The sequence below is a fragment of the Thalia democratica genome, chromosome 2, assembly GCF_965202585.1.
Source record: "Thalia democratica chromosome 2, ktThaDemo2.hap1.1, whole genome shotgun sequence".
Taxonomy (NCBI): domain Eukaryota; kingdom Metazoa; phylum Chordata; class Thaliacea; order Salpida; family Salpidae; genus Thalia; species Thalia democratica.
In genome coordinates, this window is record NC_139166.1 from 16,800,983 (window position 1) to 16,873,071 (window position 72,089).

Genomic DNA, 72,089 nt, shown 5'->3' on the forward strand with positions numbered 1-72,089 from the left:
CAACTACAACGAACAATCTAGTTCATGTCAGCCTATTATGACGTCACAGATGAAGATCATCAAGTTCGATGTAATTAGATGAATTGATTCATCACCAACTTCAACTTTTACTAAAGGTCATCGTCTGACTTAGCGGATGTTCGGACTCATTCAGTCGGCGACAACTACCTTCCTATTTGTACCAAACACAAAAGTTGTATGGACGTTAGACGTTAGTTTTTCGACAAGATGATAGGAAAAGAAGTGGACTTCAGTAGACTGACTTTATAAAAATTTGAACTAACACAAACATATTAAGTGTTTTAGTTGTTGTAAAAAGTTTTAATATATAATTCACTTATAACTTTGCATGTGCACTTATGTTATGTATATAAGTATTTTTTCAAGTCTTTTGATACTTTCTATAAAGTTTTTAATGTTTTAAATAGCAGTATAAAAATAACTTAACCAGTGAAATGATTTTTTTAGTTTTTTAAGACGGGGAAAGAACCTAATATGAAATAAATTTCATAAATTATGTTTTAATTTTAAAATCTAAGAAACAAATTTTAACTTTAAAAAAAAAACAGGTTAAGGGAGTGTAGCAGTAATACATGCTTCACTGCTTTCTTAATTGTATAAGAGAAGAGATTGCAAAAAAAAAGATTAAATTCTCGGTATACTAACATTTCCAACCCGCGCTCAATTCCCACCCACACGACTCCAACCCGATCAAATCCCGCCCGAATCAAATCACACTCGAATCAATTCCAACCCGATCAATTCCCACCCGAATCAAATCACACCCGATCAATTCCCACCCGATCAATTTCCACCCGGATCAATTACCACCCAAATCAAATCCCACCCAATCATTTCCCACCCGAATCAAATCCCACTCGACCATTTCCCACCCGATCAAATCCAACCCGAATCAATTCCAACCCGATCAAATCCCACCCGAATCAAATCCAACCCGATTAATTCCCACCCGATCAAATCTAACCCAAAAATTTTTCGTTTTTTTTAATGTTGAATTTCAGTTGTATTAAAAATGTAAAACTTTGTAAAAAAAATATTTGATTATTAATGCCATGATCAAGTATCGACTTTTATAAGAGGCATTTAAGCCCACAACTTCAACTTATTAGTATCTGTATAAGTTTTTGTTCGTTCAAAAATTCTTTTGTTTACAAAGTTTATTGATAATTTGTCTGGTTATTATTATATATTCAATTTTTCATCTCTCCATTTTCAATAATGTTGATATTTTAGTTATTTTAAAAATGTAGAACTCAACGTTAAAAAAAAGTTCTAAGTTCTTTAGTGGGATTGATTTAGTTGAATCAATTTATATATAAGGCATTTAAGCCAATAACTTAAATATTGTAGTATATGTGTCAGCTTTCGTTTTTGTTCGTAATTAAACTCTTTTATTTCTGAAATTGGTTAATAAAATTTGTAATTATAAATCTTTGGTTAATTATCATACTACATTCTTAATGAAGATAAATTTACAAAATATAGGCCAATTTTCCTTGCCGGCCGTAAATACTTAAAAAAATCTAGTCATAAACGAACAAAAGTAGTTTAGGTCTAGAGTTTAATATAATAAGCATTAAAATAATTTTAAAATTTCAAAGTTCTTATTAAAAAAAACTATGTTGTACAGTACTATATTATTTTGTTGTTTTAAGTAGTTACAAAAACTAAAATATAATTAAGTGTCAATGTCAATTGTTTCAACTCGTACAAAAAAAAAAAACTAATTGGACGTAAATTAGTTAGCATGATAGAAAATGGTACCGATACTAAAAACTTAATTATTATTCAAACCTGATCTAGATTAAGCTTTAGTAACAATGATAGCATTTTACAAGTAACAGACCAACTTTTTGTTGCTCGCAAGTCGTAATTATTTAATTATCGTAGTTATCAACAAACAAAAATGACATTAAACTAAAAACATGATAAAATAAGCAACAGTAAAAATTTTAGCTTAAATAAAAAAATCGTTTTTACCTTACTATTTTCATATTTCAAACGATTTTTGAAAATACAAAAAATAAAATTTTAATGTGAGTTCCAAACGTATTAAAATTTTTAATTCGTACAAGAATAAATATAATCGGGTTTGATAATATAGTGGGAATTGACCGGGTAGGAATTATGTGGATGGGAATTGATTCGGGTGGGAATTGATTCGTTTGGGAAATGATCGAGTGGGAATTGATTTGGGTAGGAATTGATCGGGTGGAATTTGATTTTGGTGGGATTTGATTGGGTGGGATTTGATTCGAGTGGGATTTGATTCGGGTGGGAATTGTGCGGGTGGGAAATGATCGGGTGGGATTTGATTTAGGTTGGAACTGAACGGTTCCCAATTTCTCAATGCTTAAATATGATAACTTTGAATAAACGTTGCTTTTGGTAGAATGGTGAGCCAAAGCCACCTGTTAACTCTTATTTAAGCTAAGTATTATTTAATCGACTATTATGTTATGTATTCTTTGTAGTGTGTGTTTACTTGTTTATATTGTAATGTGTTATAAATTGTATAACTTATTGAACAGTACTTAGGTAAATATCACAAAGAGGTCCTATTTAGAATGTATTAGCAAGGTTGGCTTTTTATGGTAATACTTAGTTTATATAATGAGCCTTCAGGTTCACTATCACTATACAGTTGTTGTAGTCTAAATGTTCTAAGATTTTAGAGAATAGAAAATAGTTTTTGTATTTTTCCAAAGTTTTAGTGGTAAATGGTGAATCAACCGGAAGTTGTTATGGAGTGACTAGAAAGCACTGATGCTAACCAGTGGCGTAGCGAAGTATTTTGGTCAGGAGGTGCGCAATTAATTTCTCAAAAAAAACCCTATATTAAAACTTTTGTAATAAGCTATAAATAGATCTTTTTATAAGTAAAAAAGTTGAAAAAAAATTCATTAAGAAAAATAAGTTCGAAGTAACTGTTATAAAAATTACTTATACATTACAAAATTAAACAATTTAATAAAAAGTATAAATTTCATTACAATTACTTATACTTGCACAAATGTAAACTTATTAAATAAAAATTGTTTTTACTACTAACAGTAAACTTTATATCTTTAAAAATGATTATATTCAATAAAACGAAAGTATCTGTTTTATTTACGAAAAACATATCAATCTCTTTAATATACAATAAAACAGTGATAAGTACACCTCATTGCACATAATTTGAATAAAAATGCACAGAAGTTAAAATAGATCAAGTTTATAACTGTTATTACAGTTTATTACAACTTTGTAAAATAGTTAAAGATATGTTTTTTAAATTTATTTCATCTGATTGTACTTGTTTAAAATAAATATCACAAACAAAGTTTATTTCTCATAGGCCGACACGCTTTTTCTTGTATGTTTACAAAAATAAAGATCAGAAAACTAGCAGTAGTCTTAAACATTTATTGTAGCATAAAAAAAAAACTTGTAAAATTGTTTAATTTTCCTTTAAGCGTGCCGTATTTTTGTAAACTTTTTGTAGAAAAATCTGCCATAAGGTTATACTACAGCGGTGCACTAACTAGTTGCGTACTTTTTGAGTCTAAAATCTTATGAAGTTAATGAGGTTTTAGAATTTTTCCTCATGGAGTTTTTCATCAACATCGCATTTTCGTTTGCGCACCGAATCAGTATATTGGGTAATTTCTCTAACTTGTCACTAATGGGTATTCAAAATTTCGTTTAACTTTTCGAATACTAGATAAACATAGTTGAAAAAGGCAAATTAAGCAAAAATAAAAAACAATGAAGGATAAAGGTATTACATTCCTTTTTTTACTTCTTTTCTTTTTTTGGGTGGCACGCATGCGCCAGTGTCCCTCCCCACGCTACGCCCCTGATGCTAACCGTTACACCATCGACGCTTGTGAAAGTAATTTACAACTCGAGCATATAAAATTAATTTCATGGATTATATCGGTATGTATTTTATTAACAATGATTTAATATCAACAAATACTTAAAGAAAGAAACGTAATAAACACTTTTCAAACTTTGCAACTATAAAACGTAATTTCTTCAAGCTTTTATTAATATACGTGTGTTTTGTGGTTATTTAAAACAATTAAAATCAGTAACATTTTATATAATTACAGTACTACGTTTTTACAAAAACAACAGAATAAAGTTTATTAAAATTTTATAGAAATAATTGATATTCATTTGAAAAATTGTTCTTTAAGTTTTGGCTTACCACCGGCTGTGAATAAATTTTATTCAAAAAACTTTAAACATAAACCTTAGTCGAGTATAATACTTTATTGATCATAAATAAAGTACAAAATTCAAAGTAGTTCATTACAACTAGCATTTATTAGTCAGGTATTAATGTTTTATACTATATTTCGCTCAATTTTGTTGTAATAATTTATCTTATTTGTTTTCATTACGTGAGAACAAACTTTTTTTTTCTTAATTTTATGTTTTGTTTTGTTAAAAGGATTTAAAAATGTTTTTTCATGTTTCTTTTTTTTAATAATTTTTCAGTTGATAAAGTGTTTAAACTTTGAAATATTTAATTAAGCTTTCAGTGCTGATAAACTTGGCTGATACTGAGTTCAAACAAATCAAAAATTTAAAAATATGTTTCAAGACTAAGTTCTGATAAACTATGCTTCAAACAAGTATTTTTAATAGGAACATCACAGACATACTGCGAGTAAGAACGCGTTAAAATTTTTTAATTCAATCACCTTTAAAGTTAGTTTTTATTTATAATTGCAAGTTGTCGTATTGTTGCATGAGTAATGATGAGAAGATGAATATAGCGAATGCTGACGGGAGAACTTCTATAAATAAAGGGAACGAGTTAATACGTTCATGTTTTCATTTTAAAATGCTTTATTTCTAACCTTAAGAAAATTTGATAAATACATCACTATTTTCTATTTAGTGTAGCGTTAAAGTTTGCACGAGCGTACAAAATTGCACGAGGGCACAAAATTGCACGAAGATACTTTTGCACGAAGAAACTTTTGCACGAGAGGATAAAATTGCACGTAATAAACTTGCAAAAAGACACTTTTGAACGAAGGGTCACTTTTGCAAGAAGAAATTTTTGCACGGGTTGAATTTTTTCTTTGTATTAAAATGACTTTTTTTAATTTTTATTATTTTATTTTACTTAATTTATTTTGTTTTATTAATTTTTTATTTTTATAACAACTTTTATTAGTTTATTTTTTGTTTTAATTTTTGCTATTACTTACACATTTATGTATAAGTACTTATATACTTACAAATATATAATTTATAATATATTATATTTATAATGTATAATATAATATATATTTTAAATTATATACTTATATATATAAAATAAGTATTACTTTATGCATAATTTTTTTTTTTGGTATTATGTTAATTTATCTTATAGTTTTCTTTTGCTTTATTTTACTCTCGTGCAAAAATGACCCTACGTCCAAAACTGACCCTTGGTACAAAAGTATCTTCGTGCAGTTTTGTGCCCCCGTGCAATTTTGTCTTGTGTAATTTTGACCTGTTCCCCACTATTTCAACTTGCACAAGCAAATATTAAAACCAAAAAAAGTAACTAATTTCAAAATTTCTAATTAATAGAGCTTTAAGATTTTATATGCCTAAGTTATAATTACGTCACAATACAATAATTGAATTTTAAACACTAAAAGCAGTAATTAACCTAGTGTTTTAGTTACAAGAGTTGTTTTTTCTTGTTGTTCACGAATCTTATAAGCATGCTAATTGTAAGTATATTTTTTGTTTATGTTTTAAAATTATATTATTATTAAGTAGCTTACATTTTTCTAACCTTAACATAAACTAACCTGGCGATATAATAATTTTCCGAAGTTGATAGCTTTAAGCTATAAGTTTTATTTTGTTTTTGTTTTCTTACACATAAACGCAAGTTTTAAATAAAGTATAGCCTAATGTCTTCTTACATGTTGATATAAAAAAAATTACAGTTTTTTTCGAGTGATGATCTCGTTTGATTTAGTTCAAACAGGTGAAACATTACTAAATTTAAATTTTGAGTTGAAGTTATTTTTCAAAAAAAAATATAAGGAAACAATTTATTCGGTTGAATTTTACAATTAGGTTATTTCCAAGCCAACGAATTACCTCTAATGCAGTTGTGATAAGAAGTCCACGCCGGGACACGAACCCGTAATCTTCTGATTAGGAGTCAGACGCCTTATCCATTAGGCCACGCAGTCGGTTACGTGGTATCCAACTATCGCGTTCATATAAGTAAAACTTTGTAGCCTGTCGGCCCAATCTAGGTTAAATAACAAATAACTAGAGCAAGATGTAATAAAACTATTTATCAACAAATGTAGAAAACCGTAGATTCCATTAGCAAAAAATATTTTATTTATACTCTATTTATTTTTTAAACTTATCTATTGTTTAAACTACATTTAGTTTAATTATGTATTACTACGCTTAGTTTTTTGTAAAATCAATCAAGTTATTCCATGCATTATAAACTAAATATACTATAAAAATTACCTATGATTAAAAAAGTTTTTTTTTTAAACTTTCATACGTATTCAACCCTCTAAATATGGTGTTTTAATTTTTAAAATGTTAATTAAAATCACTACTATAACTTAAGGTAACAGTCAAAAGAAAACGAGCTTAAACTTTTTTAGTTTACTTTTAAAAACGTCTTTATAGTAAGTTAATAGCATAAAACACGTTATGATGCGTAAAATAGGATAAAAACTTAAAAACTTTCTCAACTAAACATAAAAACTACAAGCTTATAAAACTATGAACTTATAAAGTAAATTTTAAACACTTAAGTTAAATAAATAATATTTATAAGGCTTTTAAGCAAAATCTTTTTTTAGTTCAAAACTTACAGTTATAAAAAGAAAAATAATGTTACTACACGTAAAAAATACTGGATGTGGGTTCGAACCCACGCGGACAATCGTCCATTGGAACTTAAGTCTAACGCCTTAACCACTCGGCCAACCCAATATTCGAAGGTAAACTGAGTATTTAAATTATATACTACATTATACGTAGCTTTTTTGAGTTATAACAAGTAGATTTAAATTGATGAAACTAGCAATTTTTTTGGTAAACTGTACTAGCATTATAATGATTTTTCAATAAGTAAATATTAATCACTGACTAATTTGTTTACTTTTTCAAAAATTTAATTAAAACATGAATGCTTAGTTTTTCAATATTCGAAAAACTAAACTATTATCTTTGCAATTAAAAATAAAACTAAAGTCACATCAACTTAAAAAAAAATATTTAGAGAGCCAATGAAAAGTTTTTCTTACAATTAAATAAAACCATTTGAACGTATGTACAATGTTAAAAATATTTTAATTTATATGTGATCATAGCAATTTTTATAACAAAATAAAGTTGCAAGTAAGTTTTAGTTTATATGTGATTGGTGATAAAATAACACAAAACTAGTTTACTGTTCAAAGTATACTTTACATTCAAAATTGACTTTTATTTTAAAATATACTTTACGCTCAAAAATTACTTTACATTCAAAATAGAGTTTACGTTTAAAAGTGATTTTAAACGATATGACGTCCAAAGTTAAAATTAACGTTTGATTACTATACGCTAAAATTGGAAACTTAGCAATACTCTTTAACTTAAAAAGTAACCTTTTTACATTTTAAGTGTCTTATGTAACCAACTTAAACCTAAAAACTTAAAATATTTATCTTACTTATAATAATGTTTATAGAAGTGTTCTCAAGTTTAAGTAAATAACTTATCAGTCTTTAATTTACTTATACTTATAAGTAGCACATTTTAAAAAATTAGTTAGAACTTTAAGATATATTGAAGATAGCCCAAACTAGGCACCTTTTTGTTTTTATTAAAGTAAATTTTTAGTAGAAATTATTACTAATAGTTTGATAACATCTTTTGCTGTCCAATAATTTATTTTCTAGTAAGTAGATTAAATTATTTTGTTATTTTCAGCAGGAGTAAAAAAAAAATTGCAACCTAAATACAAAAACGTACGATTGTGTAAGTTATAATTAGCATTAAATTATATATACAAACGTCGACAAACTGTATAAAAAAAACTATACATTTTTCATTTTATTTACTTAAATATTTGTTAGTTTAACTTTAGAACTCAATTATAAACAAAAACAATTAAAGTTAATTGATAGAAACATAACATCCAGTGAGTAAATTTTTTTAATTATTGAATACTTGGTTAAAATTGATTTATGACAAGAAACAAGTCAAAAAATGTTTAAATTCTAATGTTTTAAAATTTATTAAAAAATTTAAAGCTACTCAGTTTTATCGTAAAACAGATTTTCAAACTGTTTTGCTGCAAAAAACGTATTGAAATTACAAACTATGCAACAATCGACAAAAAATTGATAGTATATAGTTAAATAAAGAAAAAATGTATAGATTTAAAATCTTTATAATTAATAATTTATTATTTTAAAGAAAAACAATTACAATATTTCACCGCAAAGCGGATTTTCAAACTGTAGATCTTACTCAAAAATATTTTTTTTTATCTCAATTAGAATTCAAATAGAGTTCTGTAGATTATCTTGAAGTTTTTGATTTTACAAAACTGAATATATACACTTTTTAAATATAGTAATCTTAATTCAGTTTATAATACTTAAATAAAAACAATCACTCTTTTGTGTATATTTTAGGTTTATTGATTTATAACTTATTTTTTAATGAGTTTAACAACTAAACTATCGAACACTACTTAAAACACTTTTTTTTCGTTGATCCTTACTTACTGTTTTATCTAATTAAGATTATATTATGTTGAATACATGTCCACCGGAAGTCGAAACCGTAACTAGTGCTTGGAAGGCACCAAAGCTAACCGTTACACCATCGATGCTTGTATTGAAATGGAGAAATTACTGTATATAATCTCAAATGAAAATGCAGCTAGCTCTGTACTGCAGTCAAATGCTAGCATATGTGCGTTCAAGCGTTAATTTTTTGCCGTTAGCTCGACAAAATGATCTATAATAATACGTTGCAAATTTTCAACGCGTTTTCGCTCGCTAGCAGAATTATACACAGTTTATCTGCTAGTTTAAGCGGTAAACTCTCACGTGGTTTAACGCTTATGGCTATAAACTTGATGTTTATTTGTAAAAAATGTTCATTTCAAGTCGTGCATTTTATTTTGTAATTGCTTTTGTTTTTATTTGTATGTATCCATACGTGTGACCAAAGAATATTAAGTTTATGATTTTATTAGAATTAATATTTTTAAATCTAAGTATGTTTTGATTAAATGATGACTGAGAAAATAAATTGAGGTGTTTATAAATGATAAAACTAACTGTAGAAATAAACTGCTAAATATATTATAAAATTTTTTTAGCTAATGAAAATTTGTTATTTAAATTTATAAACTGATTTAAGTCGTGGATAAGTAATAAATTAACATATCACTATACCACAACTAAACAAAGTATGACAATAAATAAATAACTAAAACTCAATAGTCACTTTAAGCTTGTAAGCTTGTCCTAAAAGTTAAACTAAAAAGTTTTACTGATCGTAATATAAATAAAGTTTTAAGTTTTATAAACTAAGTCTTCTTTTGATTAAAATTAATACTAGTTTGAGTACTATTTGATGTTTACAACAACTTTCAATTAATTAAATAATTCTGTTTTGTCACATAGTTGTACATTTATGTTTTGCTAGCTAGTAAAAAGTTGAAATGTTTTGTCATAGCTCATAAGTATATATTTTACACTAATACCAAAATTCTAAATTAATTAAATAGAGAACGTTTATTCTAACAAAGTTTGCACTCTTAAAAATACTACATGATTGAAAATTTAAAAACCTTTCAAATTATTTAAACATTTTTTTCATTTCCTAGTTGTCAGCATAATAGTAAAACTTCTATATTTTTGTGAAACAATATTGTTAAAAACGAAAAAATGTATATTTATAGCTAATAGAAATTCAAATGTTTAAACATATAAATCTAGTTTTAACTATTTCTAAGGGTAGACCTTCAGCTAATTTAATTTCAATTAAAACCAATCTTGTAGCAATTACTTCTATATATCAATATAAGTTTCATTTAGGCTAATAATTTGCTAAGTATATTTAAAGTCAAATTTTTAACTTAAACAACACAATTGTATTGTACAGCATTTTTTACTTTGTACTATTGAATATGTTCATAAGCTTTCAAAGATCATCAGACCATATGCTTTCGGTAAACTGAAAACGGATTCGTCCTTATTAGGACTCATCAGTCAGTCACAACCGAAAAACCTATAGCCTTCTATCTACAAACAGTTTATCATGTTGTCACATGAAGCAACCATTTGATGGCATTGATCAGTAACTTCAGCATTGTCTTTTGCTGTACAACGTTCAATACATTGTCCACTAGGCAAGACATCTGGTACGCTCGTATCAATCAACAAAAACTGATGATCAGATGGAATGACTGAAGTCTGATGATCAACTCTTTTGTTAAACTTGAGCTTTTCTCACGGCACACGATAGTCCAGGCTTCTGCACTGCAGACTTTCGCCGATTTTTTCGTCGTTTGAAGCTTTTAATGAGAGTCAATTCAAGGTACAACAAGTTTATATACGCAATATTACGCTTACTGCCAAGTGTTTCAGTAATGTAGTGGTCATCACGTTCGCCTCACACGCGAAATGTCCCCGGTTCGAGCCCGGGCTGAAAATTTTTTACTTTCATTGTACAAAAAGGTTTCATTTTTCTCAAACTTTTTTATTAAGTGTTTCGCTTATATTGCATGTAATTAATAAGTATATTTTTGTTTGTAAGCTGGAAGTTTAGTAAAATTTTCTATCTTTTTGGTTCTGGTTTTATTTGTTTTCAACTTTTTAAGTGATTTATTTATTGATTATTGTGAATTTGATTTTATATAATTTTAGATCTTCTAGTTTTATTTAATAAGTGAACAGCTAATATTTTTCATACAAAAGGTATGTCAACTTTTGTAGTTGAAAAACATAGTTAAAATAAAACATTGCATTTCTTTACATCGATGACAAAACAAATATTAATATCGAACAAGCAAGTTTTTTTTTATTACACATACTTATTTTTTTGTTTATAGCTTCAGATAAACTATTTGCAGAGAAAAAGAAAAAAATCTACTAATATCAAAGATACCTTATGTTTAAAAATAAGTAGTCTAAAAATTGTGAAAAAATCTTTTATTATTAGGTTCGTAGAAGTCAATGTTTATAAACGAGAATATTAATTTGAAAAGTACAACTTTACTTAAGAAAACAGTTTAGTAGATTAATATAATTTTTTTTTTATAAACTTTGTGTTGTACTTAATTTTACACTACTTTTCGTTATTAAACTGACGGACGTTTCTCTGTTTAAAAAAAATTAAGACAGTTCTGCGGGTTTATCAAAGTTTTCCAAGTAACTTTGAAAACTGTTACTTGGAAGCTTTAAATAAATCCGTAAAGACTTTTTAACTTCATTAACACGGAGAAACGTGCGTCAGTTGAATAAAAAAAGTAGTGAGCAAATTGTTGTTTTTCTGCGAAATTATTTCGTTAGCAAGTGTATTTGAGTTGTTTTAATAAATATTTAAGTTTAATAAACTTGTCATAACAGCAATTCTAAAGCATTTTACGTAATCACTAAGTGTTTCATGAAGCTTTAGGTATTTAATTTTATATTTATCTTGGTTCTCTCACTATACATATTTTTATTTAAATAAAATTGGTTTTATAAATAAGTTACGACTCATGAAAGTCTAATAAAAAACTGTTACAAAAGATATTCGGTATTTAAAAATTTCAACACGAAAAAATGTACAGATAATTTTAAAAGCAATCTATTGTTATTAAAGATAGATTATAGCATTCTTATATGTCATTTATAAATCATAATTAACTAATTTAAGAAATAAATGATATTATGACTTTTATGTAAAAACACTGAGTCGTAAAACTGTTAGGAATTTTTGTTTTTAAAACATTTATTAAGCTTTATTTATCTAAAGGTACGACACTGTCAAATTTTTACTAATTTGTTGTTTAAATTAGACCATAAAAACTTAAAATTTTTGCTATTTTCTTGTATTGTAATACAAAAACCTATAACTTGCTTGATTAAACCATAAGGCGTTGTCTTTTATTTACTTATATTTTTACTACGTTAATTTAGTAGCGTACCATTAAATTATATTTAGTGACTTGCTTAAACTAAAATTTAAATAATTGTTAAAACAATGAAAAAATAAAAACCTTTCATTACATAAGTTACAAAGCAACTTTTAGTTTTAAATATAACTACATGAGCTTGTTTTATATTTATAACTGTTGCTTAATTTGTACATATTCTAAACTAACAAAAAAAATGTTTTGCTTAAAAACATTTTACTTTAGTGCTTCTGAACCTTTTTCTAGTGGCGGAACCCTTTTCCAAAGTTTAACTTTTCCGCGGAACTCCTAATTTCATTTTTACATAAAATGTTTAAATAAATAAATGTTTTTTTTTTAATTTCGAAAGGCTTCGCGGAACCCCTGAGAGACGTTGCGGAACCCTAGGGTTCCGTGGAACCCCATTTCAGAGGCACTGTTTTACTTTATACATTTTGTAGCGTTGTGGTCACTTTAGAATTTCAAATATCTTAATATTTACTGAATATAAATTAAAAAAAAAATAGTTACTAAAGTTTAATGTTAACTTGAAGTTAAGTTTATTTTTATGTAATCAACGATGTATATTCAACTTTAAGTTTCCATTTTCTTTACTACTAAACAATTTTAGCTGTACTAGTTTAGTAAGGTTTAATTACAGTTTTAACCTAAAAATTTATAGTTATTTTTTGCTTCTACATTCTTGCATTTCGTAATTTGTATAAAACTTAAAACAAAACTGTTCAAATTGTTATGGTTTTACAAAAGGGTTTCACTCTAATCAAATAATACTTGAAATATAAATAACTAAGAGCTTATCATTATTGTTTAATATTGTTTTTATTTTCGAAAACTGTTTTGAGAAATTGAATTGATTTACAACATTCACAGATGATAAAAGACTTTAGTTGCACTGTTATTTAAATTTAGTTGAGAAATTTCTGTTATAAGACTTTTATTAATAACGTGTTATAAAATTAGTTTTAAAAATATAGATAAGTAAAATAAGACTTAAGCTGATAACTATTTAATGTTCTTACTAAAGTAAGAAGTAATACGCAGTAGTAAAAATAAGTAGAAGTTTACACTACTAACCAATACAATTTATGCTATCAAAAAGTTATCCAGCCTGGGATTTGAATCCAGGACTTCCCTCACTCTGAAAAATCACAACTACAGATTAACGGGCCACTTGGTAAATGAGACTGTATTGCATTTATAATCTTGCCAACCAGTGGCGTAGCGAAGTATTTTGGTCAGGGGGTTCGCAATTGTTTTCTCAAAAAAAACCTAAATTAAAACTTTTGTAATAAGCTATAAATAGATCTTTCTATAAGTAAAAAACTTGAAAAAAAAGTCAATAAGTAAAATAAGTTCGAAGTAACTGTTGTAAAAATTACTTATACATTACAAAATTAAACAATTAAAAAAAAGTATAAATTTCATTACAATTACTTATACTTGCACAAATGTAAACTTATTAAATAAAAATTGTTTTTACTACTAACAGTAAACTTTATATCTTTAAAAATGATTATATTCAATAAAACGAAAGTATCTGTTTTATTTACGAAAAACATATCAATCTCTTTAATATACAATAAAACAGTGATAAGAACACCTCATTGCACATAATTTATATAAAAGTACACAGAAGTTAAAATATATCAACTTTATAACTGTTATTACAGTTTATTACAACTTTGTAAAATAGTTAAAGATATGTTTTTTAAATTTAATTCATCTGATTGTACTTGTTTAAAATAATTATCACAAACAAAGTTTATTTCTCATAGGCCGACACGCTTTTTCTTGTATGTTTACAAAAATAAAGATCAGAAAACTAGCAGTAGTCTTAAACTTTATTGTAGCATAAAAAAAAAACTGGTAAAATTGTTTAATTTTCCTTTAAGCGTGTCGTATTTTTGTAAATTTTTTGTAGAAAAATAAGCTGCCATAACGTTATACTACACTGCACTAACTAGTTGCGTACTTTTTGAGTCTAAAATCTTATGAAATTAATGAGGTTATAGAATTTTTCCTTATGGAGTTTTTCATCAACATCGGTGCGCATTTTCGTTTGCGCACCGAATCAGTATATTGGGTAATTTCTCTAACTTGTCACTAATGGGTATTCAAAATTTCGTTTAACTTTTCGAATACTGGATAAACATAGTTGAAAAAGGCAAATTAAGCAGAAATAAAAAACAATGAAGGATAAAGATATTACATTCTTTTTTTTACTTCTTTTCGTTTTTTGGGTGGCACGCATGCGCCAGTGTCCCTCCCCACGCTACGCCCCTGTTACCAACTATAAGTTAGAACACTGCACTTCAAGATACCTTAAACTATTCTAATTATATTTTTTACAAGTAAGATAATCGCTTCACAGTCTTTAAAATACTTAAGAAGTATTAAAAATAAATGTAATTTTGCACTTATCAGAAAATATTAATAAAAGCAGTTTTTAAAAGCTTACTAAAAAGCTTTAAAATAGATAATTTATTTAAAATAACTATAAACACTATTACATTTTATACCACTTTAGTTTTGTAACTTAGGTAAGAAAATAATACATATATCAAATATAAGCATAACCTAATTAAAAAGGTTTTATTATTTATCAACATTTAAAAAACAACAAAATTTTCAAAAATACTACACGTTGACTTCTTTAACCTACAGGTGATTTTAGTAAACAAGTTTACATGATTGTGTATTAACAACTTACATACTTAACTTAACTTTCATGTGTTTAAAGTGTTACAGCTTGAAAGCTTTACTTGAAGTCTGAAAAACATTTGTTATTTATATTAAATAAAAATTATTTTATACTTAAAATAGCATTTATTTATCAATTTAGTATACTAGTTTCATCATGCATTTAAATAATATACCATTTTATGAAACGTAAATTGTTTTAGTATTAATTTATTTTTATAAGATTACTCGAAAATCATTAAACTTTTGTGCTACTACTAGACTAAAAATGTGTGTAATAAGCTTTAATAAAAAAAACTGAACAATTTATAACAGAACAAAAATATGTGGAGGTATAAAAAAATTTGTAAATATTTTTGTTTTTGTAACTGACGACAAAAACAAAGTAATTCAAACAAGTAACTTATTTACTAGTTTAAATTAGACTGTTATTGTTGCTAGACTACACAGAAACTACTTTAAAACATAATTTAGAGATAATAAAAAAATTGCAGTATGTGTTGTTGCTTATTTAAGTAAAGCTAAGTACTTTTATAAAATAATTAATTAAGGTTAACTATTAAGTTTCTTAATTTTAATCACAACTAGTTTTCGATACTTATACTATGTTTGAATAAGTAACCATATAACATCTGAAAAATTTAACTGTTAACATAATGTTAATATAACAATCATTAATTTAAACAAATTTAAATTCAAACAAACAGATTAAAACAAATAAGCTTAAGATTTGAAAAGAAAGTTTTTTTTTTCTGTTTTAGTTAAAAATATTTGGCTTACGCTGAGTTATATTTTGAGCAAACGTTCAAATTTTATAATTACATCAAAAGAGCCTTAAGTTCTAAGGTATAAATATAAATTGAATTTTAAAGTATTATTTTACTTTTCTTAAAAAAGTAAGAAACTCAAAAATCGTATGTTGTACATAGAATATATCAGTATTATATAAAACATGAACCGAACCGTAAAATTGTTAACCGGTAATACACAATAAAAGAAATCAATGAGAGTTTGAATTTAAATTTATCAAATATGTAGCTGTAACAAGACTTTACTGCAAGTGCCCGGCTAGCTCAGTCGGTAGAGCGTTGGACTCTTAATCCAACGGTCGTGGGTTCGAGCCCCACGATGGGCGTGGTTTCTTTTTGTTTTTTGGTGAATGAACTATCTTTTGATAATAACATTGTTTTATTACAGCTGATTTGTGTTTTTTATTTATTTTTTTTAATATCAAACAGAATCTAAAACAACATATTGTTTAAGCAGGGTCAACAGAACAATATTTATGAATGGATATTAAAAAGAAAATAGGTACAATTTATGACCCGTTTTTTAACGATATTTTCTAGTAAATATAACTACTAGTTAACTTTAAATGGTAGTACATAATTAAGTAGGTGAGCTTGACTTTTGATTTTTGACTTGACTACTAAACCATGAAAAAAATACAGTTATGTAAAAATTAAAAACAAGAGTATTAGTACATTCCAACAAATAACTAGCTACTCGAATTTTTTTTTCAATATCTTGTATCTAGTCATGAAAATAATTACTGAATTACTTGCTTACTACTTGATTCAAACTTTATAATTTCAAAATAAAGTACAGTTAAAAATTGTATATTTACATCAGTAGTCATTCTACAATTTTTATTAAAGTTTCATAAAGCTTGCTAAAATTAGTTTGAAATTATTCATTTCTACTTAAAACATTTACATCATTCCATTCTTACATGCAATAATATTTCACTACTGTACTAAAAATACAAAAGTGCGTCGAACCCGGAACTGGTGCTTGGAAGGCACCAATGCTAACCGTTACACCATCGACACTTGTCTCAAGTCGAAAAATTACTGTATATAAACCCAAATGTCAAGGCAAGTAAATCTGTAGCGCACTCGAATGCTAGCATATGTTCGTTCAAGCGTTAATTTTTTTGCCCTTAGCTCGACAGAATGTGCTATAATATTTCGCTGCAAATTTTAAACGTGTTTTTGCTCGATAGCTTTGACGCTCGTTAAAATAATCACGTGGTTTAGTAAACTGCAAACTTATAGAGAAATTTTGCTTGTCGGTCGTTGAATTTTAATTTACGTTGTTCGTTAGCTGTTGTTTAAAACTAATTAGTGAATTTCTTGACGTCATATTTAAGTTTTAGCTACTATGGTTTTAAAAAAAATTGTTTATAATATAGAACTAACGATGAATGGTGTTAATAGTCTAATCAAAAATTAAGTATTTTCCTACAGCTTTCTTTAGGTGAAAAAGAATACCTTAATAGCTTACGCTATCAAGAATAATTATTATATACTACATTTCAGATGAATCATAAACAAATACTTGTTGAATTTTTTTTTTCAAATATAAATACCAAATTCTCATTAGCTACAAAAATTACTAATTTCATTAAGTTATGTTAATTTTAAAGCTATGGCTAAAATTTTCTTAATTTAGTAAAGTATAAATAAAATTCTCATTCTCATAGCCACTATTTAATTTATAATCTAATAAAATAGCTTTGTATGAATTAAATGTTAATTAAAGATTAATCGTACTTATGAAAGGATTCTATCAACTATTTTTTATTATACAATTTCAACTACCATAACCTTACGATTTTTAATGGGATCAGAAGATTAAACTAGGCTAAATATTTTTATCCAAGTATAGTCTTGAGCAATTTGTAGAATAGTTTACTGAACGACAAAAATAAAATACCAAAAGTGTTTGGTCCTAGGACCTGGTGCACGAAAAAACGTTTCTGTTATCGAGTCGTACACTACAAATAGAATATAATTAAGGACCTTTCCAAATAAATACATTTAATAAGAAAGAAATAGTTCCCTGGTTTTATTGGTCATCATCGTGCTTACACAAACGTAAAAAAAGGATATACCTATTAATGTTTCATTCACAAATTTTACCTACTGCTTATGGTATGTTTGTATGCAAACATTTTAATTGTCTAAATTGACACGTCTAAAAACATTATTAATTTTTAGTTTTGTTTTTTTAACAACCGGCTTCTAAAATGTTTGACAAAGTTAGATATCAAAGTGACAACTTGGTTTTAACAAAACTTAAGTAAATTTTGATATTTTTACAAAATTTCTCAACTTTTTTCTACTAAGCTTAAGTAGTTGCAACTGTAAATTTGTTTCAGTTTTCAACCAAATAATGTCTGTTATTATTTAAATAAACGAAAATAAAATGGTAAATTAGTTTTATAAATAAATAAGCTAGTTTTAAATTGTGATATACAAATTTTGGTTAGTGTTACTATCAAAATTTTCTAGTTTGTACATGAATTGTTTTACTGTAATAAAGATAAAATAACATTTTTAAAATAAATATTCTATTTAAAAATGGTTATGATTTAAAACTGAACAAAAACTAAATATTTAGCCGCTAATAAAATAGTTAAAAAAAAGTAAATACTAAAATGCAATAATATTCAAGTCGCATAAGATCAAAGCTAAATGAACACTTGATTGTTTATATCATCACAACAGTTGCTACTTTTGATAAGCAAATGCAGATACGCTGCATTTGATAATCACTTGGTTTATATACTATAAATTTTGAAGTTGCAACCAGCACTGTTGGTTCAGTGGTAGAACTCTCGCCTGCCACGCGGGAGGCCCGGGTTCGATTCCCGGACAATGCACTTTTGCTTATTTGATTGAATATTGTCTTAATTTAGTTTGTTTTATTTTTTCTTATCACACCCGAGAGACTGAATTATTTAAAAAAGATTTTTTTTAATTTCTTTTCAACAAAAAAAAGGAAAATTTTATAAATTACTTTTTTAAATTTTTTAACGAGTTTACCCTAAAAACTTAAAATTTATTATTTTGGTTTTTTATTAAAGATAACGAGTTGTTTTATACAACAATAATAACCAGCTTAACAGTTTTGTTTATTTTTCATTACTTACTGCTTAACTTTTCAAACTATAAACCAGAGAACAAGTTATAAATGTATGCTTTTTGAGCTCGTACTTTAAACACAGCCAAAAAAGTGCAAATTTGTCTAAATTATTGTCCTTCATACTAAAGCTAAATCTAAATTACTAGTTATTTAATATATAAACCAGAGTCTCTGTAGTCTATTAAGTTTTTAAATGACTTTTTATTTGGTTTAGAAATTGTTGAAAGTCATGATTTTAGTTTTTCTTCCTGATCTTATTATATCACCTCTAATTGTAAACTATGCCATAAATACTTTCCTATGATAACTTTATATAAACTAAAATGTGATCCAAGTTTAAGTGTTTATGAATCTAAATAAATCACAGTTTCACTGTTTTTTATTTTCTTTTAACAACTAAAACTTAGTCCGGCTTTTTTGAAATAATTTTTATTAAAGTTTCAACTGTGTTGTACATGATTAATAAAATCATGTTTTGTTTAATGCATTTGAATAACTTGCTTGGTGTGTTTATTAACTTTGTACTAATTCGTATTAGTTTTTATATATTTTAACTAAACATGTTTAAAACTAAACTTCTTAACACTTATTTAAAGGAACAAGATTTTCTTAAGAATAAGTTACACTTTCTACACAAACTTTTTACTTAATCAAAAAGTTCGAACTTAAGCGGCAGAATTTTTACATTTAAAATTAAGTATCAAGGTTATTTGTTATTCTTAGCATTGCCTTTTTGTTTTTGTAATCATAAAACAATGATAGATCAATCGGCTTTTGTTGGTTACCATTAATATATAAATGGTGCAAGTTTCAATATTAACGACAGAACTAACTTAAAAGTATAACAATTATTTCAATAAAGTCTTCTAGATATTTGTTTTTTGAAAATAAAAGATGACAACAATTAAATGAATTATTTTTAAAATACTGCCTTTAAATACTTCATTAATAATTTTTAACAGTAATGTAAGTTTTATCACTAAAAAATTATTTCGTTAAAGAAAAAACTAATATAAAATAAGGAGTTTGCGTGTTTTAAAAAGAAAAAAATAAACTACTATTTATTATTGTGTTTAAATATTTGATGTTTTGTATATTTATCTAGAAATTTAGTTGTTAACAAACTATTTAAATTATAACATGTTTTTTTAGTAAAATACTTCTTTATAAAATGATATTTCAAGAAATAGTTAAATTTGTTGATTTTAAAAATAAAAATGTCAAATAAAACATTATTTATATTAATCACGAAAAACATAAAGTCCTTCGAGCCGGAGTCGAACCAGCGACCTATGGATTTCTAACAACTGGCTACAGTCCACCGCTCTACCAACTGAGCTATCGAAGGCGCTGGAGTAATGCACAAATTTGTGTTTATAAACGTTAGTGTTTGAAGCACTTGTGCACTTAACAATTGATTTTGTTTATTTAGTACATCAACACGGCATATTTTAACATAAGTATGCTTTTAAAGTTGAAAATTTTTTGATTGCTTTTATCAACTCACTAGTATGGCCTTATGCGCTTCTACTGTTAAGTTAATATATGCGTACCAATTGAAGTCTTTAAAGCTTAAAAATTTCTAAATACCAATTTACAAACAATATTTTGGAAGTAGACTTTTATAATAGTTTTTAATGCGTACCAACTGAGCTACCGAAGGTTGTTATAGTAACCATGATTGTTTTTTCTACATACTTAAATAATAAATGCATACCTTTACAATTTTTTTTAAAGAAGCTTGTAAACACCGAGAATAATATTAAATTAAATTAGCTTGTTTACATGTGGTTTAAATTGTAATTGTAACCTATCATAGTTCTTAAATCTAAGTTTTTGCACAATTTTATTTGTAAACAGATAAATATGTTTTATATGCTTTTATAACTAAACAAAAATTAAATAAAAATTTTAAAATTGTAAAATAAACATTTTATAGATACATTCTAAACTTATGTAAAACAAGTATTACTTTTAATTTAGATTAAAAATATCAAATTTAATAAAAGCTACCATAAAATGTAGGAAATAGTGTTTACAATAAAATTGAAATTGTTTACACTTTTGAAATTTTTTTATAAAAAATGAACTAATAAATGTTTATAAGTTAATAAATAAATGTTGCAGTGTTAAAATTTACATAAATTACAATTAACAAGTCATATTTTTAAACGGTTTAAAAAAATTTAAATTTAAATAAAACAGTAACTGATTTTATAAACGAAAAGTAATTAAGACTTATTTTCGTAATAAACAAATACAAACAAAACTATATAAATGTATTAAAGTATTAGTAAATAAATTTACACTAAACCTTCAAAGTATAATACGACTTTTTGGAATTAATTTCAAAGAAAAATACGGAGATGGCTTTGAACCCACGCGTGCAGATCACAAACTGTTATGACGTAAATACAGAGTAGTTTTTTTTTAAGAATTCCACACAATGAAAACTAGAAATTTTAAAATACAATTTAAATTATAAACATACCCTAAAGAGTTAGTATGTCACAAACTGCATATGTCACAACAGTTTTGTGACGTAATAATGGAAACGTTAATTAATGCATTATAAACGCTACGAATCGCTTGTAATCACATGGGGGTCTGGCTCAGATTGTAGAGCGCTCGCTTAGCATGCGAGAGGTACCAGAACTATGCCCGGCTCCTACACATTTAAATAATAATTACAATATATACTTTTATCTTATTTGATTTTTTTTAACAATTTAGCTAAAATAAATGAGAGCACAACACTCTTTATTATTTTACTTGTTTATTTTTTTTGTTTAATATGTAAAAAATACTAATAATTAGTAATAAAACAAGACCTTACTTTTAATACACAGCTTATTGCAGATCTTATTAGAAAAAAATCAGCTCATTGTTTTAATTATACATAATTTTTAAGAACTTATATTTGTCTGAACAAGTTTAATAAAGTTTTTAATAACTTATAATTACTTAATTCATTTTTAATTTTGCAAAGTCAAACATGATTTAGTTAATAAAAAATGATTTAGTAAAATTAAATATGATTTAAGATATTCAAAGTGTAATAAAAACCGAAAGGTTTTTTCGTACACTAGGTCCTTTGATTAAATATTTTTGAGTGCTTTTTTTGCCGTTCCATAAACTATATAGTAAAATCAAACATGACTTAATTTAGTCCAGCATGATTTAGGAAAACTAAACGGATTTAATTGAGTCATACATGATTCAGTAAATTTATACATGACTTAGTTTAAAAAAAATCTGATTTAGTTGATTAAAACATATTTTAGTTAGGTCAAACATGATTTAGTAAATCAAACAAGATTAAGTAAAGTATAAGTCATACAAAGGTTAGTGAAATCAAACATGATTTCGTAAAATAAAACTTGATTTAGTAAAATTTAACCTGATTTAGTTAAGTCAAATTTCATTTGATAAATTCAAACATGATTTAATAAAATTTAACCTGATTTAGTAAAGTCAAAAACTTTAGTAAAGTGAAAAAATATTTTTTAAAGTCTGACACGATTAAGTAAAGTCATACATTATTTAGTTTAAAACATTTGTTAGATTCTGATTTAGATAATTGAAATATTTTCTAGTATAGTTAAACACAGTTAAGTAAAGTCGAACAAAATTTGTTCCTTTTTTACTTATGTTTTTATAATAAACAAATTGTCTGAAAATAATTTAGTTTATGTAAAGCAAATACTTTTCATGGGTGAATTGAAATAGCGAAAATGTTGATGTAATTCAGTATTTGAATTTGTATGATGTATATGGACGTTACAAAATGTTATTTTCCATAAGCCTCGATAGCTCAGTCGGGAGAGCGTCAGACTGAAGATCTGAAGGTCCCTGGTTCAATCCCGGGTCGAGGCATGCCTTTTACCCACTTAAAATGTACTTATCTTATGTTCATGTTAAAATCACTTTACTTTATATAGTGATTTATTTAACATAGTTGTTTTGTTTCTTAACGTATATATTTTTTCAACGTTATGTAGTTGTGCTTTTTTATGATTTATGTTACAATGGTTGTGCTTTATGCATTACAATCCCCAAGGTCTGAGTTAGGAGATTACTTTTACTAATTAAATATAAATTAAATGCTAAATATAAGGAGTTGTAAACTTTTTAATACTATATATCTTATTTAAGTTAGAGTCCAGAACACCTTAGTAACAACTATCTTAAAAACTAAGTATGTATAAGTATCAGAGTGATTAGTTATTATGTACTGCTAAATATATATAATACAAGTAAAAACTGTGCTAACAAAGTTTATTCTAAAAAAGCAATCAAATAAACTCACTAAAGAAGCAACTGAACAACATAAGAGTAACAAGAAAACAATAATACTCTCTGGCGCTAATGTGTGTGGCAAGAATATAGGCAAAAAATAACAAAAATAATTTTTTGTAGCACAAGTTACTTAAGTAAGTTTTAGTTATTTGTAAATTACATTTGTTTATTTTATCAAGTTAAGTTTTACTAAGTTTGAAATATGTTCACCATTAACTGTAAGTTTTAAGAGACTGAAATAAAATTTAAAAGTTGTTGAGTTAGAATTTAAAATGTTTAAGCGACTTTAAAAGTAGAAAAAGCTTAAATATTATAAAACTTTTTCTAAATGTAGTTTGAACAGATAAAAAAAAAGCTTTATGATAATCTTTTCGAATAATCACTCAGTTTATAAACAGAAAGGTTGTAATTATTTTATTAAAAGTAAGAGGGACTTAACATTTATTTTCTTGAAAAGTATAAAGTAAAGTGTATAAGTATTTATACAAATAAACTGCAATGCGCTTTAGTAAGACTTTAAAACATATATGTATACATATATTGTTAGGAATGATTTTTTAGATTTTTTATACGAAAAATTTTGTCAAAACTTTTTATAAGTTTATGTTTCAATAATTTACAAAACTAAACTAAGTTAAGTTAACAACATATAATAAATAACTTACTGTTTTTAAAAAAGAACATTTTGATTGTTATGAGTACTTAAAAATTTTTAAAACTTAACATACAAATAGTTTGAAATATAAAGATATAGCACAAAAGTTTCAAGTAATAAAGCTCACAGAAGTTTAAGTTACATAAACGTGCTTTAATTGACACGTCATAACGCTTACGTATACATATATAAATGCAAAATATTTCTCTTTACCGTAGTCCTACATGATCTAGTGCAGTGCTTCTGAACCTTTTTCTAGTGGCGGAACCCTTTTCCAAAGTTCAATTTTTTCGCGGAACCCCTAATTTAATTTTACATAAAATGTTTAATATAATATTTCCTGCAAAAAAAAAATAATTTCAGTGAAAAACTAATTTTTCAGCAAAACTGTATCATTGTTAGAAATCATACCAATTGTAATAGTATTAAGTCGAGTCAAACTCAAAGTGCGCCAGAGGCAATAGGTATTTTATGATTTTATAATAAATAAACGAAAACAAACATGATTAATCGCAACGTCATAAAAATCTTTCCTTGCATAGTAAAAACAAAATTAGAGCTACAAACAATAACGAAATGAACATTAACCTATTCGAATTCACAGATTACTGTAATAAACGGGTAAGATGCCTAACAAAAAATAAATAAAAAACATTTAGTGCGAAGCTTGAACTTGTCTCTTAGCAACAAGCATGTCAATGTGTGGCTGGATTTTGGATAGACGGAGACAGGCAGATAAGATTTGAGTCAGCATTCAGTTCTTTTGCTTCGTTTTAATGTTTGTTACATGCGAAAAGACGGACTCGCAAAGATAAGTGGTGGTGAATGGTAAAATAAATTTTAATACATGCTTTGCTAATACGGGGTACTCTGAAATTTCACATATCCAAAAATCTAAAAACTCCTTCCCTTTGAAACTCAATTTTAAATTGCTATCTTAAGATAGTTGCAGCAATTCGTTTTCTGTATCTGTAGGAAGATTCACTTCTTCTAAAGCAATATAACACATAAAAGGATTCAAAATCCATAAATTTCCGATGTGAACATCTTCAGGAAAATAATGTTGAAACTTTATAGACAAAAGATCAAGATGGTTGTATATTTCGTCAGAGAAGTTGAAATCTGTGCATTTTTCATTGGCCTCATCAAACCGGTGGAACATCGCAAAATTACCATTGCTAACCTTTGCCAACCATTGCTTACTGGGTGAACACCTGCTACTTTAATTCAACGAGACGAACCAGTGTCCGCCCCTTCGACAGCCAGCGAACTTCGTTGTGATAAAGAAGTCGCAGATGGTCAGCATCTAGACTTTCACATAAGTTATTGAAACATCTGGCCTTTGTGTCACTTTTCTTTATAAAATTAACAGTTTTAATCGACGCTGAGAGAAATTCTTCTAATCAAGAAGGAAGATGTTTTGTTGCCAAATTTTCTCTATGTAAAAAACAATGTATCCATTTAGCTTCAACTGCTTTATCCTTTATTTTCCTCACTACACCATTTTTGGACCCAGTCATAGACGCTGAACCGCCAGTACAAATGCCGACACATTTATTCCACTCTAAACCCTTGCTGATAAAATAATTTTCGACACATTTCATTTCATTATAGTAGAATTTTTTAAGTAGAAAATAAGCTTTTATACATATTAAATTTTAAATCAAGCTAATAGACATATTTTTAAACATTTTTACAGCATTTGAAACAATATAATATACTAGAAATAAGTTTCTGATAAAGATCTTTTATTTAGTTTTATTGTGTAAACATTTAGAATTTGTTTTGATCGCTCCTACATTGTTGCTTTAGTGATAATACCAGTATTTTAATGACTTCACTAAAAATAGAATTTCAAAAAATTTACAAAAATTTGCGCAACCAGGACACCTATTAATAATGAATACTAATTAAAATTTCTACCACTAGATACACACTAAGCAGATCAATGAATGCTTTAATTATATATGTTTTCCATTTTATGTGTTCTAGTTTTTTTGAAGTTTTATAATTTATATGTTTTTTTCTTTCAAATTTCTTTTTTTAATTTCTAAAGGCTTCGCGGAACCCCTGAGAGGCGTCGCGGAACCCTAGGGTTCCGCGGAACCCCATTTCAGAAGCACTGATCTAGTGGTTAGGATTCCTGGCTTTCACCCAGGCGGCCCGGGTTCGATTCCCGGTGAAGAACTTTCTATTTGAATAGAAAATTAGAAGTTAGTTTTTAAGCTGTGTAACAAATTTCGTTTATAAACTACACAAATCTATGAACACCTTTATGTAACTTTTTGTACTTAAAATACATGAAATTAAATAAATTAAGAAATTAATAAGTTGGATTAAACGTTAGCTTTAATCACATTTTAAATAAAATAGGTTCTTTAAAAAAATTCTATTTAAGTTTTACATATATACATCATAAAATAAACTTAATTAAACTAATTAGTAAGTAAGCATTCTTGAAAAAAATATATAGTGGTAAAGAAGTGTTATGCTCGATACTTTAGAAGTTTAAGTTCTTATAAAGTTAAATTATAATTCAATAAACCTAAAACGTATACAAAAGAGTGATTGTTTTTATTTAGTATTGTAAACTACATTAACGTTGCTACCTTTTAAAATGTTATTCATTTATTGTTGTAAAATAAAAAAATTCGAAAAATTATTTCAAAAATAGTGTTTAAATAACTGAAACTAAATAAAAATTAACTTTTTTTTGTTAAATATTGATTTTTTAGTGAAAGGAAAAAGTTTTAAAGTGTTTTAGTAAGAGTTTGTCGTAAAGGTTTAAAAACTATTGCAAAAGGATTATTCAGCTACAAAAAAATAAGTCGAATTCAATCAGTTGTTAACAGTTTTGCTTTAGGCAACGCTGACAAACTGTTTATAATTTGTTCTGTATTAATGTGGATGTGAGGGGATATAGCTCAGTGGTAGAGCAATCAACTGCAGATCGATAGGCCCTTGGTTCAAATCCGAGTGTCCCCTCCTCTTCAAATAAAACGAAATAGTATTTTTGATGTCGAATAATTAAGTTTGATGACTAATAGTTTTGCTTCATTCTTAATACTTTTTATGATGTTGAATAATTTTGCTTGATGCTTAATAGTTTTGGTTGATAATTAACAATTTATGCTTTACGCAAGAAAACTTTGCTTGATGTTGAACAGTTAGGCGGTGTGTCTATACGACTATAAATTAGTAATATATTAATCAACAGCCGTACCACATTTGCACTAGGCTTACAGAATAGCCTCTAGACTGTAATATTAAGATCTTTTTAAGTGTTTGTATTTTAACATATTAAATATTTTTTTTCGATTAACTATTCATTTCTTCTAGTATTAAAACTTTTATGTTATGCTTTTAATTCTCCGAGTATGTTATAGTATGTACTCCGAAGTTATCTAAAACTTTTAAAGATAATTAAGTTATTACAAAAATAAAATAAAAGACCTTTCTGATTGCTTAACTAGTCAAAAAAAATACGTAAACAAGGTTTTGATTTATTTTCAAAAAATAAGTGTTAAAAAATAAAACTGAAACCAATTGCTTTAGTGTATGCAACTTTAGTAATATTGTAATAGTAGTGCTACAATGGTTAACTCAAAGGTTACAAAAAGTGTTGTAATATCAGTAATTTATATTAGCTTACAAGAATAATTCAAAAAGTATTTTCTACTGTTGCAACTTTAGGTTCAATAACTACGTCAGAAAGTTTGAAAAGTTACGTCACAACGCAGTGCCAAAGTGACCCTCTGTGCCAAAGTGACGCTCCGTGTCATTTTGTCGCTGTGCCAAAGTGACCCTCCGTGTCATTTTGTCGCCGTGCCAAAGTGACGCACCGTGTCGTTTTGTCGCCGTGCCAAAGTGACCCTCTGTGCCAAAGTGACGCACCGTGCCAGAGTGACGCACCGTGTCATTTTGTCGCTGTGCCAAAGTGACGCACCGTGTCATTTTGTCGCCGTGCCAAAGTGACCCTTCGTGTCGAAGTGACGCACCATGACAAAGCAGAAGTGTTACTGTTACAATTATTAATTTCTTTATACTACCATTGTATTAGGTTATCTGACTTAACACTGTTTTTATTTAAAAAAAAAATCTGCGTGAAAAATATGTTATATAGCGATAAAACTGCTCTTTTATGGCTAATACATAACTGACAAAACACTTACAAAAATATTAAAATATTATACAACCTTAAATTGTATTATACTACCAAAAGGCCTAAAAGTTCATCTAATGTTTTTATTCTTAAATATAGAAAAATAACAAAACATTTAAAAAAAAGTTCAATATAGCGTATGAGTAAAAAATCTTTATAACTGATTTAAAAATCTAATATTAATTCAGTTGTTTTGGAAATTTTTTGGAAACCAATTTACTAGCTTAACTATTTTATTTCTAAGTTAGTTTTCTTTTCACATAGTTTTTCTTAAACTGATTTTATACACTGATTACAAAATTGGAATATAGATCTGTTGATTAAAATTTCATGCAGTTTTTTAAGTTGTATATAAAACTTACTTTAAGTATAAGTAAAAGGTAAAGTAAATGCATCTAGAAATTTTTTTAAAACAAAACATAACTTATAATTTATATTGGTTTCCTTCTTAGAGAGATTTTTTTTAATTTAGATTTTTAGCTGTTTTTAAACTTGTAAAGTTTTAAGGTTAATCTAAATAAATTAAAAAAATTCAATTTAATTAAAGGTCAGTTATAGTAGAGAACTTTTATTTTCTCATTTCAGAACATACTATTAAACATTTTATATTGTGTTACACTGAGTTGCACAGTAGTGTGACTTTATACTTACTTTAAAAGTAGTTTTTTGTACTTTGATTACTTTGTTAAACAGTTGGTATAGAAAAGCATTTTTTGAATCACTTATTTTTTACATTGCATGCAAAGATTTTAGCATTTTTAAATTGAAGTAAAGGCTTATTCTAAAACTTGCACACTAATGCACAGAGTTAGGGTTTTATATTAAGATTATATTTAGCTATCAAAAAAACATAATCATAGACAATTTTTTGTGTTAGTAAAACCTGTTGAAAAACTCAAACTTATGAATTGTTATATCTGTCACCAAAATCAGTTAACTGATGCAGAAAATGAACAAATTTATTTTTTTTGTACTACCGTTGTAATATTAGAAATATATTTGGAATTTAAGAATGCTTACAAAAATGTATTTTTGACATTACTGCTTAAATGCCTATCAAAGCCTAAGTGAAATGCTTTTAAATTTATGCTTTAAGAAACTCTATCGTATTATATTAAATAATTCTTAGGGTTTGAAAAGTACAATGTTATTTTTCTGTGATAAAGATAGTAATTAAAACTAACTTACTTAAAGTTTATACTTTCAAAAACTTTTTTTTTCTTGAACTAAATTCAAACTCAGTAATTAGTAAATTGCTGTAGTTTTTAAAATTATATTTCTTGTTGAGTTTATATTATATAAGATATTTATTTATGCACCACTTATTTAAAACTCCTCTAAATACTTCTGAAGTTTCTCATGGATATGACTGATGAGCAGACTTATGCTGTTTATATTTGTCACGATTAAAGTTGACTGTTTTGATAACCTTAATTTTTTTTTTCCTCAAGTAACCTGTTTTTACTTTTCAGTTTAATTTAAGGTTTAAATTTATCTATCCAGCAAATAGGGTAGCTAATATAAAATATTTGCAGCTTTAAGTATTTATAACTTATTATGTTTGCTAGATATATAAATACAACTAATATTTATAAATGTTTATATATTTTTTTATTCTTAATGCTGTTTAAATGCACTTCAAAAACTCTAAAAAAACATTACGTTTATGCTTAATAGACATAACATTTCAATCAACTTCCGCATATTTGCAAATTTTAAGTAAACTTGAGATTTTATTTCTATTAATTCAATAAAAGTAAATGAAAAGCTTAATAACTTGTAAAAATAAGCATACCAATTGTTCATAAAACATTGTTATTTAAACTTCATGCAACTATAAAAACATTATTTGCTCGAAGTAATAGAGAAACAAGTAATTAAAACAACAAAACAAAAAATGTTAAGGAATTAATGTGTTTCCCTCAGAGACGTAGTCGCGCAGTGTCGATCACGACGTATCAATCGAAATTTCCAGCTTTATAAACTAAAAATTTGCTAGTACTTATGTGTGGCCGGTTAGCTCAGTTGGTTAGAGCGTCGTGCTAATAACGCGAATGTCGCGGGTTCGATCCCCGTACTGGCCACATCTCATCCTCGTTAGTATAGTGGTGAGTATTCCCGCCTGTCACGCGGGCGACCGGGGTTCGATTCCCCGACGGGGAGCATTTTTATTTTGCTAAAACTTTAGTTGATATTAATGATGACGTAACTGTCATAGTTATTGTGTAAATAAATAAATTAACACTAATATAAGCTAAATAGACGTTTATAAAACGAACAAATTTAATAAAAACTGTTTTGAACTTCAACCAATGTAATTTTTCTTATTAACTATTCTAGAATAAAACTGTTATAGTTTACTCAGCAGTGGTTAAAAAGTTTGTTTATAACTTGACAAAGGTTTTTATGATAATTAGTTTGAATTGTTGTAACAAATAAACCCATTTGTTTTTATAAGTACGTAAATAAACTTAACTTTTATAAACTCAGAAAGCTAAATATTATTTCTATAAAATAAATCAAGTTTATTTTCTTATTAAATTAATAGTTACGTGTTAAAAGCATATAGTAAACTTTGTTATTTTTTAAAACTGTAGCAAAGATATACATGTATAAAAATAAGATGTATGAAATAACTTAACTATAAGTAATTTTATTATTTACAGCTTTAGAAAATATAAATATCATTCCTATGTAATTAAATTTATCTCAATTAGTCTATGTTTGCTTTGCATATATATTAAATGCTTCAATTATTACGTCACGAATAGTCAATTTGAAATTATAAACCGTGCCGTGCCAATATCCACAAGCGTCTCCGTAGCGCAATGGATAGCGCGCTGGACTTCTAATCCAGAGGTTCCGGGTTCGAGTCCCTGTGGAGATGTGTTAAGGTAGCGTGGCCGAGCGGTCTAAGGCGCTGGATTAAGGCTCCAGTCTCTTCGGAGGCGTGGGTTCGAATCCTACTGCTGCCATCTCCTTTATTAACTTTTATCAAATGTTTTACAGTAAATTTGGTTTAATCGTCATGATGTTATATGCTTAGACATAAATAAACTTTAAAGAAATATATATCTAATATTTTCGTTGTTTAATACTTAGTTAAACCGAAAATTATGATTATTTAAAACATAACTACGGACGATAAGCTGATTTTAGCTTGTTAAAGAAAGACCTTACCCAGTAAAATTAGAAAACAGATTAAAAAACGAATCGGGGAACACATTCTTATATAGAAATAAAATTTTCTTAAACATAAAACGAGCATAACAAATTTAATATTTTGTTCATTAATCAAAAACTAAATATATTACTAATTACACTGACCTTAACCTCTTGCAAGAGTGATGCAATGTGCGAAAATGACGCTTTGTGCAAAATGACTCTCGTGCAAAAGCGACACTATGTCTAATATATATATAATAAAACAAACGTTTATATCAGGGTTTCCCAAACTTATTTACTAAATCGCCCCCTTTTCAGAAATTTGAAAAAAAATCGCCCCCCATGATTTTACAAAGTAGTTTTTCTTTTCAGTACAAAATTTTAAGCCAAAAAAGTTGTGTTTGAAATGTAATTCAGTCCGGTACTTCTTTTGCACGCACTTTTGGGCTATGTTTAAAATAGTTTACAGGGCTTTAGAAAATAATCTACAGTTATTTTCTTATAAGCCCAGTAAAGTATATAAAAATACTTAATTATTAAAAATTCTTTACTAACTTGTAATCAATCCTTTTTAAATATGAATTGTTTCAAAACTAATAAAACTTTTAGGTTAGTGGTGGACTACTTTTGTAGTTAGCAATTCATATTTACTAAAAAGTCTTTTCTAGTTTCAACTCGTTAAAAAATAAGATTGCGGGATGCATAATTTAAAAAAATAACGTATAAGAAAATAAAAAAACTGGAGGGAAATTGTAATAAAATGTTTAGTATTATTGTGATCTAAGAAATACTATTGTGAACTGATACCCAAGTTGAAAGCGTATTTCAAAATATTAAGTATCAAAAAACTAATTTTATTTATTTTTCAGAAAGTAGTTTTCAAGTTAATCAGCAGGTCGAAATTTGACTGAATCCGAACCGTACGTTACCCATCTAAAATCTTAACTGAAACCTGGCATTGTAATAATCTCTCATATAACGAATTTTGGACATTTAGTAGTTAATACTAAGTAACTTATTTAAGCCGCACAAAATATTTAATTTTTTTTTATAAATAGGCATATTCTAAAATTACTATACCAGAGATTAAAATACTATAAAAGAATGAAAGTTTATTTTACACATAATGAAATAAATATTAAAACATAATTTCTGATCTAGTTTGAGGAAAGTTGACCGACTGATTGATTATCTCACATAAAAAGTAGTTTCATTAACAGCTTCAGTTAATTCAGTAAAATTATAAATTTCAATGCGAAGATATATTATAAGAAAGTTAGCTGTAAAGTTAAAATTTTAATTTTAAACATTTTAAAATATATGTTGCGTAGTAGAATACCATGAAATAATATTTGACTTGGAATAACCTTAAGGAAACTAAACTTTAATTCTAACAAACTTTTTTATCTTCATTTAAACTCAAAAAAAATCAAATGTTTTACAGTTAATTCTGTGAACAGATAGTAATCAATTAAAAAAAACTGTTAATTAGGTTAAAATTTTGTTTTGTAACTGTAGCAGTCTTTTTGATGGCTTATTTAATTTTGTTTATTTTTTTTTCTAGCTATTAGCCTATAATAATTTATCAGAGAAAAATAGTAAAAAACTAAAAGCTAGTGTTGAAATATTAAAATAAACAACACATTCTAATTGCTAAGATACTTTGAAAAAAGATAAAACAAAAAACAGTTGTAGTAATAGTTTGAAAATCCTCAATATATGAATTTCTTAACAATAATAAATCAAGTTAGAAAATAAAAATGAGTTTAAGAATCTTTTTGATGAAAAATTTTAAGTCATCTCAAATAAAGACCTTAAATCTATACTCTTTTAAAACCAAAAAAAATCTTTTTTGACATAAAAACTTTAATGGTTATCAAGATTTTTTTATTTGTTAAATAAACAGATTAAACAAGATCAAATAAATATTTTTTAAACAAATATTTTAATCACTATGCTTTAAACACTTTTAGTGTAATGTAAAACGACAAGTATAAACTACAAAATTAACCAGGTCAAAAAAAAACTATTAACATTTTTAAAACATAAACCATCTAATAGTTTCAGTAGACTTCCGCTTAAGTTCGCACTTTGAACAAAATCGAAAAAAGGCGAACTCAAAAATGCATTATCATTTATTTTTACAAAATGACAAATTTCAATATGTTATATGCAATAATGTTATGAATAAACATGAAATCCACTAAAACATAAAACAGACATTCATTTAAAAAATAGATCTATATGAGCTATAAAATTATTTTTTTTGTTTTATTAATACTTAGTTAGTATAGACTTTTTTTGTCTTAAACTTAAGAAAATATAAGTTTGCACTTTTTTAGGTAAAAAGTGCATCTCAAGAGAAAGTCTACCGTTATTAATATTTATTAGGCATTATGCAAACCTGTTATAGAATAAATAACTTGAAAGAATTTTTAATATAAAAAGACTACTTAAATACAATACAAACCAGATTAAACAAGAAGTATTTTAAAAGATCAAATAAATAAAAAAACTTTCATAAAATAATGTCTGCTACTGAATTCAAATATAATGCGAAGGATGAGGTTCATGAATTCTTGCAAGTTTTTCTAATCTGATTCTAAATTAGTAAAATAAAGCTTTAAGTCACCTCCTTTACAAATATCTAGATTAGATCTTTTGCTCAAAATGTTAATAACTGAACTGAAAGTTTTTTTAATACCATAGCTAGAAGGAAAAGCTATAAAGAACAATATAAATTTCTTTTAAATTATTGGAAGCTTTTGTCTTAGTTTTTGTTGAGTCTAAAAGCTTTCAGATCGTTCTTTGGAAAAGTTTACTTTAAGTTCAAGGTCAGTTTGTAAGTCTGAGAACGTTTCCTGTAAGTCGTTTACTTCAAAAAGATCTGCCTCAAAGGGATTCATATTTTTATCTATATGATAGCTTTATTGTGACAAATCGAAATTTTACTTTTTAATAATTCAAAATTGTTAAACATTCCAGAATTTTCCAGGTTTTTTTTTGCCTAAATTGTCAAACTCCAGGTTTTTCCAGGTTTCTAGGTAAATTGGCAACCCTGTATAGTTTTATTTCTTAGTCTAAGCTCTGGATTCAGTTTTTTTTTTTTTGACTCATTATATTAATATTATTTCAATTCTTTTTTTTTTTCTAACTTGTACCAATTTTACCTAAATATACTCTGATATGCTTGAATTTTCGAATATGCAACATTTTTGTTTTTGTTTATATTCTTCACGCATGAAAAAGTTTTTAAAAAACAGTATAATTAACTAACATTGTTATATGCAGTTTCATATTTTATTTTTGCTTGAAAAGGTCGCAATCTCTTGCCATCGAAACCGGTCGCGAATAAAATATAAAATTTGCATAAATCTATTTAGTCAAACTTAGTAAATTTTCAAAAAACAATTTGAAATATCATGAGGTGATACTTATTAATAGACACCATAGATTTTTATATACCATTTATGATCACAAATAACATATATGTCAGGTTATAAAATGTCGAGATGGATTCCGATCGTCTATGACTTATGTAATTTTTAAGTAAAAAAATATATGAATGAAAATATGTAATTTACTTGAAAGTAGGAATCATAAGCAATTGGTTTTTTTTCTATATTTTACATAAACAAAATAAACTTTTTTGTTTAAGTTTTACCTCATGGTCAAATATTTAATAGCAAGCTAAAACTAGTAAAACAGCAAGATAAAAAGTAAAAATTTTATAACTGCCCAAAATTTTAAAATCGCCCCCTTTTCGCCTCCTTACTAGTTATCGCCCACCCTTTCGCCCCCTTACTAATTATCGCCCCCCGACTTACTAAAATCGCCCCCAGGGGGGCGATATCGCCCACTTTGGGAAACCCTGGTTTATATACTGCTTCGTTTAACTACCAGGTTTCGGTGAGCATGAGTTGACCTTTTCAAATAACAACAAGACAGTAAATAATATTTAGACAATAGCTGTAAATTTGAACCGAACATATTGATGCGTAAAAACATAAACAAAAGAATTTTGATACTAAGTGTTCAAATTTAATGAAAAATGCATAGTTGGGTAAATTTAATATAAGTATTAATTACTGAAAATGAAAGTTTTTTTAACTTAATGTAATAAAAAATTTTAAATAGAAAAAGTTTAAGGGAAAGGAAAAAAAAAACTTTATTAGTGAAGATGGATACAACTTAACACTTATAGCTGTAGTATTACTTGTCGAATGTAATTGAATTTGTTCTAATTATGACCTGTTGTAGTTTTATATACTGAAAACGCGTTACAGCACTGAAAAAAGTGAAGTTATTATCTCACGCGCTCATTATAAATTTATATACGCTATTATGAGAGCATGATCGACCGGCCGCGTGGCCCAATGGATAAGGCGTCCGGCTACGATCGGAAGATTGTGGGTTCGAGTCCCATCGTGGTCAATTTATTTTAGTTTGTAAACACATAAATACTTTGAGAGTTTGTCTGAATAGTTAAATTTTAAAACGCAAACATTTTGTAATAAATAATAAAGCAAATTTTTACATGAACATTTTTAGTTTACAGCATGTAACTAAAAGACAAAATTTATTGTCTGATAAAGCAAATAAAGCGAATTAGTAGCACTTTAAAGCTCACCTTGCAGGGATAAATAGCATGTAAATCTACAAAACCTAAAAACAGAATTTTTTCTTTTATTTTTAAGACGTTTTATGTTTATCACTACTTGTTAAGAAGACTTGAGAGTGTTTTTTTTGAACAATAATGTTCAACTTGAAAATGTAAAAAAATTACAGTAGTTTGTATTAAGTTTAATTTGTAAAAGAAATCCTTTTAAAACTGCAGAAATTAATTCGTCGTAATTATGCAGTATTGAACAATTAAAGGTAAGCACATATTGAAATATAGTTATCTTCAACAATAAGGCATAACTTAAATTACAATTTAAAAAGTAGATGTTTTTGTAAACCAATGGACTACTTAAGTATCAAAAACGTTCATATATTGAAGTAACTATTATGAGTTTTATGTCGAAAATGTATTTTCAAGTTTTGGACTTTGAGCTGTTGATAAGACCATTATGACATCAAATCATCGTTACAAACTACAAGGACCTAATTATTTCAACTTTGTACTGTTAACTTTGTTGTAAACAAATTTGAAAGATCAAGAGTCTTAAAAGTACTCGATACAACTCATAATTAATCATATTAGCGTATATAAATTTATAATGAGCGCGTGAGATAATAACTTCACTTTTTTCAGTGCTGTAACGCGTTTTCAGTATATAAAACTACAACAGGTCATAATTAGAACAAATTTAATTACATTCGTCAAGTAATACTACAGCTATAAGTGTTAAGTTGTATCCACCTTCAGTAATAAAGTTTTTTTTTTCCTTTCCCTTAAACTTTTTCTATTTAAATTTTTTTATTACATTAAGTTAAAAAAACTTTCATTTTCAGTAATTAATACTTATATTAAATTTACCCAACTATGCATTTTTCATTAAATTTGAACATTTAGTATCAAAATTCTTTTGTTTATGTTTTTACGCATCAATATGTTCGGATCAAATTTACAGCCATTGTCTAAATATTATTTACTGTCTTGTTGTTATTTGAAAAGGTCAACTCATGCTCACCGAAACCTGGTAGTTAAACGAAGCAGTATATAAAAGTTTGTTTTATTATATATATATATAAGACATAGTGTCGCTTTTGCACGAGAGTCATTTTGCACAAAGCGTCATTTTCGACCTGCTGATTAACTTGAAAACTACTTTCTGAAAAATAAATAAAATTAGTTTTTTGATACTTAATATTTTGAAATACGCTTTCAACTTGGGTATCAGTTCACAATAGTATTTCTTAGATCACAATAATACTAAACATTTTATTACAATTTCCCTCCAGTTTTTTTATTTTCTTATACGTTATTTTTTTAAATTATGCATCCCGCAATCTTATTTTTTAACGAGTTGAAACTAGAAAAGACTTTTTAGTAAATATGAATTGCTAACTACAAAAGTAGTCCACCACTAACCTAAAAGTTTTATTAGTTTTGAAACAATTCATATTTAAAAAGGATTGATTACAAGTTAGTAAAGAATTTTTAATAATTAAGTATTTTTATATACTTTACTGGGCTTATAAGAAAATAACTGTAGATTATTTTCTAAAGCCCTGTAAACTATTTTAAACATAGCCCAAAAGTGCGTGCAAAAGAAGTACCGGACTGAATTACATTTCAAACACAACTTTTTTGGCTTAAAATTTTGTACTGAAAAGAAAAACTACTTTGTAAAATCATGGGGGGCGATTTTTTTTCAAATTTCTGAAAAGGGGGCGATTTAGTAAATAAGTTTGGGAAACCCTGATATAAACGTTTGTTTTATTATATATATATTAGACATAGTGTCGCTTTTGCACGAGAGTCATTTTGCACAAAGCGTCATTTTCGCACATTGCATCACTCTTGCAAGAGGTTAAGGTCAGTGTAATTAGTAATATATTTAGTTTTTGATTAATGAACAAAATATTAAATTTGTTATGCTCGTTTTATGTTTAAGAAAATTTTATTTCTATATAAGAATGTGTTCCCCGATTCGTTTTTTAATCTGTTTTCTAATTTTACTGGGTAAGGTCTTTCTTTAACAAGCTAAAATCAGCTTATCGTCCGTAGTTATGTTTTAAATAATCATAATTTTCGGTTTAACTAAGTATTAAACAACGAAAATATTAGATATATATTTCTTTAAAGTTTATTTATGTCTAAGCATATAACATCATGACGATTAAACCAAATTTACTGTAAAACATTTGATAAAAGTTAATAAAGGAGATGGCAGCAGTAGGATTCGAACCCACGCCTCCGAAGAGACTGGAGCCTTAATCCAGCGCCTTAGACCGCTCGGCCACGCTACCTTAACACATCTCCACAGGGACTCGAACCCGGAACCTCTGGATTAGAAGTCCAGCGCGCTATCCATTGCGCTACGGAGACGCTTGTGGATATTGGCACGGCACGGTTTATAATTTCAAATTGACTATTCGTGACGTAATAATTGAAGCATTTAATATATATGCAAAGCAAACATAGACTAATTGAGATAAATTTAATTACATAGGAATGATATTTATATTTTCTAAAGCTGTAAATAATAAAATTACTTATAGTTAAGTTATTTCATACATCTTATTTTTATACATGTATATCTTTGCTACAGTTTTAAAAAATAACAAAGTTTACTATATGCTTTTAACACGTAACTATTAATTTAATAAGAAAATAAACTTGATTTATTTTATAGAAATAATATTTAGCTTTCTGAGTTTATAAAAGTTAAGTTTATTTACGTACTTATAAAAACAAATGGGTTTATTTGTTACAACAATTCAAACTAATTATCATAAAAACCTTTGTCAAGTTATAAACAAACTTTTTAACCACTGCTGAGTAAACTATAACAGTTTTATTCTAGAATAGTTAATAAGAAAAATTACATTGGTTGAAGTTCAAAACAGTTTTTATTAAATTTGTTCGTTTTATAAACGTCTATTTAGCTTATATTAGTGTTAATTTATTTATTTACACAATAACTATGACAGTTACGTCATCATTAATATCAACTAAAGTTTTAGCAAAATAAAAATGCTCCCCGTCGGGGAATCGAACCCCGGTCGCCCGCGTGACAGGCGGGAATACTCACCACTATACTAACGAGGATGAGATGTGGCCAGTACGGGGATCGAACCCGCGACATTCGCGTTATTAGCACGACGCTCTAACCAACTGAGCTAACCGGCCACACATAAGTACTAGCAAATTTTTAGTTTATAAAGCTGGAAATTTCGATTGATACGTCGTGATCGACACTGCGCGACTACGTCTCTGAGGGAAACACATTAATTCCTTAACATTTTTTGTTTTGTTGTTTTAATTACTTGTTTCTCTATTACTTCGAGCAAATAATGTTTTTATAGTTGCATGAAGTTTAAATAACAATGTTTTATGAACAATTGGTATGCTTATTTTTACAAGTTATTAAGCTTTTCATTTACTTTTATTGAATTAATAGAAATAAAATCTCAAGTTTACTTAAAATTTGCAAATATGCGGAAGTTGATTGAAATGTTATGTCTATTAAGCATAAACGTAATGTTTTTTTAGAGTTTTTGAAGTGCATTTAAACAGCATTAAGAATAAAAAAATATATAAACATTTATAAATATTAGTTGTATTTATATATCTAGCAAACATAATAAGTTATAAATACTTAAAGCTGCAAATATTTTATATTAGCTACCCTATTTGCTGGATAGATAAATTTAAACCTTAAATTAAACTGAAAAGTAAAAACAGGTTACTTGAGGAAAAAAAAAATTAAGGTTATCAAAACAGTCAACTTTAATCGTGACAAATATAAACAGCATAAGTCTGCTCATCAGTCATATCCATGAGAAACTTCAGAAGTATTTAGAGGAGTTTTAAATAAGTGGTGCATAAATAAATATCTTATATAATATAAACTCAACAAGAAATATAATTTTAAAAACTACAGCAATTTACTAATTACTGAGTTTGAATTTAGTTCAAGAAAAAAAAAGTTTTTGAAAGTATAAACTTTAAGTAAGTTAGTTTTAATTACTATCTTTATCACAGAAAAATAACATTGTACTTTTCAAACCCTAAGAATTATTTAATATAATACGATAGAGTTTCTTAAAGCATAAATTTAAAAGCATTTCACTTAGGCTTTGATAGGCATTTAAGCAGTAATGTCAAAAATACATTTTTGTAAGCATTCTTAAATTCCAAATATATTTCTAATATTACAACGGTAGTACAAAAAAAATAAATTTGTTCATTTTCTGCATCAGTTAACTGATTTTGGTGACAGATATAACAATTCATAAGTTTGAGTTTTTCAACAGGTTTTACTAACACAAAAAATTGTCTATGATTATGTTTTTTTGATAGCTAAATATTATCTTAATATAAAACCCTAACTCTGTGCATTAGTGTGCAAGTTTTAAAATAAGCCTTTACTTCAATTTAAACATGCTAAAAACTTTGCATGCAATGTAAAAAATAAGTGATTCAAAAAATGCTTTTCTATACCAACTGTTTAACAAAGTAATCAAAGTACAAAAAACTACTTTTAAAGTAAGTATAAAGTCACACTACTGTGCAACTCAGTGTAACACAATATAAAATGTTTAATAGTATGTTCTGAAATGAGAAAATAAAAGTTCTCTACTATAACTGACCTTTAATTAAATTGAATTTTTTTAATTTATTTAGATTAACCTTAAAACTTTACAAGTTTAAAAACAGCTAAAAATCTAAATTAAAAAAAATCTCTCTAAGAAGGAAACCAATATAAATTATAAGTTATGTTTTGTTTTAAAAAAATTTCTAGATGCATTTACTTTACCTTTTACTTATACTTAAAGTAAGTTTTATATACAACTTAAAAAACTGCATGAAATTTTAATCAACAGATCTATATTCCAATTTTGTAATCAGTGTATAAAATCAGTTTAAGAAAAACTATGTGAAAAGAAAACTAACTTAGAAATAAAATAGTTAAGCTAGTAAATTGGTTTCCAAAAAATTTCCAAAACAACTGAATTAATATTAGATTTTTAAATCAGTTATAAAGATTTTTTACTCATACGCCATATTGAACTTTTTTTTAAATGTTTTGTTATTTTTCTATATTTAAGAATAAAAACATTAGATGAACTTTTAGGCCTTTTGGTAGTATAATACAATTTAAGGTTGTATAATATTTTAATATTTTTGTAAGTGTTTTGTCAGTTATGTATTAGCCATAAAAGAGCAGTTTTATCGCTATATAACATATTTTTCACGCAGATTTTTTTTTTAAACTAAAACAGTGTTAAGTCAGATAACCTAATACAATGGTAGTATAAAGAAATTAATAATTGTAACAGTAACACTTCTGCTTTGTCACGGTGCGTCACTTCGACACGGAGGGTCACTTTGGCACGGCGACAAAATGACACGGTGCGTCACTTTTGCACAGCGTCAAAATGACACGGTGCGTCACTCTAGCACGGTGCGTCACTTTGGCACGGCGACAAAATGACACGGTGCGTCACTTTGGCACAGCGACAAAATGACACGGTGCGTCACTTTTTTTAATTTTAAAATACAATTTACAAATTTAAGCTTTAGCATTTATATTTAATACAAAATCAGTAAGTGAATTTCATAATAATACAGTAAAAGCAGATTTTAATTTGCTAGTTAACCTTTTCTGTTACTTTATATTCTTGAGTTTTATTACAAACTTTTAAAAAACTTGGTTTTGTCTTAACTCTGTTATGAAAATAATATTTAATTTTCTATTTTTAATCTTGCGAATAAAAACGGAGTTTTTTGTAAAAATAAATACATTTTCTAGGATTTCTAAAAACTATTTTCTAAAATCTTAAAACAATATTGTTTATTAATTAGGAGTTAATTTCTTTCTGATGAAAAAAAAAAATATTTTGATATAAAATAGACAACATTTTGAAAGTATGGGGCAATTGGAAGTAATTGGTGAAAGCGACGCTCTATTTACCTAATTATCATGGGCAACCCGTGGTCTCCAATATCTGTATTGAGACATTAGAGACCACGAGTTGCCTGAGCTTTAGGAATATTCTAATAGGAATCAGACGCCTAATCCGTTAAAAAACGGAGCGAGAAAATAATTTAAATAATTACTAATCAACTTTTTAACGAGTTTAAAATCTTGACAATGTCAATTGCAATAATGTTTTATTTTGCGAAGTTATACTTATATAAAAGTGAGAAACATTGTATTTTGTTAAAGCAAGTCTACAATTGTATTACAAGTGTGTATTAGTGGTTTATTGAAATTTATTTAAAGAGATGCTTGATGTAGGGAATGTTTTGCTATAAAACTAATTTATTTGCGGTTATTTGTACTTATAATTTTATCTATGCATTTTTAGTGCTTAGGTGCACAATTTTATTTGCGAAAGAGCATTATGTTTATACTTATAAGTGCACAATATATTTTGCAACTAACATAAGTCGCACAGAGGCGCAAAATTTCGATCTTTTAAGTCAAGTGTATAATGACTTTTCTCAGATGTTACTACTAACGTAGGTCGTCAGGGAACGCAGTATTTTAGTTCGAAATTGCAACGTATTAAGTCGCCAAAAGAGCGCAAGTATTACTTTTTTTAAGCATAAAAACGTAAAATAATAACCGCAATATAATTTAGAATTACAACAGCAGAAAAGTTGTTTTTGATAACGTCTGAGTTTTAGTTTATAAAACAAATACTTTCCTCTGTGTTTACACCTACTAGTTTATCGTTTTGATGTGATGAATGATTGATCTAAAATGTAGATTGTATGTTTTAAATCAGAATGTTGCTGAAGTTTAAAAATTATATTTATATGAGTTTTTATCTTTCTAGTCGTAAAATGGCAAGTCATTTTTAAATTTTTATTACTCGTTTCAAGTTCTAGTACAAAACTGTGTTTAAGTTTTTCCATTTGAAAGAAATCAAAAATAAATTCCCTTTAACTTTGGCAGTCGTATTTTGTTAAAAAAGTTGCTGCTTTTGCATCTTTGTGAACGTTGTATGATACAATTAATTATTTGTCGTTTATTAACCACAGCTTTTAAGCACACCTGACATCTTGCTACTGCTTAAAAATGAGTATGTTGTTTATAAGTACGACGATGGACCATAGCAGGTATAAACATTACGTGTTTCACTTTATTTCATGACCTCACAATCAAAAATTCCTGCGGTCTTTGTTTTCAAAGTTAATCAATGTGATTGTTGCTGATTCTACAAAACCGGTTAGAAGACAGGAAACCCAAAAGTTTCCTAGAAAAACAAGATCGTTGTCCATACCAATGAAGATTGAAGTTTCATAACAAATCGTTCCCTACCTTATTAACCACCGTGTCATTTTGTCGCTGTGCTAAAGTGACCCTCCGTGTCATTTTGTCGCTGTGCTAAAGTGACCCTCCGTGTCGTTTTGTCGCTGTGCCAAAGTGACCCTCCGTGCCAAAGTGACGCACCGTGTCGTTTTGTCGCTGTGTCAAAGTGACCCCGTAAAGTGACGCACCGTGTCGTTTTGTCGCTGTGCCAAAGTGACCCTCCGTGCCAAAGTGACGCACCGTGTCATTTTGTCGCTGTGTCAAAGTGACCCTCCGTGCCAAAGTGACGCACCGTGTCGTTTTGTCGCTGTGCCAAAGTGACCCTCTGTGCCAAACTGACGCACCGTGTCATTTTGTCGCCGTGCCAAAGTGACCCTCTGTGCCAAGTGACGCACCGTGCCAGAGTGACCCACCATGTCATTTTGTCGCTGTGCCAAAGTGACGCACCGTGTCATTTTGTCGCCGTGCCAAAGTGACCCTCTGTGTCAAAGTGACGCACCGTGCCAGAGTGACTCACCGTGTCATTTTGTCGCTGTGCTAAAGTGACTTACCGTGTCATTTTGTCGCCGTGACAAATTGACCCTCCGTGCCAAACTGACGCACCGTGCCAAGGTGACGCTCTGTGTCTTTTTGTCGCTGTGCCAAAGTGACCCTCTGTGTCAAAGTGACGCACCGTGCCAGAGTGACTCACCGTGTCATTTTGTCGCTGTGCTAAAGTGACGCACCGTGTCATTTTGTCGCCATGACAAATTGACCTTCCGTGCCAAACTGACGCACCGTGCCAAGGTGACGCTCTGTGTCTTTTTGTCGCTGTGCCAAAGTGACGCACCGTGTCTATTAGACGACCGTGTCATTTTGTCGCTGTGTCATTCTGACCCGCTCCCAACTATACTAGCCTTAAACAAGTTTATAAGTAACCAAAACTAACTAGTAAAATTTAGTTTAGTTTTTATGTTAACAAAAAAATTATCATTTTCATAATTAAATTGATTTTTTTTATTACTAGTTTGTAATTTTTTTATTTTAAACGGTTCAAACTAAATAGAAAAAACAGAATTACTTTTTTTAATATAAACTTATCTATACTTGGTTTTTTATTTTATTCTAAAAATTTCAAAAAGTATTAAAGCTTCATATTATATATATTTTACAATTATGTTTTTTTTTTCTTTACAAAAACTAAACTTTTTAAACTAACGTGTAAGTATAATTAAAAAAGTAATCCCAAATCGTTAAATCAATTGTTTTACATGCCTTATTTTATAAATTACATGTATAATTGTAGTTAAAGCTATACTTTTTATTCCCTTTAATTAAGTGTAAAACAAACTTAAACAAGTCGTGTCTTATCTAAAAGTTTGATAGTGTTTGTAGCTATAAATTCACAAAAAATATAATAATAACGTGCGATCCTATGGTATATTAATAAGTGAATTCTACCAGAACAGAACTAAACTTAACTTATATAAATTAAAATATAAAGATAATTAGTAATAGTACTATTAATAAAAAGTAATAGTAGTAGTATTACTACAATTCCTAATTCAAAGATTACTAACAATTTTGTATTACCATTAATTTGTAACAGCCTAAATACTAAATAAAAAATTTGAAAAGTATTTTCCATTTTGCAACATTAGTTTCAATAACTACGTCACAAAGTTTGAATTACTACGTCACAATGTATAACGATTTTAATTATAAACGCTATAATTTCAGTGTCGATGTGAGCCTGGCTAGCTCAGTCGGTAGAGCGTTGGACTTTTAATCCAACGGTCAGGGGTTCAAGTCCCCTGTCAGGCTCCTTTATTAACTATTTTTTAGAAAAAGTTTTAATTTTATCATCTCAATTTAAAAAAAAAATAGTTATGTTTGCCTATGCATTGTTTATTTTTTAAATTAATCATTTTTCATCTACTTACGAAGAATATATTTTGTTGAATATATTTACGAGTAAATTAGTATTGATATAACTTTATTAGTAGTTATTGTTGGATATAAGAACTAAATAACAAAATTATAACATAACTAAATAACATTTAAATAGCAAATTTTTGAAAAGTTTAGTCTTTTGTAACTATAAATTATATATACTTAAAAAAACTTATTTACTTAGTTTCTTAATATGATTTGTTTTGTATTGGCAACTACTTAACTATATAAACAAGAAAAGTATATTTCCAACGGGAGCTGCGATGGCCGAGTGGTTAAGGCGTTGGACTCGAAATCTAATGGACATTGCCCACTCAGATTTAAATCCTGCTCGCAGCGAACTATTTTGTTCTGGAATTGCTGTAGTATATAATTTATATAAATACAGAAGTCACATTTTTAGTTAATAGAAGATGTACAGATTTTTTTCATTTTTCATTTTAGTATTTTAAAGTGGGATGACTTTTCACTTAACTTATATACAAACTTGAGTCTAAAAAAACTTCAGAAATTTTTTAAATAAAGTTTTAAAAGTCACGACGACCTACAAAAAGTTATTTCTTCAAAATTTGACTTTTTCTCTTAAATATCTTCTTTGTAAAAACTACTTAGTGTTTATTAAAAAAATCGGCTTTAAAATTATTTAATGTGTTAAAGGTATACAAAAACTGCGTAACCAAAGTGTTGTTTATTCAAGATTAGGAAATACTAATTTTTTTCTTGTTTTCGTGGTTATTATCATTTAACTTTTTTATATTTTTTTCAAGTGCCAAAGTGCACAATTTTAAACAAAAAATACAGTTTATCTAAGACGCCAACACACGAAAAAGTCGTCAACCGAGCGCAATAAATGCACATTGCAATTGTTTTTTTATAAAAGTATAGGGAGGATTTTTTTAAACCACGAAAACATTAAGCAGCAAAAAATGAGCCCGATGAATAGGATTCTTGTTGACTTTTATTCTCAACATATACAAAAAGCTTCTATTTAATGTTTTGCATTTTGCTCAAAGTAAGCTACAAATGTTTATATCGTGGATATACTGAATCTGTAGCCATTCTTATATTTACCTTTGTGTAAGAAAATTAAAATCTATCTTATGAAAAAGATTATTTTAAACAACTGCAGACAGCAAAAAACTTTCTTATAAGTTATGAGCAAGTAATTCTTTGAATTTATGTTGCGAATAAGTTGCTATGTGTAATGATACCGCAAACTTTCGATTTAAAAAACTAAGTTTAGTCGAAAAGAAAGTGATATTTCTTAAAATTTTTAGCAAATACTCTATACTAGAGGTTAAGAATAAACGAATAGTCTAAGGAAGCAGCTAATGTACTAGCAAATCATTCAAGGACTTTTTAAAAAAAAAGTTTCGAAAAAAAAAGCATTTTAATCAGGAAAGTAGAAAAATATTTGTTGAAAAACTGTTCAATTTGTTTTCACATTAAAATAACTCGTAATTGTTAAAGTTTTTAAAACTAGCTACTAAACGTCAGTGTGTTATTGTGAAGATTGAAATAAAGAGTTTATTTTGTTAAAAAAAAGCTTCTTAAGTAGTCTTTAAACAAATGTATGTTTTAGCAAATAAGCATTTACAGCTGATTTTTCACTGAAACTTAATGTACTTGTGTAAAGGGAGGTAAGTTTTGCACATTTCTTATGACGTTATTTTCATTCACTTAAAAGTAACACTTAATTTCGTTTTGGCTATTTTAAGATGATTTTAAAATATTATCTTAGAAATTAAAATAATTTTTATCTATGCAGATACTTGATAAATACTTTAAAAATGTTTATAGGAGTAACTCTCATAGTTAATTTTAACAATTGTTTTAAAAACAAAATTGTTATTTATTTACGAAATGTGATTGTTATTTCCTTAAAGCTTTTTCAAGCCATTTGTTTTTAAATTGTGTAGCGAAAAGGAGTAATTGATTATTTTAAACATATTTCAAAACATCTCCTTCCTCTATTTGTTTACGAATTTAAATTATTTCTTTCATTTGGGGTTTATTTAAAAACTTAATAGTTTTGTGATAATATTATTACAATTTAATTGTTTCCAAAACATTACACTTATTAAAAGTTACTTTACGAAAGCAAAGTTTCTTTCTTAATGTTATTAGTAAAACACTTGTTTTAATTATTGAAAACTTTTAAAAGTTAAAGCATTTAAAATGTCTTTTAATCTTTAGTGACTAAATATAACATTTATTTTAAAAATATAAAACTAAATACATCTTAAAATATCAATGGACAACTACAACGAACAATCTAGTTCATGTCAGCCTATTATGGCGTCACAGCCGTAAGTTTGATGAAGATCATCAAGTTGGATGTAATTAGATGAATTGATTCATCACCAACTTCAACTTTTACTAAAGGTCATCGTCTGACTTAGCGGATGTTCGGACTCATTCAGTCGGCGACAACTACCTTCCTATTTGTACCAAACACAAAAGTTGTATGGACATTAGACGTTAGTTTTTCGACAAGATGATAGGAAAAGAAGTGGACTTCAGTAGACTGACTTTATAAAAATTTGAACTAACACAAACATATTAAGTGTTTTAGTTGTTGTAAAAAGTTTTAATACATAATTCACTTATAACTTTGCATGTGCACTTATGTTATGTATATATTAGTATTTTTTCAAGTCTTTTGATACTTTCTATAAAGATTTTATTGTTTTAAATAGCAATATAAAAATAACTTAACCAGTGAAATGATTTTTTTAGTTTTTTTAAGAGGGGGAAAGAACCTAATATGTACTAAATTTCATAAATTATGTTTTAATTTTAAAATCTAAGAAACATATTTTAACTTTAAAAAAAAACAGGTTAAGGGAGTGTAGCAGTAATGCATGCTTCACTGCTTTCTTAATTGTATAAGAGAAGAGATTGTAAAAAAAAAGATTAATTTCTCGGTATACTAACATTTCCAACACGCGTTCAATTCCCACCCACACGACTCCAACCCGATCAAATCCCGCCCGAATCAAATCACACTCGAATCAATTCCAACCCGATCAATTCCCACCAGAATCAAATCCCACCCGATCAATTCCCACCCGATCAATTTCCACCCAGATCAATTACCACCCAAATCGAATCCCACCCAATCATTTCCCACCGGAATCAAATCCCACCCGACCATTTCCCACCCGATCAAATCCAACCCGAATCAATTCCAACCCGATCAAATCCCACCCGAATCAAATCCAACCCGATTAATTCCCACCCGATCAAATCTAACCCAAAAATTTTTCTTTTTTTTTAATGTTGAATTTCAGTTGTATTAAAAATGTAAAACTTTGTAAAAAAAATATTTGATTATTAATGCCATGATTAAGTATCCATTTTTATAAGAGGCATTTAAGCCCACAACTTCAACTTATTAGTATCTGTATAAGTTTTTGTTCGTTCAAAAATTCTTTTGTTTACAAAGTTTATTGATAATTTGTCTGGTTATTATTATATATTCAATTTTTCATCTCTCCATTTTCAATAATGTTGATATTTTAGTTATTTTAAAAATGTAGAACTCAACGTTAAAAAAAAGTTCTAAGTTCTTTAGTGGGATTGATTTAGTTGAATCAATTTATATATAAGGCATTTAAGCCAATAACTTAAATATTGTAGTATCTGTGTCAGCTTTCGTTTTTGTTCGTAATTAAACTCTTTTATTTCTGAAATTGGTAAATAAAATTTGTAATTATAAATCTTTGGTTAATTATCATACTACATTCTTAATGAAGATAAATTTACAAAATATAGGTCAATTTTCCTTGCCGGCCGTAAATACTTAAAAAAATCTAGTCATAAACGAACAAAAGTAGTTTAGGTCTAGAGTTTAATATAATAAGCATTAAAATAATTTTAAAATTTCAAAGTTCTTATTAAAAAAAACTATGTTGTACAGTACTATATTATTTTGTTGTTTTAAGTAGTTACAAAAACTAAAATATAATTAAGTGTCAATGTCAATTGTTTCAACTCGTACAAAAAAAAAACTAATTGGACGTAAATTAGTTAGCATGATAGAAAATGGTACCGATACTAAAAACTTAATTATTATTCAAACCTGATCTAAATTAAGCTTTAGTAACAATGATAGCATTTTACAAGTAACAGACCAACTTTTTGTTGCTCGCAAGTCGTAATTATTTAATTATCGTAGTTATCAACAAACAAAAATGACATTAAACTAAAAACATGATAAAATAAGCAACAGTAAAAATTTTAGCTTAAATAAAAAAATCGTTTTTACCTTACTAATTTCATATTTCAAACGATTTTTGAAAATACAAAAAATAAAATTTTAATGTGAGTTCCAAACGTATTAAAATTTTTAATTCGTACAAGAATAAATATAATCGGGTTTGATAATATAGTGGGAATTGACCGGGTAGGAATTATGTGGATGGGAATTGATTCGGGTGGGAATTGATTCGTTTGGGAAATGATCGAGTGGGAATTGATTTGGGTAGGAATTGATCGGGTGGAATTTGATTTTGGTGGGATTTGATTGGGTGGGATTTGATTCGAGTGGGATTTGATTCGGGTGGGAATTGTGCGGGTGGGAAATGATCGGGTGGGATTTGTTTCGGGTGGGATTTGATTTGGGTTGGATTTGATCGGGTGGGATTCGATTCGGGTGGGAAATGATCGGGTGGGAAATGATCGGGTTGGATTTGATTCGGGTGGGATTTGTTTCAAGTTGGATTTGATCGGGTGGGATTTGATTCAGGTGGGAGTTGTGCGGGTGGGAAATGACCGGGTGGGATTTGATTTAGGTTGGAACTGAACGGTTCCCAATTTCTCAATGCTTAAATATGATAACTTTGAATAAACGTTGCTTTTGGTAGAATGGTGAGCCAAAGCCACCTGTTAACTCTTATTTAAGCTAAGTATTATTTAATCGACTATTATGTTATGTATTCTTTGTAGTGTGTGTTTAATTTGTTTATATTGTAATGTGTAATAAATTGTAAAACTTATTGAACAGTACTTAGGTAAATATCACAAAGAGGTCCTATTTAGAATGTATTAGCAAGGTTGGCTTTTTATGGTAATACTTAGTTTATATAATGAGCCTTCAGGTTCACTATCACTATACAGTTGTTGTAGTCTAAATGTTCTAAGATTTTAGAGAATAGAAAATAGTTTTTGTATTTTTCCAAAGTTTTATTGGTAAATGGTGAATCAACCGGAAGTTGTTATGGAGTGACTAGAAAGCACTGATGCTAACCAGTGGCGTAGCGAAGTATTTTGGTCAGGAGGTGCGCAATTAATTTCTCAAAAAAAACCCTATATTAAAACTTTTGTAATAAGCTATAAATAGATCTTTTTATAAGTAAAAAAGTTGAAAAAAAATTCATTAAGAAAAATAAGTTCGAAGTAACTGTTATAAAAATTACTTATACATTACAAAATTAAACAATTTAATAAAAAGTATAAATTTCATTACAATTACTTATACTTGCACAAATGTAAACTTATTAAATAAAAATTGTTTTTACTACTAACAGTAAACTTTATATCTTTAAAAATGATTATATTCAATAAAACGAAAGTATCTGTTTTATTTACGAAAAACATATCAATCTCTTTAATATACAATAAAACAGTGATAAGTACACCTCATTGCACATAATTTGAATAAAAATGCACAGAAGTTAAAATAGATCAAGTTTATAACTGTTATTACAGTTTATTACAACTTTGTAAAATAGTTAAAGATATGTTTTTTAAATTTATTTTACTGATTGTACTTGTTTAAAATAAATATCACAAACAAAGTTTATTTCTCATAGGCCGACACGCTTTTTCTTGTATGTTTACAAAAATAAAGATCAGAAAACTAGCAGTAGTCTTAAACATTTATTGTAGCATAAAAAAAAAACTTGTAAAATTGTTTAATTTTCCTTTAAGCGTGCCGTATTTTTGTAAACTTTTTGTAGAAAAATCTGCCATAAGGTTATACTACAGCGGTGCACTAACTAGTTGCGTACTTTTTGAGTCTAAAATCTTATGAAGTTAATGAGGTTTTAGAATTTTTTCTCATGGAGTTTTTCATCAACATCGCATTTTCGTTTGCGCACCGAATCAGTATATTGGGTAATTTCTCTAACTTGTCACTAATGGGTATTCAAAATTTCGTTTAACTTTTCGAATACTAGATAAACATAGTTGAAAAAGGCAAATTAAGCAAAAATAAAAAACAATGAAGGATAAAGATATTACATTCCTTTTTTTACTTCTTTTCTTTTTTTGGGTGGCACGCATGCGCCAGTGTCCCTCCCCACGCTACGCCCCTGATGCTAACCGTTACACCATCGACGCTTGTGAAAGTAATTTACAACTCGAGCATATAAAATTAATTTCATGGATTATATCGGTATGTATTTTATTAACAATGATTTAATATCAACAAATACTTAAAGAAAGAAACGTAATAAACACTTTTCAAACTTTGCAACTATAAAACGTAATTTCTTCAAGCTTTTATTAATATACGTGTGTTTTGTGGTTATTTAAAACAATTAAAATCAGTAACATTTTATATAATTACAGTACTACGTTTTTACAAAAACAACAGAATAAAGTTTATTAAAATTTTATAGAAATAATTGATATTCATTTGAAAAATTGTTCTTTAAGTTTTGGCTTACCACCGGCTGTGAATAAATTTTATTCAAAAAACTTTAAACATAAACCTTAGTCGAGTATAATACTTTATTGATCATAAATAAAGTACAAAATTCAAAGTAGTTCATTACAACTAGCATTTATTAGTCAGGTATTAATGTTTTATACTATATTTCGCTCAATTTTATTGTAATAATTTATCTTATTTGTTTTCATTACGTGAGAACAAACTTTTTTTTTCTTAATTTTATGTTTTGTTTTGTTAAAAGGATTTAAAAATGTTTTTTCATGTTTCTTTTTTTTAATAATTTTTCAGTTGATAAAGTGTTTAAACTTTGAAATATTTAATTAAGCTTTCAGTGCTGATAAACTTGGCTGATACTGAGTTCAAACAAATCAAAAATTTAAAAATATGTTTCAAGACTAAGTTCTGATAAACTATGCTTCAAACAATTATTTTTAATAGGAACATCACAGACATACTGCGAGTAAGAACGCGTTAAAATTTTTTAATTCAATCACCTTTAAAGTTAGTTTTTATTTATAATTGCAAGTTGTCGTATTGTTGCATGAGTAATGATGAGAAGATGAATATAGCGAATGCTGACGGGAGAACTTCTATAAATAAAGGGAACGAGTTAATACGTTCATGTTTTCATTTTAAAATGCTTTATTTCTAACCTTAAGAAAATTTGATAAATACATCACTATTTTCTATTTAGTGTAGCGTTAAAGTTTGCACGAGCGTACAAAATTGCACGAGGGCACAAAATTGCACGAAGATACTTTTGCACGAAGAAACTTTTGCACGAGAGGATAAAATTGCACGTAATAAACTTGCAAAAAGACACTTTTGAACGAAGGGTCACTTTTGCAAGAAGAAATTTTTGCACGGGTTGAATTTTTTCTTTGTATAAAAATGACTTTTTTTAATTTTTATTATTTTATTTTACTTAATTTATTTTGTTTTATTAATTTTTTATTTTTATAACAACTTTTATTAGTTGTTTTTTGTTTTAATTTTTGCTATTACTTACACATTTATGTATAAGTACTTATATACTTACAAATATATAATTTATAATATATTATATTTATAATGTATAATATAATATATATTTTAAATTATATACTTATATATATAAAATAAGTATTACTTTATGCATAATTTTTTTTTTTGGTATTATGTTAATTTATCTTATAGTTTTCTTTTGCTTTATTTTACTCTCGTGCAAAAATGACCCTACGTCCAAAACTGACCCTTGGTACAAAAGTATCTTCGTGCAGTTTTGTGCCCCCGTGCAATTTTGTCTTCGTAAATTTTGACCTGTTCCCCACTATTTCAACTTGCACAAGCAATTATTAAAACCAAAAAAAGTAACTAATTTCAAAATTTCTAATTAGTAGAGCTTTAAGATTTTATATGCTTAAGTTATAATTACGTCACAATACAATAATTGAATTTTAAACACTAAAAGCAGTAATTAACCTAGTGTTTTAGTTACAAGAGTTGTTTTTTCTTGTTGTTCACGAATCTTATAAGCATGCTAATTGTAAGTATATTTTTTGTTTATGTTTTAAAATTATATTATTATTAAGTAGCTTACATTTTTCTAACCTTAACATAAACTAACCTGGCGATATAATAATTTTCCGAAGTTGATAGCTTTAAGCTATAAGTTTTATTTTGTTTTTGTTTTCTTACACATAAACGCAAGTTTTAAATAAAGTATAGCCTAATGTCTTCTTACATGTTGATATAAAAAAAATTACAGTTTTTTTCGAGTGATGATCTCGTTTGATTTAGTTCAAACAGGTGAAACATTACTAAATTTAAATTTTGAGTTGAAGATATTTATCAAAAAGAAATATAAGGAAACAATTTATTCGGTCGAATTTTACAAATAGATTATTTCCAAGCCAACGAATTACCTCTAATGCAGTTGTAATAAGAAGTCCACGCCGGGACACGAACCCGTAATCTTCTGATTAGGAGTCAGACGCCTTATCCATTAGGCCACGCAGTCGGTTACGTGGTATCCAACTATCGCGTTCATATAAGTAAAACTTTGTAGCCTGTCGGCCCAATCTAGGTTAAATAACAAATAACTAGAGCAAGATGTAATAAAACTATTTATCAACAAATGTAGAAAACCGTAGATTCCATTAGCAAAAAATATTTTATTTATACTCTATTTATTTTTGAAACTTATCTATTGTTTAAACTACATTTAGTTTAATTATGTATTACTACGCTTAGTTTTTTGTAAAATCACTCAAGTTATTCCATGCATTATAAACTAAATATACTATAAAAATTACCTATGATTAAAAAAGTTTTTTTTTTTAAACTTTCATACGTATTCAACCCTCTAAATATGGTGTTTTAATTTTTAAAATGTTAATTAAAATCACTACTATAACTTAAGGTAACAGTCAAAAGAAAACGAGCTTAAACTTTTTTAGTTTACTTTTATAAACGTCTTTATAGTAAGTTAATAGCATAAAACACGTTATGATGCGTAAAATAGGAAAAAAACTTAAAAACTTTCTCAACTAAACATAAAAACTACAAGCTTATAAAACTATGAACTTATAAAGTAAATTTTAAACACTTAAGTTAAATAAATAATATTTATAAGGCTTTTAAGCAAAATCTTTTTTTAGTTCAAAACTTACAGTTATAAAAAGAAAAATAATAATACTACACGTAAAAAATACTGGATGTGGGGTTCGAACCCACACGGACAATCGTCCATTGGAACTTAAGTCCAACGCCTTAACCACTCGGCCAACCCAGTAATCGAAGATAAACTGAGTATTTAAATTATATACTACATTATACGTAGCTTTTTTGAATTATAACAAGTAGATTTAAATTGATGAAACTAGCAATTTTTTTGGTAAACTGTACTAGCATTATAATGAATTTTCAATAAGTAAATATTAATCACTGACTAATTTGTTTACTTTTTCATAAAATTTAATTAAAACATGAATGCTTAGTTTTTCAATATTCGAAAAACTAAACTATTATCTTTGCAATTAAAAATAAAACTAAAGTCACATCAACTTAAAAAAAAATATTTAGAGAGCCAATAAAAAGTTTTTCTTACAATTAAATAAAACCATTTGAACGTATGTACAATGTTAAAAATATTTTAATTTATATGTGATCATAGCAATTTGTATAACAAAATAAAGTTGTAAGTAAGTTTTAGTTTATATGTGATTGGTGATAAAATAACACAAAACTAGTTTACTGTTCAAAGTATACTTTACATTCAAAATATACTTTACGCTCAAAAATTACTTTACATTCAAAATAGAGTTTACGTTTAAAAGTGATTTTAAACGATATGACGTCCAAAGTTAAAATTAACGTTTGATTACTATACGCTAAAATTGGAAACTTAGCAATACTCTTTAACTTAAAAAGTAACCTTTTTACATTTTAAGTGTCTTATGTAACCAACTTAAACTTAAAAACTTAAAATATTTATCTTACTTATAATAATGTTTATAGAAGTGTTCTCAAGTTTAAGTAAATAACTTATCAGTCTTTAATTTACTTATACTTATAAGTAGCACATTTTAAAAAATTAGTTAGAACTTTAAGATATATTGAAGATAGCCCAAACTAGGCACCTTTTTGTTTTTATTAAAGTAAATTTTTAGTATAAATTATTACTAATAGTTTGATAACATCTTTTGCTGTCCAATAATTTATTTTCTAGTAAGTAGATTAAATTATTTTGTTATTTTCAGCAGGAGTAAAAAAAAATTGCAACCTAAATACAAAAACGTACGATTGTGTAAGTTATAATAAGCATTATATTATATATACAAACGTCGACAAACTGTATAAAAAAAACTATACATTTTTCATTTTATTTACTTAAATATTTGTTAGTTTAACTTTAGAACTCAATTATAAACAAAAACAATTAAAGTTAATTGATAGAAACATAACATCCAGTGAGTAAATTTTTTTAATTATTGAATACTTGGTTAAAATTGATTTATGACAAGAAACAATTCAAAAAATGTTTAAATTCTAATGTTTTAAAATTTATTTAAAAATTTAAAGCTACTCAGTTTTGTCGTAAAACAGATTTTCAAACTGTTTTGCTGCAAAAAACGTATTGAAATTACAAACTATGCAACAATCGACAAAAAATTGATAGTATATAGTTAAAAAAAAAAAAAATGTATAGATTTAAAATCTTTATAATTAATAATTTATTATTTTAAAGAAAAACAATTACAATATTTCACCGCAAAGCGGATTTTCAAACTGTAGATCTTACTCAAAAATATTTTTTTTTATCTCAATTAGAATTCAAATAGAGTTCTGTAGATTATCTTGAAGTTTTTGATTTTACAAAACTGAATAAATACACTTTTTAGATATAGTAATTTTAATTCAGTTTATAATACTTAAATAAAAACAATCACTCTTTTGTGTATATTTTAGGTTTATTGATTTATAACTTATTTTTTAATGAGTTTAACAACTAAACTATCGAACACTACTTAAAACACTTTTTTTTCGTTGATCCTTACTTACTGTTTTATCTAATTAAGATTATATTATGTTGAATACATGTCCACCGGAAGTCGAAACCATAACTAGTGCTTGGAAGGCACCAAAGCTAACCGTTACACCATCGATGCTTGTATTGAAATGGAGAAATTACTGTATATAATCTCAAATGAAAATGCAGCTAGCTCTGTACTGCAGTCAAATGCTAGCATATGTGCGTTCAAGCGTTAATTTTTTGCCGTTAGCCCGACAAAATGATCTATAATAATACGTTGCAAATTTTCAACGCGTTTTCGCTCGCTAGCAGAATTATACACAGTTTATCTGCTAGTTTAAGCGGTAAACTCTCACGTGGTTTAACGCTTATGGCTATAAACTTGATGTTTATTTGTAAAAAATGTTCATTTCAAGTCGTGCATTTTATTTTGTAATTGCTTTTGTTTTTATTTGTATGTATCCATACGTGTGACCAAAGAATATTAAGTTTATGATTTTATTAAAATTAATATTTTTAAATCTAAGTATGTTTTGATTAAATGATGACTGAGAAAATAAATTGAGGTGTTTATAAATGATAAAACTAACTGTAGAAATAAACTGCTAAATATATTTTAAAATTTTCTAGCTAATGAAAATTTGTTATTTAAATTTATAAACTGATTTAAGTCGTGGATAAGTAATAAATTAACATATCACTATACCACAACTAAACAAAGTATGACAATAAATAAATAACTAAAACTCAATAGTCACTTTAAGCTTGTAAGCTTGTCCTAAAAGTTAAACTAAAAAGTTTTACTGATCGTAATATAAATAAAGTTTTAAGTTTTATAAACTAAGTCTTCTTTTGATTAAAATTAATACTAGTTTGAGTACTATTTGATGTTTACAACAACTTTCAATTAATTAAATATTTCTGTTTTGTCACATAGTTGTACATTTATGTAAAAAACTTGCTAGCTAGTAAAAAGTTGAAATGTTTTGTCAAAGCTCATAAGTATATATTTTACACTAATACCAAAATTCTAAATTAATTAAATAGAGAACGTTTATTCTAACAAAGTTTGCACTCTTAAAAATACTACATGATTGAAAATTTAAAAACCTTTCAAATTATTTAAACATTTTTTTCATTTCCTAGTTGTCAGCATAATAGTAAAACTTCTATATTTTTGTGAAACAATATTGTTAAAAACGAAAAAATGTATATTTATAGCTAATAGAAATTCAAATGTTTAAACATATAAATCTAGTTTTAACTATTTCTAAGGGTAGACCTTCAGCTAATTTAATTTAAATTAAAACCAATCTTGTAGCAATTACTTCTATATATAAATATAAGTTTCATTTAGGCTAATAATTTGCTAAGTATATTTAAAGTCAAATTTTTAACTTAAACAACACAATTGTATTGTACAGCATTTTTTACTTTGTACTAATGAATATGTTCATAAGCTTTCAAAGATCATCAGACCATATGCTTTCGGTAAACTGAAAACGGATTCGTCCTTATTAGGACTCATCAGTCAGTCACAACCGAAAAACCTATAGCCTTCTATCTTTATCATGTTGTCACATGAAGCAACCATTTGATGGCATTGATCAGTAACTTCAGCATTGTCTTTTGCTGTACAACGTTCAATACATTGTCCACTAGGCAAGACATCTGGTACGCTCGTATCAATCAACAAAAACTGATGATCAGATGGAATGACTGAAGTCTGATGATCAACTCTTTTGTTAAACTTGAGCTTTTCTCACGGCACACGATAGTCCAGGCTTCTGCACTGCAGACTTTCGCCGATTTTTTCGTCGTTTGAAGCTTTCAATGAGAGTCAATTCAAGGTACAACAAGTTTATATACGCAATATTACGCTTACTGCCAAGTGTTTCAGCAATGTAGTGGTCATCACGTTCGCCTCACACGCGAAATGTCCCCGGTTCGAGCCCGGGCTGAAAATTTTTTACTTTCATTGTACAAAAAGGTTTCATTTTTCTCAAACTTTTTTATTAAGTGTTTCGCTTATATTGCATGTAATTAATAAGTATATTTTTTTTGTAAGCTGGAAGTTTAGTAAAATTTTCTATCTTTTTGGTTCTGGTTTTATTTGTTTTCAACTTTTTAAGTGATTTATTTATTGATTATTGTGAATTTGATTTTATATAATTTTAGATCTTCTAGTTTTATTTAATAAGTGAACAGCTAATATTTTTGATACAAAAGGTATGTCAACTTTTGTAGTTGAAAAACATAGTTAAAATAAAACATTGCATTTCTTTACATCGATGACAAAACAAATATTAATATCGAACAAGCAAGTTTTTTTTTATTACACATACTTATTTTTTTGTTTATAGCTTCAGATAAACTATTTGCAGAGAAAAAGAAAAAAATCTACTAATATCAAAGATACCTTATGTTTAAAAATAAGTAGTCTAAAAATTGTGAAAAAATCTTTTATTATTAGGTTCGTAGAAGTCAATGTTTATAAACGAGAATATTAATTTGAAAAGTACAACTTTACTTAAGAAAACAGTTTAGTAGATTAATATAAGTTTTTTTTTATAAACTTTGTGTTGTACTTAATTTTACACTACTTTTCGTTATTAAACTGACGGACGTTTCTCTGTTTAAAAAAAATCAAGACAGTTCTGCGGGTTTATCAAAGTTTTCCAAGTAACTTTGAAAACTGTTACTTGGAAGCTTTAGATAAATCCGTAAAAACTTTTTAACTTCATTAACACGGAGAAACGTGAGTCAGTTGAATAAAAAAAGTAGTGAGCAAATTGTTGTTTTTCTGCGAAATTATTTCGTTAGCAAGTGTATTTGAGTGGTTTTAATAAATATTTAAGTTTAATAAACTTGTCATAACAGCAATTCTAAAGCATTTTACGTAATCACTAAGTGTTTCATGTAGCTTTAGGTATTTAATTTTATATTTATCTTGGTTCTCTCACTATACATATTTTTATTTAAATAAAATTGGTTTTATAAATAAGTTACGACTCATGAAAGTCTAATAAAAAACTGTTACAAAAGATATTCGGTATTTAAAAATTTCAACATGAAAAAATGTACAGATAATTTTAAAAGCAATCTATTTTTATTAAAGATAGATTATAGCATTCTTATATGTCATTTATAAATTATAATTAACTAATTTAAGAAATAAATGATATTATGACTTTTATATAAAAACACTGAGTCGTAATACTGTTTGGAATTTTCGTTTTTAAAACGTTTATTAAGCTTTATTTATCAAATTAGTACGACACTGTCAAATAGTTTGTTGTTTAAATTAGACCATAAAAACTTAAATTTTTGCTATTTTCTTGTATTGTAATACAAAAGCCTATAACTTGCTTGATTGAACCATAAAGCGTTGTCTTTTATTTACTTATATTTTTACTACGTTAATTTAGTAGCGTACCATTAAATTATATTTAGTGACTTGCTTAAACTAAAGTTTAAATAATTGTTAAAACAATGAAAAAATAAAAACCTTTCATTACATAAATTACAAAGCAACTTTTAGTTTTAAATATTACTACATGAGCTTGTTTTATATTTATAACTGTGGCTTAATTTGTACATATTCTAAAAAAACAAAAAAAAAATTTTGCTTGAAAACATTTTACTTTATACATTTTGTAAACGTTGTAATCACTTTAGAATTTCAAATATCTTAATATTTACTAAATATAAATTTAGAAAAAATAGTTACTGAAGTTTAATGTTAACGTGAAGTTAAGTTTATTTTTATGTAATCAACGATGTATATTCAACTTTAAGTTTCCATTTTCTTTACTACTAAACAATTTTAGCTGTACTAGTTTAGTAAGGTTTAATTACAGTTTTAACCTAAAAATTTATAGTTATTTTTTGCTTCTACATTCTTGCATTTCGTAATTTGTATAAAACTTAAAACAAAACTGTTCAAATTGTTATGGTTTTACAAAAGGGTTTCACTCTAATCAAATAATACTTAAAATATAAATAACTAAGAGCTTATCATTATTGTTTAATATTGTTTTTATTTTCGAAAACTGTTTTGAAAAATTGAATTGATTTACAACATTCACAGATGATAAAAGACTTTAGTTGCACTGTTATTTAAATTTAGTTGAGAAATTTCTGTTATAAGACTTTTATTAATAACGTGTTATAAAATTAGTTTTAAAAATATAGATAAGTAAAATAAGACTTAAGCTGATAACTATTTAATGTTCTTACTAAAGTAAGAAGTAATACGCAGTAGTAAAAATAAGTAGAAGTTTACACTACTAACCAATACAATTTATACTATCAAAAAGTATAACCAGCCTGGGATTTGAATCCAGGACTTCCCTCACTCTGAAAAATCACAACTACAGATTAACGGGCCACTTGGTAAATGAGACTGTATTGCATTTATAATCTTGCCAACCAGTGGCGTAGCGAAGTATTTTGGTCAGGGGGTTCGCAATTGTTTTCTCAAAAAAAAAACCTAAATTAAAACTTTTGTAATAAGCTATAAATAGATCTTTTTATAAGTAAAAAAGTTGAAAAAAAAGTCAATAAGTGAAATAAGTTCAAAGTAACTGTTGTAAAAATTACTTATACATTACAAAATTAAACAATTAAAAAAAAGTATAAAATTCATTACAATTACTTATACTTGCACAAATGTAAACTTATTAAATAAAAATTGTTTTTACTACTAACAGTAAACTTTATATCTTTAAAAATGATTATATTCAATAAAACGAAAGTATCTGTTTTATTTACGAAAAACATATCAATCTCTTTAATATACAATAAAACAGTGATAAGAACACCTCATTGCACATAATTTAAATAAAAGTACACAGAAGTTAAAATAGATCAACTTTATAACTGTTATTACAGTTTATTACAACTTTGTAAAATAGTTAAAGATATGTTTTTTAAATTTAATTCATCTGATTGGACTTGTTTAAAATAATTATCACAAACAAAGTTTATTTCTCATAGACCGACACGCTTTTTCTTGTATGTTTACAAAAATGAAGATCAGAAAACTAGCAGTAGTCTTAAACATTTATTGTAGCATAAAAAAAACTTATAAAATTGTTTAATTTTCCTTTAAGCGTGTCGTATTTTTGTAATTTTTTTGTAGAAAAATAAGCTGCCATAAGGTTATACTACAGCGGTGCACTAACTAGTTGCGTACTTTTTGAGTCTAAAATCTTATGAAGTTAATGAGGTAATAGAATTTTTCCTTATGGAGTTTTTCATCAACACCGAATCAGTATATTGGGTAATTTCTCTAACTTGTCACCAATGGGTATTCAAAATTTCGTTTAACTTTTCGTTTAACTGGATAAACATAGTTGAAAAAGGCAAATTAAGCAGAAATAAAAAACAATGAAGGATAAAGAGATTACATTCTTTTTTTTACTTCTTTTCGTTTTTTTGGGTGGCACGCATGCTCCAGTGTCCCTCCCCACGCTACGCCCCTGTTACCAACTATAAGTTAGAAAACTGCACTTCAAGATACCTTAAACTATTTCAATTATATTTTTTACAAGTAAGATAATCGCTTCACAGTCTTTAAAATACTTAAGAAGTATGAAAAATAAATGTAATTTCGCACTTATCTGAAAATATTAATTTAAGCATTTTTTAAAAGCTTACTAAAAAGCTTTAAAATAGATAATTTATTTAAAATAACTATAAACACTATTACATTTTATACCACTTTAGTTTTGTATCTTAGGTAAGAAAATAATACATATATCAAATATAAGCATAACCTAATTAAAAAGGTTTTGTTATTTATCAACATTTAAAAAACAACAAAATTTTCAAAAATACTACACGTTGACTTCTTTAACCTACAGGTGATTTTAGTAAACAAGTTTACATGATTGTGTATTAACAACTTATATACTTAACTTAACTTTCATGTGTTTAAAGTGTTACAGCTTGAAAGCTTTACTTGAAGTCTGAAAAACATTTGTTATTTATATTAAATAAAAATTATTTTATACTTAAAATAGCATTTATTTATCAATTTAGTATACTAGTTTCATCATGCATTTAAATAATATACCATTTTATGAAACGTAAATTGTTTTAGTATTAATTTATTTTTATAAGATTACTCGAAAATCATTAAACTTTTGTGCTACTACTAGACTAAAAAATGTGTGTAACAAGCTTTAATAAAATTTTAACTGAACAATTTATAACAGAACAAAAATATGTGGAGGTATAAAAAAATTTGTAAATATTTTTGTTTTTGTAACTGACAACAAAAACAAAGTAATTCAAACAAGTAACTTATTTACTAGTTTAAATTAGACTGTTATTGTTGCTAGACTACACAGAAACTACTTTTAAACATAATTTAGATATAATAAAAAATTGCAGTATGTGTTGTTGCTTATTTAAGTAAAGCTAAGTACTTTTATAAAATAATTAATTAAGGTTAACTATTAAGTTTCTTAATTTTAATCACAACTAGTTTTCGATACTTATACTATGTTTGAATAAGTAACCATATAGCATCTGAAAAATTTAACTGTTAACATAATGTTAATATTACAATCATTAATTTAAACAAATTTAAATAAAAACAAACAGATTAAAACAAATAAGCTTAAGATTTGAAAAGAAAGTTTTTTTTTCTGTTTTAGTTAAAAATATTTGGCTTACGCTGAGTTATATTTTGAGCGAACGTTCAAATTTCATAATTACATCAAAAGAGCCTTAAGTTCTAAGGTATAAATATAAATTGAATTTTAAAGTATTATTTTACTTTTCTTAAAAAAGTAAGAAACTCAAAAATCGTATGTTGTACATAGAATATATCAGTATTATATAAAACATGAACCAAACCGTTAAATTGTTAACCGGTAATACACAATAAAAGAAATCAATGAGAGTTTGAATTAAAATTTATCAAATATGTAGCTGTAACAAGACTTTACTGCAAGTGCCCGGCTAGCTCAGTCGGTAGAGCATTAAACTCTTAATCCAACGGTCGTGGTTTCGAGCCCAACGTTGGGCTTGGTTTCTTTTTGTTTTTTGGTGAATGAACTATCTTTTGATAATAACATTGTTTTATTACAGCTGATTTTGTGTTTTTTATTTATTTTTTTTAATATCAAACAGAATCTAAAACAACATATTGTTTAAGCAGGGTCAACAGAACAATATTTATGAATGTATATTAAAAAGAAAATAGGTACAATTTATGACCTGTTTTTTAACGATATTTTCTAGTAAATATAACTACTAGTTAACTTTAAATGGTAGTACATAATTAAGTAGGTGAGCTTTACTTTTGATTTTTGACTTGACTACTAAACCATGAAAAAAATACAGTTATGTAAAAATTAAAAACAAGAGTATTAGTACATTCCAACAAATAACTAGCTACTCGAATTTTTTTTTCAATATCTTGTATCTAGTCATGAAAATAATTACTGAATTACTTGCTTACAACTTGATTCAAACTTTATAATTTCAAAATAAAGTACAGTTAAAAATTGTATATTTACATCAGTATTCATTCTACAATTTTTATTAAAGTTTCATAAAGCTTGCTAAAATTAGTTTGAAATTATTCATTTCTACTTAAAACATTTCATTATTCCATTCTTACATGCAAAATATTTCACTACTGTACCAAAAATACAAAAGTGCGTCGACCGGGAGTCGAACCCGGAACTAGTGCTTGGAAGGCACCAATGCTAACCGTTACACCATCGACGCTTGTCTCAAGGCGAAAAATTACTGTTTATAAACCCAAATGTCAAGGCAAGTAAATCTGTAGCGCACTCGAATGCTAGCATATGTTCGTTCAAGCGTTAATTTTTTTGCCCTTAGCTCGACAGAATGTGCTATAATATTTCGCTGCAAATTTTAAACGTGTTTTTGCTCGATAGCTTTGACGCTCGTTGAAAATAATCACGTGGTTTAGTAAACTGCAAACTTATAGAGACATTTTGCTTGCGTTGAATTTTAATTTACGTTGTTCGTTAGCTGTTGTTTAAAACTAATTAGTGAATTTCTTGACGTCATATTTAAGTTTTAGCTACTATGGTTTTTAAAAAAATTGTTTATAATATAGAACTAACGATGAATGGTGTTAATAGTCTGATCAAAAATTAAGTATTTTCCTACAGCTTTCTTTAGGTGAAAAAGAATACCTTAATAGCTTACGCTATCAACAATAATTATTATATACTACATTTCAGATGAATCATAAACAAATACTTGTTGAATTTTTTTTTCAAATATAAATACCAAATTCTCATTAGCTACAAAATTTACTAATTTCATTAAGTTATGTTAATTTTAAAGCTATGGCTTAAATTTTCTTAATTTAGTAAAGTGTAAATAAAATTCTCATTCTCATAGCCACTATTTAATTTATAATCTAATAAAAAAGCTTTGTATGAATTAAATGTTAATTAAAGATTAATCGTACTTATGAAAGGATTCTATCAACTATTTTTTATTATACAGATTCAACTACCATAACCTTACGATTTTTAATGGGATCAGAAGATTAAACTAGGCTAAATATTTTTATCCCAGTATAGTCTTGAGCATTTTGTAGAATAGTTTACTGAACGACAAAAATAAAATACCAAAAGTGTTTGGTCCTAGGACCTGGTGCACGAAAAAACGTTTCTGTTATCGAGTCGTACACTACAAATAGAATACAATTAAGGACCTTTCCAAATAAATACATTTAATAAGAAAGAAATAGTTCCCTGGTTTTATTGGTCATCATCGTGCTTACACAAACGTAAAAAAAGGATATACCTATTAATGTTTCATTCACAAATTTTACTTACTGCTTATGTTATGTTTGAATGCAAACATTTTAATTGTCTAAACTGACACGTCTAAAAGCATTATTAATTTTTAGTTTTGTTTTTTTTAACAACCGGCTTCTAAAATGTTTGACAAAGTTAGATATCAAAGTGACAACTTGGTTTTAACAAAATTTAAGTAAATTTTGATACTTTTACAAAATTTCTCAACTTTTTTCTACTAAGCTTAAGTAGTTGCAACTGTAAATTTGTTTCAGTTTTCAACCAAATAATGTCTGTTATTATTTAAATAAACGAAAATAAAATGGTAAATTAGTTTTATAAATAAATAAGCTAGTTTTAAATTGCGATATACAAATTTTGGTTAGTGTTACTATCAAAATTTTCTAGTTTGTACATGAATTGTTTTACTGTAATAAAGATAAAATAAGATTTTTAAAATAAATATTCTATTTAAAAATGGTTATAATTTAAAAATGAACAAAAACTAAATATTTAGCCGCTAATAAAATAGTTAAAAAAAAGTAAATACTAAAATGCACTAATATTCAAGTCGCATAAAATCAAAGCTAAATGAACACTTGATTGTTTATATCATCACAACAGTTGCTACTTTTGATAAGCAAATGCAGATACGCTGCATTTGATAACCACTTGGTTTATATACTATAAATTTTGAAGTTGCAACAAGCATTGTTCAGTGGTAGAATTCTCGCCTGCCACGCGGGAGGCCCGGGTTCGATTCCCGGACAATGCACCTTTACTTATTTGATTGAATATTGTCTTAATTTAGTTTGTTTTATTTTTTCTTATCACATCCGAGAGACTGAATTATTTAAAAAAGATTTTTTTTAATTTCTTTTCAACAAAAAAAAAGGAAAACTTTAAAATTTACTTTTTTAAATTTTTTAACGAGTTTCCCCTAAAAACTTAAAATTTATTATTTTGGTTTTTTATTAAAGATAACGAGTTGTTTTATACAACAATAATAACCAGCTTAACAGTTTTGTTTATTTTTCATTACTTACTGCTTAATTTTTCAAACTATAAACCAGAGAACAAATTATAATTGTATGCTTTTTGAGCTCGTACTTTAAACACAGCCAAAAAAGTGCAAATTTATCTAAATTATTGTCCTTCATACTATAGCTAAATCTAAATTACTAGTTATTTAATATATAAACCAGAGTCTCTGTAGTCTATTAAGTTTTTAAATGACTTTTGATTTGGTTTAGAAATTATTGAAAGTCATGATTTTAGTTTTTCTTCCTGGTCTTATTATATCACCTCTAATTGTAAACTATGCCATAAATACTTTTCTATGATAACTTTATATAAACTAAAATGTGATCCAAGTTTAAGTGTTTTTGAATCTAAATAAAAAACAGTTTCACTGTTTTTTATTTTCTTTTAACAACTAAAACTTAGTCCGGCTTTTTTGAAATAATTTTTATTAATGTTTCAACTGTGTTGTACATGATTAAGAAAATCATGTTTTGTTTAATGCATTTGAATAACTTGCTTGGTGTGTTTATTAACTTTGTACTAATTCGTATTAGTTTTTATTTATTTTAACTAAAAATGTTTAAAACTAAACTTCTTGACACTTATTTAAAGGAACAAGTTTTTCTTAAGAATAAGTTACACTTTCTACACAAACTTTTTACTTAATCAAAAAGTTCGAACTTAAGCGGCAGAATTTTTACATTTAAAATTAAGTATCAAGGTTATTTGTTATTCTTAGCATTGCTTTTTTGTTTTTGTAATCATAAAACAATGATAGATCAATCGGCTTTTGTTGGTTACCATTAATATATAAATGGTGCAAGTTTCAATATTAACGACAGAACTAACTTAAAAGTATAACAATTATTTCAATAAAGTCTTCTAGATATTTGTTTTTTGAAAATAAAAGATGACAACAATTAAATGAATTATTTTTATAATACTGCCTTTAAATACTTCATTAATAATTTTTAACAGTAATGTAAGTTTTATCACTTAAATTTATTTCGTTAAAGAAAAAACTAATATAAAACAAGGAGTTTGCCTGTTTTGGAAAAAAAAAATTAAACTACTAATTATTATTGTGTTTAAATATTTGATGTTTTGTATATTTATCTAGAAATTTAGTTGTTAACAAACTATTTAAATTATAACATGTCTTTTTAGTAAAATACTTCTTTATAAAATGATATTTCAAGAAATAGTTAAATTTGTTGATTTTAAAAATAAAAAATGTCAAACAAAACTATATTTATATTAATCACGAAAAACATAAAGTTTGATGAAACTAAAATAATCCTTCGAGCCGGAGTCGAACCAGCGACCTATGGATTTCTAACAACTGGCTACAGTCCACCGCTCTACCAACTGAGCTATCGAAGGCGCTGGGACAATGCACAAATTTGTGTTTATAAACGTTAGTGTTTGAAGCACTTGTGCACTTAACAATTGATTTTGTTTATTAAGTACATCAACACGGCATATTTTAACATAAGTATGCTTTTAAAGTTGAAAATTTTTTGATTGCTTTTATCAACTCACTAGTATGGCCTTATGCGCTTCTACTGTTAAGTTAATATATGCGTACCAATTGAAGTCTTTAAAGCTTAAAAATTTCTTAATACCAATTTACAAACAATATTTTGAGAGTAGACTTTTATAATAGTTTTTAATGCGTACCAACTGAGCTACCGAAAGTTGTTATAGTAAACATGATTGTTTTTTCTATATACTTAAATAATAACTGCATACCTTTACAATTTTTTTTAAAGAAGCTTGTAAACACCGAGAATAATATAAAATTAAATTAGCTTGTTTACATGTGGTTTAAATTGTAATTGTAACCTATCATAGTTCTTAAATCTAAGTTTTTGCACAATTTTATTTGTAAACAGATAAATATGTTTTATATGCTTTTATAACTATACAAAAATTAAATAAAAATTTTAAAATTGTAAAATAAATATTTTATAGATACATTCTAAACTTATGTAAAACAAGTATTACTTTTAATTTAGATTAAAAATATCAAATTTAATAAAAGCTACCATAAAATGTAGGAAATAGTGTTTACAATAAAATTGAAATTGTTTACACTTTTGAAATTTTTTTATAAAAAATGAACTAATAAATGTTTATAAGTTAATAAATAAATGTTGCAGTGTTAAAATTTACATAAATTACAATTAACAAGTCTTATTTTTAAACGGTTTAAAAAAAATTAAATTTAAATAAAACAGTAACTGATTTTATAAACGAAAAGTAAAGTAAGACTTATTTTCGTAATAAACAAATACAAATAAAACTATATAAATGTATTAAAGTATTAGTAAATAAATTTACACTAAACCTTCAAAGTATAATACGACTTTTTGGAATTAATTTTAAAGAAAAATACGGAGGTGGGTTTGAACCCACGCGTGCAGATCACAAACTGTTATGACGTAATTATAGAGTAGTTTTTTTTTTAAAGAATTCCACACAATGAAAACTAGAAATTTTAAAATACAATTTAAATTATAAACATACCCTAAAGAGTTAGTATGTCACAAACTGCATATGTCACAACAGTTTTGTGACGTAATAATGGAAACGTTAATTAATGCATTATAAACGCTACGAATCGCTTGTAATCACATGGGGGTCTGGCTCAGATTGTAGAGCACTCGCTTAGCATGCGAGAGGTACCAGAACTATGCCCGGCTCCTACACATTTAAATAATGGTTACAATATATACTTTTATCTTATTTGATTTTTTTTAACAATTTAGCTAAAATAAATGAGAGCACAACACTCTTTATTATTTTACTTGTTTATTTTTTTGTTTAATATTTAAAAAATACTAATCATTAGTAATAAAACAAGACCTTACTTTTAATACACAGCTTATTGCAGATCTTATTAGAAAAAAATCAGCTCATTGTTTTAATTATACATAATTTTTAAGAACTTATATTTGTCTGAACAAGTTTAATAAAGTTTTTAATAACTTATGATTACTTAATTCATTTTTAATTTTGCAAAGTCAAACATGATTTAGTTAATAAAAAATGATTTAGTAAAATTAAAAATGATTTAAGATATTCAAAGTGTAATAAAAACCGAAAGGTTTTTTCGTACACTAGGTCCTTTGATTAAATATTTTTGAGTGCTTTTTTTGCCGTTCCATAAACTATATAGTAAAATCAAACATGATTTAATTTAGTCCAGCATGATTTAGTAAAACTAAACGGATTTAATTGAGTCATACATGATTCAGTAAATTTATACATGACTTACAGTCATACAAAGGTTAGTGAAATCAAACATGATTTCGTAAAATAAAACTTGATTTAGTAAAATTTAACCTGATTTAGTTAAGTCAAATTTGATTTGATAAATTCAAACATGATTTAATAAAATTTAACCTGATTTAGTAAAGTCAAAAACTTTAATAAAGTGAAAAAATATTTTTTAAAGTCTGACACGATCAAGTAAAGTCATACATTATTTAGTTTAAAACATTTGTTAGATTCTGATTTAGATAATTGAAATATTTTCTAGTATAGTTAAACACAGTTTAGTAAAGTCGAACAAAATTTGTTCCTTTTCTACTTATGTTTTTATAATAAACAAATTGTCTGAAAATAATTTAGTTTATGTAAAGCAAATACTTTTCATGGGTGAATTGAAATAGCGAAAATGTTGATGTAATTCAGTATTTGAATTTGTATGATGTATATAAACGTTACAAAATGTTATTTTCCACAAGCCTCGATAGCTCAGTCGGGAGAGCGTCAGACTGAAGATCTGAAGGTCCCTGGTTCAATCCCGGGTCGAGGCATGCCTTTCACCCACTTAAAATGTACTTATCTTTTGTTCATGTTTAATTCACTTTACCTTATATAGTGATTTATTTAACATAGTTGTTTTGTTTCTTAACGTATATATTTTTTCAACGTTATGTAGTTGTGCTTTTTTATGGTTTATGTTACAATGGTTGTGCTTTATGCATTACAATCCCCAAGGTCTGAGTTAGGAGATTACTTTTACTAATTAAATATAAATTAAATGCTAAATATAAGGAGTTGTAAACTTTTTAATACTATATATCTTATTTAAGTTAGAGTCCAGAACACCTTAGTAACAACTATCTTAAAAACTAAGTATGTATAAGTATCAGAGTGATTAGTTATTATGTACTGCTAAATATATATAATACAAGTAAAAACTGTGCTAACAAAGTTTATTCTAAGAAAAGCAATCAAATAAACTCACTAAAGAAGCAACTGAACAACATAAGAGTAACAAGAAAACAATAATACTCTCTGGCGCTGATGTGTGTGGCAAGAATATAGGCAAAAAATAACAAAAATAATTTTTTGTAGCATAAGTTACTTAAGTAAGTTTTAGTTATTTGTAAATTACATTTGTTTATTTTATCAAGTTAAGTTTTACTAAGTTTGAAATATGTTCACCATTAACTGTAAGTTTTAAGAGACTGAAATAAAATTTAAAAGTTGTTGAGTTAGAATTTAAAGTGTTTAAGCGACTTTAAAAGTAGAAAAAGCTTAAATATTATAAAACTTTTTCTAAATGTAGTTTGAACAGATAAAAAAAAACCTTTATGATAATCTTTTCGAATAATCACTCAGTTTATAAACATAAAGGTTGTAATTATTTTATTAAAAGTAAGAGGGACTTAACATTTATTTTCTTGAAAAGTATAAAGTAAAGTGTGTAAGTATTTATACAAATAAACTGCAATGCGCTTTAGTAAGACTTTAAAACATATATGTATACATATATTGTTAGGAATGATGTTCTTTAATTTTTTAAACGAAAAATTTTGTCAAAACTTTTTATAAGTTTATGTTTCAATAATTTACAAAACTAAACTAAGTTAAGATAACAACATATAATAAATAACTTACTGTTTATAAAAAAGAACATTTTGATTGTTATGAGTACTTAAAAATTTTTAAAACTTAACATACAAATAGTTTGAAATATAAAGATATAGCACAAAAGTTTCAAGTAATAAAGCTCACAGAAGTTTAAGTTACATAAACGTGCTTTAATTGACACGTCATAACGCTTACGTATACATATATAATTGCAAAAAATTTCTGCTCACAGTAGTCCTACATGGTCTAGTGGTTAGGATTCCTGGCTTTCACCCAGGCGGCCCGGGTTCGATTCCCGGTGTAGGAACTTTTTATTTGAATAGAAAATAAGAAGTTAGTTTTTAAGCTGTGTAACAAATTTCGTTTATTAACTACACAAATCTATGAACACCTTTATGTAACTTTTTGTACTTAAAATACATGAAATTAAATAAATTAAGAAATTAATAAGTTGGATTAAACGTTAGCTTTAATCACATTTTAAATAAAATAGGTTCTTTAAAAAAATCTATTTAAGTTTTACATATATACATCATAAAATAAACTTAATTGAACTAGTAAGTAAGTAAGCATTCTTGAAAAACATATATAGTGCTAAAGAAGTGTTATGTTCGATACTTTAGATGTTTAAGTTCTTATAAAGTTAAATTATAATTCAATATACCTAAAACGTATACAAAAGAGTGATTGTTTTTATTTAGTATTTTAAACTACATTAACGTTACTACCTTTTAAAATGTTATTCATTCATTGTTGTAAAATAAAAAAATTCGAAAAATTATTTCAAATATAGTGTTTAAATAACTGAAACTAAATAAAAGTTAACTTTTTTTTTGTTAAATATTTATTTTTTAGTGAAAGGAAAAAGTTTTAAAGTGTTTTAGAAAGAGTTTGTCGTAAAGGTTTAAAAACTATTGCAAAAGGATTATTCAGCTACAAAAAAATAAGTCGAATTCAATCAGTTGTTAACAGTTTTGCTTTAGGCAACGCTGACAAACTGTTTATACTTTGTTCTATATTTATATGAATGTGAGGGGATATAGCTCAGTGGTAGAGCAATCGACTGCAGATCGATAGGCCCTTGGTTCAAATCCGAGTGTCCCCTCCTCCTCAAATAAAATAAAATAGTATTTTTGATGTCGAATAATTAAGCTTGATGACTTATAGTTTTGCTTCATTCTTAATATTTTTTATGATGTTGAATAATTTTGCTTGATGCT

The 72,089-nt window shown here is 26.7% G+C and overlaps 22 non-coding genes across 22 annotated transcripts; 13 read left to right on the forward strand and 9 right to left on the reverse strand.

The window, feature by feature from the left end:
* Positions 1 to 6,914: 6,914 nt before the first annotated feature.
* On the reverse strand, positions 6,915 to 6,996 carry Trnal-uaa (transfer RNA leucine (anticodon UAA)). Its single transcript has one exon. It is a non-coding gene; the product is annotated as a tRNA-Leu (tRNA).
* Positions 6,997 to 10,651: 3,655 nt separating this feature from the next.
* Trnav-cac (transfer RNA valine (anticodon CAC)) lies at positions 10,652 to 10,724 on the forward strand. Its single transcript has one exon. It is a non-coding gene; the product is annotated as a tRNA-Val (tRNA).
* Positions 10,725 to 15,952: 5,228 nt separating this feature from the next.
* Positions 15,953 to 16,025, forward strand: Trnak-cuu (transfer RNA lysine (anticodon CUU)). The gene has a single exon. It is a non-coding gene; the product is annotated as a tRNA-Lys (tRNA).
* Positions 16,026 to 18,486: 2,461 nt separating this feature from the next.
* Positions 18,487 to 18,557, forward strand: Trnag-gcc (transfer RNA glycine (anticodon GCC)). Its single transcript has one exon. It is a non-coding gene; the product is annotated as a tRNA-Gly (tRNA).
* A 1,525-nt stretch (positions 18,558 to 20,082) lies between these two features.
* On the reverse strand, positions 20,083 to 20,168 carry Trnay-gua (transfer RNA tyrosine (anticodon GUA)). The gene is given in 2 exon segments: positions 20,083 to 20,118; positions 20,132 to 20,168. It is a non-coding gene; the product is annotated as a tRNA-Tyr (tRNA).
* A 2,455-nt stretch (positions 20,169 to 22,623) lies between these two features.
* On the forward strand, positions 22,624 to 22,696 carry Trnaf-gaa (transfer RNA phenylalanine (anticodon GAA)). Its single transcript has one exon. It is a non-coding gene; the product is annotated as a tRNA-Phe (tRNA).
* A 3,991-nt stretch (positions 22,697 to 26,687) lies between these two features.
* Trnac-gca (transfer RNA cysteine (anticodon GCA)) lies at positions 26,688 to 26,759 on the forward strand. The gene has a single exon. It is a non-coding gene; the product is annotated as a tRNA-Cys (tRNA).
* A 3,187-nt stretch (positions 26,760 to 29,946) lies between these two features.
* On the forward strand, positions 29,947 to 30,020 carry Trnai-aau (transfer RNA isoleucine (anticodon AAU)). Its single transcript has one exon. It is a non-coding gene; the product is annotated as a tRNA-Ile (tRNA).
* Positions 30,021 to 30,027: 7 nt separating this feature from the next.
* Trnad-guc (transfer RNA aspartic acid (anticodon GUC)) lies at positions 30,028 to 30,099 on the forward strand. The gene has a single exon. It is a non-coding gene; the product is annotated as a tRNA-Asp (tRNA).
* A 651-nt stretch (positions 30,100 to 30,750) lies between these two features.
* Positions 30,751 to 30,823, forward strand: Trnar-ucu (transfer RNA arginine (anticodon UCU)). The gene has a single exon. It is a non-coding gene; the product is annotated as a tRNA-Arg (tRNA).
* A 6-nt stretch (positions 30,824 to 30,829) lies between these two features.
* On the forward strand, positions 30,830 to 30,911 carry Trnal-aag (transfer RNA leucine (anticodon AAG)). The gene has a single exon. It is a non-coding gene; the product is annotated as a tRNA-Leu (tRNA).
* A 7,026-nt stretch (positions 30,912 to 37,937) lies between these two features.
* On the reverse strand, positions 37,938 to 38,019 carry Trnal-aag (transfer RNA leucine (anticodon AAG)). Its single transcript has one exon. It is a non-coding gene; the product is annotated as a tRNA-Leu (tRNA).
* Positions 38,020 to 38,025: 6 nt separating this feature from the next.
* Trnar-ucu (transfer RNA arginine (anticodon UCU)) lies at positions 38,026 to 38,098 on the reverse strand. The gene has a single exon. It is a non-coding gene; the product is annotated as a tRNA-Arg (tRNA).
* Positions 38,099 to 38,749: 651 nt separating this feature from the next.
* On the reverse strand, positions 38,750 to 38,821 carry Trnad-guc (transfer RNA aspartic acid (anticodon GUC)). Its single transcript has one exon. It is a non-coding gene; the product is annotated as a tRNA-Asp (tRNA).
* A 7-nt stretch (positions 38,822 to 38,828) lies between these two features.
* Positions 38,829 to 38,902, reverse strand: Trnai-aau (transfer RNA isoleucine (anticodon AAU)). Its single transcript has one exon. It is a non-coding gene; the product is annotated as a tRNA-Ile (tRNA).
* Positions 38,903 to 44,767: 5,865 nt separating this feature from the next.
* Trnak-uuu (transfer RNA lysine (anticodon UUU)) lies at positions 44,768 to 44,840 on the forward strand. Its single transcript has one exon. It is a non-coding gene; the product is annotated as a tRNA-Lys (tRNA).
* Positions 44,841 to 54,338: 9,498 nt separating this feature from the next.
* Trnal-uaa (transfer RNA leucine (anticodon UAA)) lies at positions 54,339 to 54,421 on the reverse strand. The gene has a single exon. It is a non-coding gene; the product is annotated as a tRNA-Leu (tRNA).
* Positions 54,422 to 63,835: 9,414 nt separating this feature from the next.
* Trnag-ucc (transfer RNA glycine (anticodon UCC)) lies at positions 63,836 to 63,907 on the reverse strand. Its single transcript has one exon. It is a non-coding gene; the product is annotated as a tRNA-Gly (tRNA).
* A 3,372-nt stretch (positions 63,908 to 67,279) lies between these two features.
* Positions 67,280 to 67,365, reverse strand: Trnay-gua (transfer RNA tyrosine (anticodon GUA)). Its single transcript is given in 2 exon segments — positions 67,280 to 67,315; positions 67,329 to 67,365. It is a non-coding gene; the product is annotated as a tRNA-Tyr (tRNA).
* Positions 67,366 to 69,733: 2,368 nt separating this feature from the next.
* Positions 69,734 to 69,806, forward strand: Trnaf-gaa (transfer RNA phenylalanine (anticodon GAA)). The gene has a single exon. It is a non-coding gene; the product is annotated as a tRNA-Phe (tRNA).
* A 1,298-nt stretch (positions 69,807 to 71,104) lies between these two features.
* Positions 71,105 to 71,176, forward strand: Trnae-uuc (transfer RNA glutamic acid (anticodon UUC)). Its single transcript has one exon. It is a non-coding gene; the product is annotated as a tRNA-Glu (tRNA).
* Positions 71,177 to 71,902: 726 nt separating this feature from the next.
* Trnac-gca (transfer RNA cysteine (anticodon GCA)) lies at positions 71,903 to 71,974 on the forward strand. Its single transcript has one exon. It is a non-coding gene; the product is annotated as a tRNA-Cys (tRNA).
* Positions 71,975 to 72,089: the final 115 nt, after the last annotated feature.